This window comes from Tamandua tetradactyla, chromosome 14, assembly GCF_023851605.1.
Source record: "Tamandua tetradactyla isolate mTamTet1 chromosome 14, mTamTet1.pri, whole genome shotgun sequence".
NCBI lineage: Eukaryota > Metazoa > Chordata > Mammalia > Pilosa > Myrmecophagidae > Tamandua > Tamandua tetradactyla.
In genome coordinates, this window is record NC_135340.1 from 26,542,485 (window position 1) to 26,614,573 (window position 72,089).

The 72,089-nt window shown below is 35.3% G+C and overlaps 1 long non-coding RNA gene and 1 pseudogene across 1 annotated transcript; one reads left to right on the plus strand and one right to left on the minus strand.

Annotated features, from left to right (window-relative positions):
• Nucleotides 1–13,566: 13,566 nt before the first annotated feature.
• Nucleotides 13,567–46,664, plus strand: LOC143654852 (uncharacterized). Its single transcript, XR_013162005.1, has 3 exons — nt 13,567–13,806; nt 45,668–45,814; nt 46,542–46,664. It is a non-coding gene; the product is annotated as an uncharacterized LOC143654852 (long non-coding RNA).
• On the minus strand, nt 40,037–41,064 carry LOC143654850 (annexin A1 pseudogene; annotated as a pseudogene).
• Nucleotides 46,665–72,089: the final 25,425 nt, after the last annotated feature.

A 72,089-nucleotide genomic window follows, 5' to 3' on the forward strand; every position in this document is an offset into this window, starting at 1 on the left:
AGAAAGTGGTTTCTTGAGATGGAAGATGCTGTCAACATTGTTGAAATGTCAACAAAAGATTTAAAATATTACATAAACTCAGTTGATAAAGTAGCAGCAGGGTTTAAGAAGACTGACTCCATTTTCAAAAGAGGTTCTACTGTGGGTAAAATGCTATCTAACAGCATCATATGCTGTAGTGAAATCTTTCATGGAAGAAAGAGTCAATCAGTGAAACAAACCTCATTTTTGTCTTATTTTAATAAATTGTCACTGCCACCCTAATTTTCAGCAACCACAGCCCTGATCAGTTAGCACCCATCAACATCGAGGCAAGACTCTTCTCTAGCAAAAAGATTATGACTCACTGAAGGCTCAGGTGATAGCTATCATTTTTTAATGATAAAATATTTAAATTAAAATATGTTCATTGATTTTTAAGATATAATGCTATTGCACATTTAATAGACTAAGGTGTAGTATAAAATAATTTTTAAATACACTTGGAAAACAATAAATTTGTTTGACTTCCTTTATTGTGATATTCACTTTATTGCAGTGGTCCGAAACAGAACTCATTTTCAACTGGGTTGTCTTTTTATTGTTGAATTGTAAGAATTATTTATATGTTCTGGATATTAAACCCTCTGAGGTTTGCATATATATATATATATAAATTGCTTGACTCTATTTTTAGTATTTTGTTAGTATTTGAGCCTATATTCATAAGAGATATTAGTATGTAATTTTCTCTTTCTCCCTCCCTTCATCCCTCCCTTCTTTCTTTTTTGTCTTTTTGCCTCTCATTCCTCCCTCTTTCCCTCCATTCTTCCTTCCCACCCTTTCACTCCCTCCTTCTCTCCCTCCTTCCCCACGCTTCCTACCTCCTTCCTTCCTTTTTCAGTAGGTTCTTGATAATGAGTTCAAATTTTTAAAATATATAAATATATTCTGATTTTCTGTTCCAAATTTTATCAATTTGGATACGTTCTATTTTTTTAAGGCATCTATCCATTTTATCTGCTATTGATTTTGTTTATGTAGGTTTGTTTGTAAAAATTTCTTATTATGGGTGGGTCACGGTGGCTCCTCAGGCAGAGTCCTCACCGGCCATGCCAGAGACCCGGGTTCGATTCCTGGTGCCTGCCCATGCAAAAAAAAAAAAAATTTTTTTCTTATTATATTTTTAATATCTCTAGCATCTATGGTGACAAAATGTCTTCCAATTCAGATGATGACCAGTGTTCTCTTTCTGTTTTCCTTCAGTGGTTTAGCTGTGTATTTATCGATTTTGTTGATGGTTTCAAATAACAGTCTTTTAGCTTGGCTAATTTTCTCTTGTTTACTTTCTGTTGCATTGATTTCTTTTCTTACCTTTATTATTTTCATACTTCAGCTAGCTTTGGTTTGCTTTGTTCTTTTTCAACCTTTTTGAAGTGGAGGCTTAGGTACTTTCAAAAACCTTCCTTTTTTTCTGATAGAAGCAGTCAAATGTGTAAATTTTCTTCTAAAACTTCTTTGTTTTCCAGAAATTTTATATATTGTATTTTCATTATTGGTCAGTTAAAAATGTTTTCCAGTTTTGTTATGATTTCTTTTTCTTTTTTATTTTATTTTTATTTTTATAAAAAATCACTGCCCCTTACCCTGCCTCTCATGCCCCTGGTAACCTCTAATCTGTTTTCTATCTCTGAAAGTTTGCTATTTCTAATCATCTCTTGTAAATGATGTCATGTGTCTTTCTTGTATTATTTGAGCTTAATATTTTCAAGGTCCTTCCTTTTTGCAGCATATATCATAACCTTATTTTTTCTTATGGCCAAATAATATTCCACTGAGTGTCTGCACCACATTTTATTTATATATCATTTGATGGTGGATATTGGGTTGTTTCAAGCTTTTGATTATTGTAAATAATTCTGCTATAAACGTTTATGCACATGTATCTGTTTATGACCCTGTTTTCACTCTCTTTGCATATATACCTAGAAGTGAGGTTGCAAGACCAAATGGTAAATCTGTATTTAACTTTTTGAGGAATTCCATATTGTTTTCCACAGAGGTTGCACATTTTATATTCCTACCAACAATACACTAGAGAGCCAATTTCTCTACATCCTCTCCAACTCTTGTTATTTTCTGTTTTTTTTTTTAATTAATATGTGTCTTTGTGGGTGTGAAGTGGTATCCCATTGTAGTTTTAATTTGTATTTCCCTAATGATTAATAATGTCAATCACTGTGTTAGTTTGGAAGCTGCTGGAATGTGATATACCAGAAAAATAACGGCTTTTTAAAAGGAAATTTAATAAGTTACAAGTTTAGTGTTCTGAGGAAGAGAAAGTGTCCCAATTAAGGCACCAACAAGAGGTTATTTTCATTCAAGGAAAGCCAATGTGTCTGGAGTAACTATGTCAGCTGCAAAGTCATGTGGCTGGCATCTGCTGGTCCCTTTCTCCTGGGCTCTGTTGCTTTGAGCCACTGGTCCTGTGGGGGTGCCTCAGGGGCTGGCTTTCATCTCTTGGCTTCCCTTGACTTTCTCCAGGTTCTGGTTTGCTTAACATCTCATGGAATCATCTGCTGGTCTCTTCTCCAGGCATTTCCAAACACCTGTGTCTCCAGTCTTCAAGTGTCAGCATCAATGTCAGCTCTGGACTATATCAGCTCTGAGGCTTCTGTCATTTCTGACTCTCTCCAAAATGTTTCCTTTTTTAAAGGATTCGAGTAAACTAATCAAGACCCACCTGGAATGGGTGGAGTCACAACTCCATCTAATCATAGGTCACACCCACAATCAGGTGTGTCACGTCTCTGAGATAATCTAGTCGAAAGTTTCCAACCTACAGTGTTGAATCAGAATGAAAAGAAATGGCTGCCCCAAAATATTGGCTCAAGATTAAAATATACTTTTCTGGGAGTACATTTTTTTTTATTTTTTAGATGGGCAGGCACCAGGAAATGGACATGGGTCTCTGGCATGGCAGGCGAGAACTCTGCCACTGAGCCACTGTTGCCTTCCCTATCTGATATTTTTAAACCAGCACAATCATCTTTTCATGTGTTCATTAGCCATTTGTATATCATCTTTGGAGAAAGCATATTCAAGTGCTGTGCCCAGTTTTTAATTTGTTTTCATTTGTCTCTAAGTATTTTTTCATTTCCCTTGTAATTTCTTCTTTAATCCATTAGTTGCTTAAGAGAGTACTGTTTAATTACAACATATTTGTAAAAATGTCCATTTTTCCTTCTATTATTTATTTCTAGCTTCCTTCCATTATTATAAGAGTAATTACTTTATATGATTTCAATATTTTCAAGTTTATTTAGACTCCTCTTGTGTCCTAAGATGATCTACTCTAGAGAAACAATCTACATACAGTGGGAAAGAAAATGTATTCTACCATTGTTGGGTGAGGAGTTCTATGTATGTCAGTTATATCTAGATGATTTATAGTGTTGTTTAGTTCCTCTATTTCTCTATTGATCTTCTGTTTAGATCTTCTATCCAGTGTTGAATGTGATGTGTTGAAATCTCTATCTAGTATTGTAGAGCTGTCTGTTTCTACTTTTGAATCTGTCAGTGTGTGCTTCATATTTTTTGGCACTCTGCAGTTCAGAGCATATGTGTTTGTCGTTAAATCTTGTTGAATTAACCATTTTATTAATGTATCATATCCTCCTTTGTCTTTTGTAACATTTTTGACTAAAAACTGTTTTATCTGATATTAATATAACATGCACAAAACGTTTTCCATCCTTTCACTTTCAACCTATTTGTATCTCTTGAGCTAAAGTGGGTCTTTTTTAAACAGCATATAATTGAGTCAATTACTTTTCCTATCCTGCCAATCTCTGCCTTTTGATTAGAGAGTTTAATCCATTTACATTTATGGAAATTACTGATAAGCCACGATTTACTTCTGCCATTTCACTAATTTTGTTTTTGTAAGTTTTATATCCATTATTGCCTTCGTTTTTGTTTGGATTATCTTTTATAATGAGCCCATTTTGAATCATTTTACTTTGCTTTTGTGTAGATATTTCTAGTGAAGGAAGCAATTTGCAAAGCTTTGTGCTTCACCACTTTGAGTCTGTGCTCCTTAATTTCTTTTCTGATCCATTGATTATTTTGTTTGCTGTTTAATTTCACAATATTTGGAGTTTCCTTAGATATGTATTAGTATTTAGATTTAATTTTCTTCCATTTGTCCAAGAACATGTTTATTTTCTTAATGTATTTAAGTCTCTGTTGTCAGATGCATAAGCATTTATAATTGTATATCTTCCTGATAAACAGAAATTTTATCATTATGAAATGTGATACTTATTGTTTGTCACACTTTTGTCTTGAAATTAAATAATCTGAATTATTATATATTTACAGCTATCTTATGCTTACTCTTGGCATGACATATCATTTTTCATCCCTTCACCTCTAGCCTTTATCTGTCTCCTATAGGCAGCACATAGTTAGGTCTTTTTTTTTTTTTTTTTTTTGGTATCGCTACATGACTTTATTCTTTTTTTTTTAATGTTTAATATTTAAAAAGATATTTGTATTGACAAGTCTTCACACACATGCAGTCCATTAAATGGTATACAATCAATGGCTCAAAATATTATCACATAGTTGTGTATTCATCACCATGATCATTTTTAGAACATTTACATTACTCCAGAAAAAAAAAGAAAAAACTCGTACATCTCATACCCATTACTGCTCCCTCTCATTGATCGCTAGTATCCTGAATTGGCTAACCTTCTTGAATTTGCTAATGTAGGCCTTTCACCAAAATTGGAAAGATTTTATGGTTATTTCTTTCAATAGTTCTTATGCCTCAGTCTCCCTCTTGTCATTTCCATGGCTCTGTTTAAAAGCTAGTTTATTTCCAAACTTTTTTCTGTCTCTCAGTTTCTGAGATTGTTATTTTGTAATTGGTAATTGTTATTGAGCTTTCTCTATTTTTTCCACTTTTTTCCTCTCCATGTTCCTTATATCCATTCTCTTATTAAGTTAATCCAGTTTATCTTTATTTCTGGTATATTTTTCTATTCCAAGAATCCAGTGATTTTTTTTGGCAGTTCTTATTTCTTGACTGAAACTTTCTATCTTTTTGTTCATTGTAAACACATTTTTATTTCCCTCATTCAGCATAGTTGTGAGACTTGCTTTAAAGTACTTGTCTAGAAATTCCAAAATCTGTGTCCTCTCAGGTGTGGTCATCGAGTATCTTTTTTCTTAAGAATATTAGTCAAGTTTTTTGGCTGTTTGCATGTCAAGTGTTTTTGAATTGTGTTGTTGACATTTTGACATTCTTCTATTTGCAGAGAATCTGGCTTCTATTCCTCCAAAGTGTTTAGATGTTTTGGTTTTAGTAGGCAATTAGTTTTCTTAGATTCACTCTTCAATTTTTCATATCTGTGGTAGGCGGTAGTTCAAATTTCAGTTGAGTCATCTTTACTTTAGATTAAACTGATTTGAATTTGCTGCAACCCAGCATGATTCATAGTTCAGCTATAGAGATAGGAAGAGTATACTTATATAACTTGGAGCTGTTATTCTCTCGATCTCTATTTTTTCAGCTTCCCCTCAATCCCACATTTCTTTCCCAACTACTCCAAGTGCCCTAGTCTCTGTCTTCTTATTTTTCAGACTTGAAATATCAAGGGCATGGTATCTGAAGTTTATTCCCCTGTACCATGCTACAACTCTTGCCTACCTTCAGGATAAACCATAAACTTTGGAAGCTCAGTATATATCATTTCCTCTTCAAAATTCAGGCTCCTCTTCAAAATTGGTCAGCTTTTATTCATTCCTTGAGACTTTATGTAGTTTCGTTTTAAAATTTTCTCAATATTTATAGTTGTTATCTTTGAGATAGATGCCTGGTAAGGTGTTTATCCCACCATATTTGAAACAGAGCTGAGAAAGCTGAATTTTAAAACTATTGAAGAGAATAAGACAGTGTTTTTTTCCCCACATGAATTTGTTAGGCAATCATAATAGTTTAAAAAAGAAGAATTATGTAGCCTACCTAATTCCTAGATTTACTGACTTTTCACATCTATTATTGGTTACTTGCATATTGAATTTTTCCAAGTGGCAATAAGAAATATCAAAGCAATGTATTCTGGAAAGTTGATGGGCTTGCTAATTCATTTTCTAATAGGAAACATATAGTCTCCCAAGTATTGAACTACATATATTTCTTTGTAACATTACTGGAATTCTCATTTTTTCCATGATAGCTTAATAGTAAGCTATGAGGTTAAACAGTCACAAACATATTGCAATTTAGATATTCCATTCACTTGCATTAATACAAGCCATATATCAAGCTAAATTGAAAATCTGTAATAAAATATCTAGTAAGGTATTATGTAAGTGATATATGAAAGGAGTGCTTGGTAATTAATTTATTCTCTTATTTTTAAACCTCTGTGGTAGTATTTGAAGATATATTCAAAGGTATTTGAAAGATAGTTTATATAATTTGCAGATGGTATATATAAATGTGTAAGTATTAGAATGCATTTGAGAACATTTTATTTTTACTGAGCTTGTACAAAGGCAAGTTTTACAACTATATAAAAAGCGCTGATTGTAAATTTCACATAATTAATACTATGCAGTTGTACAGTGAATTATTCCTTACCTTATAATAGTGATTTATTCATAATTTAAGCAAAAATGAATCAAGATAAAAATTAATCAGCTATAAACTATAGTTGGGCATAAAGGATTAAATTGCTTTAGTAAACCCAAGCTATTTTGGTGAGAGCATTTTCTATAAACACTGCATCTATTTTTCTATTTAATCGTGTTCCAGTAGAGTACAGAAGGGTACCAAGGCAGAGTCAGATGACTCGAAATCATTAAGAGGAAAAAAATGTTTTCTGTTCCTTTTTATCTGAGATTGGATCCTTTTTCAATTTTATTTCTTACAAAGTAAAGATTATAGTTCCTTGAGCATGGAAATGATTTGCCTTCTCCTTAGGAAGATCACGATGACAGTGGTGAAGTTTGGATAAATGTCGCTTTTATGAGAGCTTTCCAAAGGATAGGCAGCTGCAAAGGACAAATGGGTGGACTAACTGAACTAAGTACATTATTTGCTGCTCAGACATTGATTGAATGTCAGCCCCAAATACTGAAATATGGCTACAGAGCACTAAGAAACTAATTCCCTAAGGGTTAATTATTTTGTACATAAAATAGTAATATAGCATTTCCAGACAGAATTTGAGCAAATTGTACAATTAATAACATCTCTCCTCAAGTGGTAGTTTACTTAATTCTAAAATAAAGCTGCTCCATTAAGGTTTCTTTTAAAAATATTGCATAAACAATCCTCCTACCTCCCCTTGTCTTTCTCCATCTGTTATATGACTAATTTTTCAGCTCTCTAAGAGCAGATATTGAAAAGTCTCAAAATTGGCATTTTTGTTGTGGTTTTAGGCAGATGGGGGAAAAAAGCAGCAATGAAAATAAATCAGAAAATTTGGCCAGAATATAACGTTCAGCACAGGGGGAATAGAGAATACACATTTCTGCTCAAACTAGTATAGTTAGAAAGGCTTACTAGACAGACTTCATTTCCACTATAACCATTCTCGTTAATTAGAAATGGAGCTCGAGTTGCCTAAAATAAGGTCAGGTTATGTGATGCAAATATAATGGCAGATAACACTTTTAAAAACCAATCTGCTTTCTAACATGAGAAGAATGATTCACAGTTAATAATAGAGTTGAAAAGGCCAGTCTTTTCAGTTACCCTTGACATCAACTAGGACAAAAAAGAAATCGCTTCTGCTGCTATGAGCTACTTACTTTCTCCATTGTCATTATTGCTTAGTTATATCTCCAGGATGAAATCTGTCATTACTGACTTTACTGACATTAAAGTTGATTTATTTGTGTGCCTGGTAAATAAAGCTGAGTACTTTGAGAAAGCAAGTGCAGCTCCGGCTTAATTGTCTTTTGCTGGTTCACTTACCCTCTAATCTCATTTTGAGAAAACAGTATTATTCCTTTATCAAGTCAAGTGATAATAGAGGACTGCCAGCCTTAAAATGTGGGTTTGTCCATTGGTAGTGGTGGTTGATGTTGTAGATCAAGGAATTTTAAAACATTTAAATTTTCTAAATAATCACGTAAGAAAGTCACACTTTTAAAAAACAGATTTCTTCAGATTCTCCATTCGTGGGAACCAGAAGTTGGTCAAAGGCAATTAATAAATAAACAAACAAAAGATATATTATACTGGTGTAGAATTAGTGAAATTTTAGCTGTTTGAAATGGGATTATTAATTTGTCAATGATGAATTTCCCCATGATAGTATATGGGGAAGATATTTCAAAGTTATTTTTTAGATTTAAAATTCTATGTCTCTTGAACTGTCAAAAGGCCAAAGGAATAAAAGAATTCTGTTTTTCCACAGCGTTCTGATCTTTTCTCATCCTCTGATATCACATTTCCAGTCATTGGTGCATGAAGTTATATACTACGCCATTCAAGCTATATTATGATTGATTTGCCAGAATTATCAGCTAATCCACATAATAAAAGGAGAATAAGAAATGTCAATATCATCTCTCAAGATGATGACAAAATGAAGAAAAGATACTTGAAAAATAGAACTAAATTGTGGTATGCTCCTCAGCAGGCTGTAGCTTTTCTGGACATTAGCCTTTCATCTGTAAAATGATTACTTTCAATCTGATCAATATTTCCTAAGCAATTGTTTTGAATCTTCCCAGAATTTTTGAAGGTGCTCCAAGTTTCAAAAATGCTAATGACATCTGTTTCCACTTCAATCACTAAAAATCAATAAATAAAATGACTGAAATTTTCTTTTCTTAAAATTGGAACAGCTTGATATTCTTCAAGTGCATGAATGAGTGTGCATTGCACTTAGATGGATGACAGTACATACAACTCAGTAGTCCAGTGACATTATCTCACAGCTTAATATCACGGGCTTCCCTGGGATTCTTGACTTTTTTATGGTTAAGTTGTTTTGTAGGCTGATGTTGCTCAAATATCATCTTCTCAGAGATATTTTTCTGCCCACCATATTGAAAAACAGCCCATACCACTCTCCATTGCATTACCCCGCCTTTTTCCTTTTAGCACTATGAATACTTGTTCTTTTATATGGGTATTTTTATACTGCCATCTTCCTCACCAAAATATAAGTTTCAGGAGAACAGGAACTTTGCAGTTTCTATACATATAACAGTGCCTGGCATATCGTATATGTTTCATAAATATTTATTAGAATAAGAAAGAAATGAGTATATTTTATGAAGCATGAAATGATAATACTGAAGATTTACTGCATATGACCTTAACCCAGTATTCAAGATGGATTTTTCTGTTATGAAAATAATATTTTATTCTTGATATATTGGTTTGGCTCTAGATCTTCAAAAATGATTGCTAATTAAAGAATGTATTAAGTCAGTTGTATTTAACCTGACATTTTACCTTTTAGGAGTTAAAGCCATAAAAACTGTATTGGGAAAGTTATTACAATCAGAAACATTGTTACTTAATGTAGCATTTAGAAAGATAATGGAAAATTATATTATAAAATAGAGCGGTTAATTGTAAAGCACAGAATGCAGAAACTCTAACTTTCATATAATAGAAGCAGCTTTTCTTTGACAATTTTAAAAGCATTTTTATCCTGTGATATGTGGTTATACTTTTAAATTACAAAGGGGCACTAATTTATCACCAAGCCCAACATAATTTATACTTGGTTTTCTCTGGATTTAATTCACACTTTATATATATATATATACATATATATATATTTAAATAAATTTAATAGATTGCATCACATTTTAAGAACCTACCATATGAAATGCTGAATATTATATCAAGATTTTATAATTTAGTCTTTATTTTAAAAATTAGCCTGTAAAGAAATAACATACACTGTCACTGCCATGAGAATGTGCCTCACAGATTTTCAACTATGGGCACCATATTTGGCCAAGAACCCCGACTGCTACTCTCTGAAATCTGCTTATAGTTGATAAATGAGCACAACAAAAATACTAAGCCTGGTCGATTCTTTGGGTATGAACGACTTCACTAAGAGATGGCATTGGCTTGTGGATTTTCCAATAGCCTTGTTGTGCATCCCTAAGAAGTCAGGTGGTCTAGGACACTTTCACTCCATCTTCTTTTCTACTCTCCTTCACTCAGGGCCACAACTGTTTTGTAATCTGATGGCTTTCACAGCCCCTTTTGCCCCCTCCCCATTTTCTCTTAAATACCTTGCATGTATAATCATATCTTGGTATCTACTTCATGGAAGACCAGACTACTGCAAGTAATATCAGGTGTTGTCTGAGAAAACAACAGTCCCTGCTGTCTCACTTGCCAAAGATTTTACCAGTAGTGGCCTGGAAAAATGTCCTGGTGGAGGAGAATTCTGTGTCAGTTGTGACGATTCAGGCCTCTAAACATATGGGTTGGAGGGGTTGTGTAAAGAAGGCAAATGATGCTATAAGACAACACAGTTAGCTGGTCACTGACAAGTTTAATTGCAGAAAGAAAATGTGAGACTGAAGACTTTTACATAAGTGGTTAGAGAGCCAGAGAACCTCGTATTAGGTTATATGTTACCTCATCACCTGTGGAATGGCATATTTGAGCTTAAGGGTAAATGTGAATATTTCAGAGATCCAGAGATCTTTAAATGCACAGCAAAAGCAGGGCTGTTACACAAAGTTCAGGGCCCTGGTGGGAAAACCTGGAATCTTGAATTGAGTGACAGGGACATCTGGATGGATGATCCTAAAAATGTTATTTCTCCAAACAAATCCCTGATCTCTTTAAGTTTGCAGAGGTGACCCACCTTTCCGTAGTAAGAGGAAGTACTTCTACTGTGCTGGAAGATGTTGAATAAATCTCTCCCCCAAGGGGAAATAAAAACCTCCTCAGGAACCGCTCCATCTCTTCTCCTGGCTTCAAGGCTAATAACTAGGATTAAATCCTAACATAATCTAACTGGGGAAGGGACGGGTCTGGTAAGGAAGGAAAGAGACCATATACCTAAAAAATTCTAAGAAATAGCCAGCATGTAATAGTAGGGACCAGGGGCTGACTTCTGGGAATGGATTTTGAGGTTGCTTGTTCAAAGGGGCTAGGATATAAAATTACATTTGCAAGTATTAGTGGGCTTCAGAACATTTTGGGGGGATATTACATGTAAGATGCTAGCAAGCTTTCAAGAGATGGGACAAAAACTCTGCTTTGGTTGCTCCTAGAGGACTGAAAGTAAAAAATGACTGAGTTGATCTGCAGACAGCAAAAGTAGTGGCTGAAGGAATTGGACTTAATAGAAAGGATATATAAAGTAAGGCCAGAAGAACCAGAAATACCATTAACCAAATCACCAGAAATATGTTAATGAGAGGGATACTATCATCATGAAGAATTCCCAGATGACTCTTTCCTACAGGCCAGAAATGGTAGTAGGAGAGGCAATCAAAGTACTGGGCTCAGTACATTCATGGGGATAATAGGGCCCCTAAGTAAGAAGGCCAGGTGAAGGTACTTAGGCATCAGGTGTTGGTAAGCCACAATGACCTAATTGGCAAGTTCTGAGGGGTAGCCTAGGGTTGTGGATTTACAGGGCAATGTTGACATGATTAATTAGCATGGTGCACTTAAGGGCTAGATAGTTGGTCAGTCAATATGGTGTTGCTTGGTATCCGTAACCAAAAGCAGAAGAAGAATGGAGGATCATAAGATGAGGTTGGTCACTCCAATTAAAAATTCTTGATTTCCTGCGCAGTTCCAAGACTTGTGCCAATTTTCAGGTCTGGAACTCAGTGACTGAAGAAGTGTTTAGAAGGAAAGGGCTCTACAACCCCTGGCAAGTATGTACTATGACTATTCTCCCAGTCCTTCTCCAAAAATTACCTGCAGACATTTCCTTGGTTGACTGTGCCCTGAGTAAAGGAGAATAGCTAAATATTTTGAGGACATTTGGATAGAAGATCTGAGTCCGCATTGATACATGGAGGTCCAAAACATCATCATGGCTTTCTTGTTTGAGTTGGAGCTTATGGGTACCAGGCAGTAAATGTAGTCTTGGCTGACATCTGGCTTACATCAGGTCATTTTCCCATTTCCTGAGCACATATTTGGAAGTCATAAACTTGACATTTGGCCAAGTCCTCATACTGAGTTTCTAGTTTATGGAGGAGGAGCTATTTTGGTGGAGAAAGTTAGATGTAAACCTCTAAAACTGCCCTTCTCCTTCCCTTCCCAAAAAAACATAATAATTTCATCCTGGGACAGGGGATAGTGAACGCTACCATTAAAAACCTAAAGAAAGGATGCAAGGTGGTGGTCCCTATCTATTTCCATTTAATTAGCCAGTCTGGTTCCTGCAAAAACAGTATAGACCTTGGAGAATGACTGTTGACAACCAGAGACTCAGCTGTGTAAGAGCCACACTGCTGTGCACTACATGGTATCATTACTGGAGCAGACTGATAAGGCCTCAAGTTCACGTTATACGTCCATCGATCTGGCATCTTCTGTGGAGGACCAGGACTCCTCTGACAGATAACTTTGACATGAAGGCCTTCCCAAAGCTTCTTTAGACTTTGTTGCACTTAAGATGCTTTCACCCACACTTTTCCCCCTTCTTTTCTTCACCTACAGCCAGACTTCAACAATGGTCAAATGGTTTCCGAGGCATTCTGACTCCCTCACCATTTTGTTTCAAAAGCATTTCCCCTAATAAAATTCATGTAAATGTAATCCCAACTTTGCATTTGCTTTTGGTGGACCAAGACCAACACATCTACCATGAGAAATGGATTTCAAAATCCTTAAAGGGATTCATAAGTCTAGTAATGACATTCAAATTATTTAACAACTTGTATCGTACAAGCGTAGACAAGTCAAATGAATGACAACCTATCCACAACAGACTGGCTACAAAAGGTTATTATGGCTATACTGGTGAAGAATACCCAAGATATTAATTCATCTTACTGTGAAATTTTTAAAGTAAATTGTAAATACTGAACTAGATAATTGTGTATACTGAATAGAAGAGCTCTAATAGTCATTTGATGGCTAGAATTTTATGAGAAAATGCAATGCTATTTTTTGTATAGTATTAACTTTTAAGGAAATGCTTCTTTTAATGTAATAATATGTTATTATAAATTTATTTTATTTTATGATTTAAGGAGTTTTGCATATAGCACTCTACCAGGCCTTTTCCCATATACTCAAAAAAAAACTCCTTATCATTATGGGTGTAAAGTGAGGGAGTGAGCAAGCAAGCAAGATAGAAAGAGAGAGACTGAAAGAGAAGAATGAGTAAAATCATCTGAATTAACATCATATTCTCCTAAATCCTTGTTTAGTCCTCAGAGCAAACCTGCCTTTACCATATACATTTTTATTTTCATTTCAATTTTTGGTAAAATAAAACCCTGAAACCCAAGAATTAGACATTTGCAATACTCTGTAATGACTCAGAGTCTATGCTGTGAGGTCAGAAAGGGACTGGAATCCTGGCTCCCTGATTTAATAGGCATGTGGACAATTGTAGGTTGCTTAGCTTCTCTCTGGCCTCAGTTTCCTATAATTAAAATGGGAAATCAAGAATACATATTTTTAGATATGTTTTGATGATTAAATGAGATATTACATACAAATGGCAGAGCACAATGACACATAGTACATGTTAACAGATGTTAGTCATTATCTTCACCATCATCATCATCATTATCACCACCATCTTATGCCTTCTGAGAAAGAAGCTACATTTGTGACTGCCTGTGAGTAGATCCCCCAGGGGAGAATAACTTCTGTTACTTTCTAACAAACAATAGAATTGAGCTTCGTGTAATACTTTTCCATTTAAAACAATCCCTAGTCAATTTGCAGATAAATGGTATTATACATTTTTGTTCCTGCTGGTTTAGACTTAAAATTTTCCAAATGATCTATGTTTGAGTAAGAAACACAGAGGCTGTTATTTTACAGTGAAATTTCTTTAGGTAATCTGAAAAAAGTTTGGCAAGCATATTAGTTTATGGCAGTCAGAACAGTGAAAAATGTAATCTTCTGAGGAAAATAGTTCATAGGAAATTATTTTTATAGTGCTGCTGTTTGTCAATGCTGTCATCTATAAATAGTGTAAATGCTATTGATTGTCTAGGATGCATGGGCTTTTAGGGAAAACCTAAATAGAAAAAAGACAAATTTGAATAAGAAATATGATTTTTCTGGTCTTATAAATGTTGGATCTATTTTCTTTTGGAACGTTGTTTATGCTTTTGTATAAAAAGGATGGTCAATTAGTTGACAAGTGCTACCCTGTGTTCCAAATCCTGTTTTAATCTTAAACCATATAGAAAAAAGATCACCCTATTCTGGATCTTCCCTTTAAACTTAAAGATGTTCTAAGGTTGTTATAGGTCACTATATCTACTTCCTTGCAGAATGGAGGTAGGTTTTTAGATCCTACACTCAACAGAACCAGCTTTAGCCCATGAAAAGTTGTAAAACCCAGGGTCACTTTGATTTATATTCTGGGATTTCTAACTACTTCTAACCAGGTACTGTTCTAAATTCCATTATACTTAAATTTATACCAAGATCAGGCCAAAGGTCTGATAACCTTGGTATAACTCTGACCTATAAGGAACAAATTACCCTTCCCACTGACACAGCTTCCCACTTGGAAAATGTTAACGTATGTAGGTCAGAGAATCAGTGACCCAAAAGAAAACATATATAAGAAAACTAATCAGCATTCACATTTTCATTTATTTATTCATTCAAAATATGTATTAGGTGCTTAACAGATGAAAGCCATTGTGTTTGGCATTCAGAATATTTTGTTGTCAAATATAGCCATTTTGTGTGGCCAACTAACAAATATGATAACATAATGTGTATGAAACAAACAATTGTATGCATTTATCCAATATTTATCAAACAGCTCTCATGTTATGTCCATGGGGGAGGGGTGGGACTGTAAATCAGGCATAGATTCTACCTGAAATAACTTAAAAACAATTGAATGGTGGGATAAAATACAAATGTACTGCAAGACAAAATAAGTCGTACTAAGTACTGTAAGAGGTACTTGCAATACAAAAGAGGCAAAATACATGTCAAGGAATACATCATGGTGTGATGCTTGTGGCATATATGTATAATGGAAAAATCACTTGCTTGGAATATAGCATAATAATAATATTTATGCCTGATCCCAAAGGATTTCATCAAAGTTCACCACCATCCTAAAACGTTACAGAAAATATAGTGAAAACTCTTTAAGAACTCTGTAGTTTATTTTGTATACTGCTTGGGAGACATTGATAGATTCTCCAGATAGTACAAACATAATCAGATATCTGCTTTAGAAACATTAAACTGGTAGCAGAAAGTTGGATAAATCAGAGAGAGTAGAAATTAATGGCAACAAAAAGAGGAAGATAGAGATAGTTTTTGTTAAACCAGTTCAAACCGGGTGCCGGTAGTTCCATGCTTCACTGATTCACATTTAAACACCTCTGAAGTAGTGGTGAAGTTATTTTGTCTTAGAGTCATATGTAATGGTCTTCTTATATGTGATGTCATTTAGAGAATTAATTTATACTTTGTCTCTCTTAAAAGTATGTCTTTGAGAGAGGAATCATGTCTCATTCAATTGTTAACTTTTTAATTGCATAGTATAACATATATACAAAGCAAAGAAATGAAAAAGCAATAGTTTTCAAAGCACTCTTCAATAAGTACTTACAGGACAGATCCCAGAGTTTGTCACGGACTACCATATGATCCTCTCACAATATTTTCCTTCTAGCTGCTACAGAATATAGGAAGCTAGAAGGTGTAAATATTTTTTTATCATAACAATTGACTTTTTTTCCTTCTTTTTTTGTGAAAAATAACATATATACAAAAAAAGCAATAAATTTCAAAGCACAGCACTACAGTTAGTTATAGAACATATTTCAGAGTTTGACATAGGTTACAATTCCACGATTTTAGGTTTCTACTTCTAGTTGCTCTAGAGCAGACTAAAAGAGATATCAATTTAATGACTTAACATTCATATTCATTTGTTAAATACTATCTTTACTATATAACTCCACCATCCTTTGATCTTTCCATCCCTCTCTTTGGGGGTGTTTGGGCTATGGCCATTCTAACTTTTTCATATTGGAAGGGCCTGTCAATAATATGGGGTAGGGAGATGGAACTATCTGATATTCCGGAGAGGTAGGGCCTTCTAGATTTCAGGACTTATCAGTAACCAAGGATCCATCTGGAGGTTGTAGGTTTCTGAAAAGTTACTCTAGTGCATGAAACACTTGCGGAATTGTATATATTGCCCTAGGTGTTCTTTAGGATTGGCTAGAATGGCCCAGTTGGGGATTGGGAGGTTATAATAGATAGCAAGGTCTAAATGAAGCTTGCATAAGAGCAACCTCCAGAGTAGCCTCTCGACTCTGTTTGAATTCTCTAGGCCACTGATACTTTATGAGTTACACCTCTTTCCCCCCTTTTGGTCAGGATGAAAATTGTCGATCCTACTGTGCCAGGGCCAGATTCATCCCTGGGAGTCATCCTCCACGTTGCCAGGGAGACTTTCAGCCCTGGATGTCATGTCCCATGTAGGAGGCAGGGCAATGATTTCACTTTCAGAATTGGGCTTAAAGAGACTGAGGCCACATCTGAGCCACAAAAGAGGTCCTCTTAGGCACACTTACAGGTAGTCTAAACTTCTCTGCTACCTATATAAGCTTCACAAGAGTAAGCCTCAAGATCAAGAGCATGACCTATTGATTTGGGTGGCCCTGAAGTTTGACACAGTATCAGGGGATTCCCTGATGGTAAGGTCAGTAGTTCCATATTCTTTCTTCCATCCTTCAAGGCACTTTGCCAGGACTTTTTGACTATCTGTGTAATATACTCTAGGATATATTCAGGCATTACAATAATCTGTACAAGATTAAAGGACCTCTTTCTTATTCTGGGCTCCCTGTGTTTCATCTGTTCAAATGAGTTATACAGATAGGTTGAGTTAGATTATGCGCTACAGAAAATTTCAGTTCCGGACCAAAAAAACCATTCTTCCTTTGGACTCAAAGAGTATGTGTGGTTCTAAAATATAGACACTGTCTTCCCCTGTGTTCTGAATTACTTTAACCCCAACTTGATTGGCTTCGTTCTTATCTCTAGATATCTTATCTGTAGATATATTAAAAACAGCCTCTCAAAATCCAGAAATAATCACCACTCCAGACTTAATGTGTCTGCTATAAAAGCTTAAAATCTAGTCGCCTGTTTTCTTATAAGCATTTTCTAAAGGAGACCACACTGTTGTCGTTCTTTTGTTTCTGGCTTATTTTGTCTCACCAAATGTCCCACATGTTCATTCACATCATTGCATGCCTCATGACTTTGTTCCTTTTTGTAGCAGCACAATCTTCACTCATAAGTATACACCATCGTTTGCCAATCAACTTCTCCATCAGTGCATCCTTCAGCCACCTGCAATCATCAGGCATCATGTATAATGCCCACAGTCCACAGCCCATCAACATTCTCAATTTTAGATAATTTCATTGTTCCCAAGAGAAAGAAAATCAATAAACACACCCTTGCCAAGTGGGAAATCTAAACCTCCTCTTAACTCTTGTCCCTCTCACTGTTATTTACCTCTGCTGTTGCTGTGGTAGTGCTGATGTTTTACTTTTGAACATAGCCCTTAGTATGCAATAGTAGTTTTCCCCTTGTGCCCTAGACTTAAACACTCTTTGTACATGAATCATATCTTTGAAGTAATTCTTGCAAGAGTGAATTCATATTTCTAGTGTTGTAGGTCTATACAACCCCTCTCAATCTTGTTCATCCTCAATATGGTAATATACTAATAGACCCACTAAAGAACCACCTTCACTTCTTTCTATTCCCTTACATTGGAGTTCAACCTCATTAGCTAACCATTCACCCATCTCTAGCTTCTATGTATCTCTAAGTCCTTATATTCTGTACTATAAGCCTTTGATCATACCTTTCTGCAGATCATAAAAGTGGAATCATACAGTATCTATCCTTTTGTGTTTGGCTTATTTCACCTAGCATTATGTACTCAAGGCTCATCCATATTGTCATGTGCTTCAGGATGTCATTTCCTCTTACTGCTGCATAATATTCCACTGTACATATATACCACATTCTGTTGATCAACACGTCTGTTGATTGGCATTTGGTTTGTTCCATCTTTTGGAGATTGTGAATAATGCTGCTGTGACCATCGGTGAGCAAATATCTGTTTGTGTCATTGTTTTCAGCTCTTCTCGGTATATACCAAGTAGTGTTATTGCTAGGTCATAGACCAACTCGATATTTAGCTTCCTATGGAATCACCAAACAGTCTTCTATAGTGGCTGCATCATTATACATTCCCACCAGCAGTGCATAAGTGTCCAATTTCTCCACATCCTCTCTGACATTTATAGTTTCCTGTTTGTTTAATAGCAGCCATTCTTATAGGTGTGAGGTGGATCTCATCTGCATTTCCTTTATAGCCAATGAAAATGAGCATCTCTTCATGTGCTTTTGAGCCATCTGTATTTGGCCTTCAGAAATATACTTATTCATACCTTTAGCCTATTGTATAATTGGGTTGTTTATTCTTTCGTTGTTGAGTTGTATGGTTTCTTTGTATATCCAGGATAACAAACCTTTGTCTGATATGTGATTTCCAAATATTTTCTCCCATTGAGTTGGCTGCCTCTTCACCTTTTTGACAAAGTCTTTTGAGGTGCAGAAGCATTTGATTTTGAGGAGTTCCCATTTATCTATTTTTTTCTTTTGTTGCTTGTGCTTTGGGTATAAAGTTTAAGAAGCTCCCTCTTATTACTAGGTCTTGAAGACGTTTCCCTACTTTTTTTTCTATAAGTTTTATGGTACTGGTTTTTATATTTAGGTGTGTGATCTACTTTGAGTTAATTTTTGTGTAAGGTGTAAGATAGGGGTCCTCTTTCATTCTTTTGGCTATCGATATCAATTTCTTCCATGCCCAATTACTGAAAAGACTATTTTGTTCTAGTTCAGAGGATTTGGGGGCCGTTTCAAAAATCAGGTGACCATACCTTTGATAGTCTGTTTCTGCAGTCTCGATTAGATTCCATTGGTTAATGCGTCTATCTTTGTGCCAGTACCAAGCTGTTTTGACCACTGTGGCTTTATAATAGGTTTTATTTGTTCTTCTTTTTTAGGATGCTTTTTAACTATTTGGGGTCACTTTCCCTTCCAGATGAATTTGGTAATTAGCATTCCACGTCTTAAGAGTAGGTTGTTGGAATTTGATTGGTACTGTGTTGAATCTGTAGATCAATTTGGGTAGAATTGACATCTTAACTATATTTAGCCTTCCTATCCAGGAGCAGGGAATGTCTTTCCACTTGTTTAGATCTCCTTTGATTACTTTTAGCACTGTTATGTAGTTTTCTGTGTACAAGTCTTTTACATCCTTAGTTAAGTTCGTTGGCATACATGATACAAATCATTTTTTCTATGCCACATAAGCCAACCTCTTTTCCCAATATCTGCCCCTTCCCCCAATTCCTCTCCAGATATTACTCACTAGGTTCTTCCCAGGTAAATCATAACAATATGTTGTTTGATTATAATTATTCCTCACTTCATCCTCATTGTTAAATCAATTATAGTGTAAGAGGTATTGCTGAGAAAATACTCATGTCTATTTAACCTAGGCCCAATTCTGCTTCATTTTGACTTTTTTTTTCTGTCTTCATCCAATTGTTAAAGTGCGAAGAATATAAACATGTATATTTCCCTATTTTTCTTTCTACATATGACCTTAGTGACTTGCACAATTTCACAGAGTTCACAGACCTGAAAAAAAATGCTCCCAACACAGTTCCCACCTCAATATAATAAATTCATTTTCTGAATGAAATGAATGTCAATATTCTTTTATTTGTACATTAATATTTATGAGAAGAACCAAGTTTTCCTCTCCTTTCATTTAAATTTTCTCATTTTATTTCCTCATATCCAATTATAACAGAAGAATGCTAATATCCTATTTTAGACTTAGACTAACTTGCAGAAAAAAATCTTCCAATGGATACTATTGCCATATCTGGAAAGCGGTATCTTTTGATTACTGTAAATAATTTTAATCTATTTCTTTCTTTTAATTTGTAAAAGTTTCCTCTAAACGTACACTTTCTCGGCACTCTGTTGAAGGGTTTAGATTTATTATCAATCTGAAATGTCAAAAACAAATTTTTGACAGGACAATTAAAGTCTTTATAACTTGGGACAGGAAAAGAAATAGTAAACATTTTGCAAATTAAACACTTTGCAATTCATTTAAATATATACTCCTGAGTATATTTAAGTTCAACACATTAAATGACATTTGGGCCTAAAATCCATTATTTTCATACTGAAATATACTTTAGATCAATTTGAGAAATGAGCAGTCACTGCCTGAACCAAAGTTTATTCTGGAGACATTAACTATAAAAAGTAGTTCAAATCACAAGACAAAAAATGCAATTAGATTAAAATCATAGTCATATCACATCATAGTGGAAATGTGAGACTTGGCTATACATTGAGGAAACTTCCTATGTGAAGAAATCCAAAAATACCTATAAGATGAATCAGGAAACAGATATAGGAGGAAGCCATGCATAATAAGATAAAGTTTCTTTGTTTAAAACTCTCTATGAATGAAAAGGCTCATTGAGACCAGGCATAAATATATACACCTTAGCAATTCCTGGTGTCATTCATGTGTATGTGTGTATGTGTGTGTGTGTGCATGTGTATGTATCTGTGCATGTTTATGTGCATGTATGTGTATGGGCACACGCATGTGTGTTTGCATGTGCATGTGCACCTGCACCCATATGCATGGGTGTGCATGGGTGTACATGCATATGTATGTGTATATGCATATGTATGTGTGTATATATGCATATGTGTATATGCATGTGTCTGTGTGCATGTGTATGTGCACATGTGTGTCTGTGTGCATATGTATGTGTATATGCACATGTATGTGTGTATGTGTGCATATGTGTGTGTATGTATATATATATGTGCATGTGCATCTATGTATCTGCATTACATCTAAATCTATTGCCAGAGCAGGTTTCCAACAAAGGGAAAATAATGAGATCATATCAACATCTCATCTGTAACTCTGGAAGCTGGAAGACAGTGGAGAACAACTACAGACTATTGAGAGAAAACTATAACAGTATATATGTCGGTCACTTGTCTGTGCCAAAGATAATCACAGCAAGCATGTCCAGAAAATATAATCCCAGGTAATTCACCTGGAAAATCTTTGAGAAAGGATTCTAACTAAGCTCTGCAAGGAATGAGACCATAGAGCTTGAGGCAGAGAGGAGAAATACAAGAGGACACACTGGTGAACATTATGGTTACATATGTCTGTACCAGTGAATATTTAAGTCAAATTTCCTGAAAGAAAGGGAACATACTTAAAGTGAAATTCTAAAAATAACAAAAAAGTAAATATGCTATACTCATTATCTCAAAGAAATCTAGGAATTAACTAGAGAGGAGTGACATACCTTAAGGGCTTCGTTTAGGAAGTGCTGGGAGGAATGTACGAATGAGAACGTATTTTTTAAATGCTCATCTTATTTGGAAGAATAGAAAACAACAGATTAGAGCATCTTAATGAAGACAGTAATTGGTATCTTCTTTCCATGAAACTGTAGAGAAATATGTATTTTATTATCAACATCAGGTAAGGGAAAATGACCATTAGTAGAAAGGACATCTAAGTAGTCTTGACTAACAATAAGAAGGGAAAAATTCAGGGACATACAACTTGATCAAACCAATAAAATAAATAGAAGGAAATAAAAGGAAAAACAAAGCTAATGAATAATAAATATGTAAGATGAAAGAAATAAAACCTCTTAAACTAGAGGAAAATGACTAGAACCTCCAATTAAAATATGGAACCTTAAAATAACTCAGTCATAACTAATAAACATACAGCAAAATGACAAACAAAGGTTGAAAATTAATATGTGGACAAAGAGTAGAGTAAAATGTGCATAAACAAACAAAAACTGAGAGCAATAATATGAATGCATGAGATGTAATTGAAGGATAAAAGTACTAAAAAGAAAACCACAATGAGATATCATCTCACACCCACCAGAATGGCCATTATCAACAAAACAGAAAATGACAAGTGCTGGAGAGGATGCGGAGAAAGAGGCACACTTATCCACTGTTGGTGGGAATGTCAAAGGGTGCAACCACTGTGGAAGGCAGTTTGGCAGTTCCTCAAAAAGCTGAATATAGAATTGCCATACGACCCAGCAATACCATTGCTGGGTATCTACTCAAAGGACTTAAGGGCAAAGACACAAACGGACATTTGCACACCAATGTTTATAGCAGCGTTATTTACAATTGCAAAGAGATGGAAACAGCCGAAATCTCCATCAACAGAAGAGTGGCTAAACAAACTGTGGTATATACATACGATGGAATATTATGCAGCTTTAAGACAAGATAAACTTATGAACCATGTAATAACATGGATGGACCTAGAGAACATTATGCTGAGTGAGTCTAGCCAAAAACTAAAGGACAAATACTGTATGGTCCCACTGATGTGAACAGACATTCGAGAATAAATTTGGAATATGTCATTGGTAACAGAGTCCAGCAGGAGGTAGAAACAGAGTAAGATAATGGGCAATTGGAGTTGAAGGGATACAGACGGTGTAACAGGACTAGATACAAAAACTCAAAAATGGACAGCACAATAATACCTAATTGTAAAGTAATCATGTTAAAACACTGAATGAAGCTGCATCTGAGCTATAGGTTTTTGTTTTGTTTTGTTTTGTTTCGTTTTGATTTTACTATTATTACTTTTATTTTTTTCTCTATATTGACATTCTATATCTTTTTCGGGTGTGTTGCTAGTTCTTCTAAACCGATGCAAATGTACTAAGAAATAATGATCATGTATCTATGTGAGGATGTTAAGAATTACTGATTGCATATGTAGAATGGTATGATTTCTAAATGTTGGGTTAATTTCTTTTTTTCCGTTAATTAAAAAAAAAAAAAAGAGAAGGGGTAATTGGAGCTGAAGGGATACAGACTGTACAACGGTACTGGATATAAAAACTCAGAAATGGACAGCACAATACTACCCAATTGTAATGCAATTATGTTAAAACACTGAATGAAGCTGCATGTGAGGTATAGGTTTTTTGTTTTTTGTTTTTTTTTTCTTTCTATTATTGTTTTAATTCTTATTCTGTTGTCTTTTTATTTCTTTTTCTAAATCGATGCAAATGTACTAAGAAATGATGAATATGCAACTATGTGATGTTATTAAGAATTACTGATTGTACATGTAGAATGGAATGATTTCTAATTGTTTTGTTAATTCTTTTTTTAATTAATAAAAAACAAACAAACAAAAGTACTAAAAAGAACATATACATGTTTTAATTAGCAGTGAACATAATAGTTGTTCACTTATTCAGCAAATATTTATGGAGTAACTACTCTGGGCAAGGTGCTCTTAGGCACTCGGGATATATCTATGAAAATATTTAACAAATAGTCCTTGCTCTGGTGGAGTTTACAGTATAATAATATTAACCCAAAGAGGCTTATAAATTAAATCAATATTTATTTGGCTTTGGAAACAAAAAAATCTGAAGGAAGATAAAGGAGGAATTGTTTTAGTAGCTCAGAGATATCAGGTCTCTGGTAGACGTACCTGTCATTCTGTGGCATTTTGCTCATAGCTGCATCACTTACACCCACAGCTATGTTTAATGGCAGGAAGGAAGAATGTGATAATGTGTGTCTTTCTTTCTTGTTCTCAGAAGAGTTGGATACATTGGAAGAATATGGACTTTAGTGTCAAGTTAAACCCTAGTCAGATGCTGGCTTGGCGTTTGATAATCATTTGAATTTGAAGAACATATATAAATCCTTCCTCTTATCTGTAAAAGGAAGCTACTAAGTACACCATCAGGCTGCTACGAAGATTTAAATAATTAATCTTTGTTGCCCCTAGCATGTAGTAGCTGCCTACTAAACGGTAATTATCTTTTTTGCTATAACGTATTGGGCATTGTAAGGTTTTGTCGTGGATATAGAGTTGGGTTTTCATTATATAGGGAAGAGGAATGAGCCATATGCCTCTGTTCCTATATAAATATAAACATCCATTAGAAAACATAAATATTACAAAAACATGCATTATATGCTTTTATGTGGTGACATAAAAGAGAAAAATAACTTGGTTCTGTTTTCTTCACTACTTGCTCTGTTTGTAAATTTTCTTTCTGGTTTTTACTATTTGCTTATTTAATATTGCATTTCCTGTCAAAGCCAGCTTTCAATATTTTTGCCTTCAAAAGCTTTACTCTGGATTATACCAAACTCTTTTCCTTAATTTGATTTCGTATCAAAGTTACCTTATCATGAACTATGATTTCTTCCTGCAAGCCTTATCAGAGACAATACATTTAGGTACATTTATTAGATCCCCACTAATTAAGTTGTCTGTGGGAAGGAATCTTGCTTGACATTTTGTTCTCTGGCTTGGTTGTGTTTCTCTAGTGCTTTCCTTAAACATCATTCATTCATTCTCCTTTGACTCTAAATAATTGTGGGGACTCTAGATTGTCCGTTGCGGGTGAGACAGAGGTCACCTGCTCACTGCAGAGCTAAAGCAAAACTGTCTCTGTGGGAATAGGCACCTGATGTCCTGAAGAGACTAAAGTGTTGCAAAGCTACTTGAGTCTGGGGCAGGAAGGAGGCCTTGGGATATGTGTAACTTTTGACTCATCTGGCCACAAGGAAGCAGATGCTTCAGCTCCTGCTTCCTCCTCCCCCCCCCTCCCCACCCCCGCTTTCTTTAGTTACATTTTTGGCTTTCTTTCTCTCGCAGCCCTATAAACCTAACAGTGCTGACCCTCTCGTGGTCTTTGAGTCTCCATCCCAGCTCAAAGTCCCACCTGGTTCCTGCTTTAACTGTACCTTTGTCTCTTGTTTCTTTTTTCTCAATTCCCCATCACCTCCCTTCAGTCCCAACACTGAGCCACGCAGGTCGCAGCACTAGATAAGAGAAACTCAATGAAAGCTTGGCGTCCGAACCTCAGAATGCCTTTGTTCTTTCTAATCTCATGTTAAAGGGAGGGTTTACGTTCTGATTTATGTGAACATTTGGGAACTAACTAAAATTCCTTTAAAATACAAGTATGTGACAATTTCTTAAGAAGAGTTTTTTTAGAAAGTTGAAGTCTTCATTTCTCTGAGTTCACAATCACTCAAGGGAAACATAATGCTTTGGCGGTAGCACACTAATATTAACAGATAACTGCTACAAGGGGTCAGATATAAGCATCTTAACAGAAATGGTTTTTTTTTTCATTGTAATTATATATTGGCAATGGTCCTATAGCAGAGGATATCAACCACATAAGCCCACTTTGCAATTTCAGGGCTGTGACACTCACCAGACATGATTCGGTGGCAAGTTAGGATTGGGTGAAGCGTTGATGGAAATTCCCAACAATAAACACCTCAAATATGTGAAGCTGATATAGTACCAAGTGAAGTTTGTTATGAAGAAATATTTGTTATTAAAGTACCCACTCCTCAATAAGCCCGACCTTCTCAAAGGCTAGTATAACACAAGGCATGAGATTTTTTTAGAAAAATCCAATAACAAGTTTCCCTACTGTGGTTTCAATTGCCTTTTCAGATATCCCACAGTGTTCTGTTTCAGTTTGAGATAATGCAGATGATTTTGATCCTCAGAGGGTCAAAGTGGCTTGTATTTACACTAGAGAAATCATAGGTAGGAATTCTAGTCTCAGATCTTTTACTAGGCTTGGCCCAAGTAGAAAAAGTGTCAAAGTACAGAAATTTTATTTCTGTATTTTATTTCTGTATCCATATTTACATATGACAGGAGACCAAAAAATATACTTGCCACATTCTATTGAAGATGTCCACAAGACTCAAATCATTTGGCATTTTATAGTACTGTGTTAAACTAAGCTATATATTAAAATGAATGTTTTCTGCCATTTTTCCCTTTGAAAAGAATTTTCTTAATATAATTGGGTCAATCAATAAATTTGAAAGGGTATTCCTTAACAACTGAATGAGTCAATTGGAAATGAGTATCAACAATAAGCAATTTGGAACAGGGGGAATCTTTTATTTTCTCATATTTTCAAAGAAACATGCCCAACCCCAACAGTGGTCACTTCATACATTTTGGTTAGAAGAAATAGTATTATGAAAGAAAAACATGTTTTAAATAATGATTTCTGAGTTCATGCAAAATGATGTATTTTAAGTTGCATAATTTTAAGTCTGTTTCACGGATTCTCTGCTAAAATGATTTATTCTATTTTGCAAGATTAAACATTTAAAAATATTACATTTTAATGTGCTAATTAGGAATTGAGGAAATAAAGAACATGACAATTTCAGGGGATTTTTTTTTCTAATTCTGGGGGATTTTTAACAGGGCTTCTTAGTTCTTAAAATTTTGAATACCTCTAGTTGTTAGAGTGAGACTTATCTGGCTTTGTGCCTATGTGCATCTTTGTTTATTGGTTTGTTTTGCTGTGTTACTCTTTCTTCTCATAAGCCATATAAACAAAAAGTGTACATCCTAGGAGATCACAGATGATAGACAATTTGAAGTCACAGGACAATGGGACTTGATCCTACTCCTCATAACACCAGATGCTGTTATTCAATTCTGCCTGATGAGAAGCTTCCAGAAGCCACTTAGCTTAATAAATTTTCACTTACAATTGTTTCATATCATAGAAATTTGGGCCTCTGTTGTCAAGAAAGGATATCGAGAGATTATCTACAATGCACTCATTTTACAAAAGAGAAATCTCAGAAAAAGATGGACAGAAAGTGCTTCTTATTCAACAAGGTCCTGATTAAAGAAGCAGGTGCCTAATGAGTCTGAGCCAGGATGCTGGTAATGCATCACTTCATCTGCTTTATTAAATGAGTGCCACTGTCAAGTCCACAACCACCTTAGAGCTGGACCGGAGGGCTTCCTGCCCTGCTTCTCATACTTTAAAGGGCTTTGAATATTAAAAACACCAAAACAATAAAAAAAAGTTTGTTCTTCTTCTTGGTATTATAAGAAATACCAAGAAATACCAAATACCAAGAAATACTTGTTTTTTGACAAGTTGGGCAACGGATGGGTGAAAAGGAATTGCAGAAAGAGGCCACCAGTTGGAACTATGCTCCCAGCCAGGATGAGGACTGAGGGCAGGCAGTGTGTGCGGAAAATAAACAACAAACCTCTGTCCTGGTAAAATGGGGCCAAGTGACTGCTCTTGTTTATATTTGGCTGCCCCAAGTCACCCAAAGTGAAGCCTCTGTTGATCAGTTTCTCCAGGTTACTATACTCCCACCCGCCCCTCTATCCAGGTGAGTGCCTCTGCAGAACAGCCTGGGAATCCTAATTTGGAAAAGTGAGGCAGAGGAAAGGAGAAAGGGCTAAGTCTGGCTCCCAGAGGGAAACTTGTGTAGGTTGGTATCTGTTTCAGTTTGCTAAAGCCGCCAGAATGCAATATACCAGAAATGGGTTGACTTATTCGATGGGGTATATCAGGTTACAAGTTTACAGTTCTTAGACCATGAAAATGTCCAAATCAAAGTATCAAGAGGAAGATGACTTCTTGGAGGAAAGGCTGTTGGTATCCAGGATTCCTCTGTCCCATGAGAAGGTACTTAGCAATATCTGCTGGTCCTTCTCTCTTGGGTTGATTTTAATGGCTCTCTGTCTCTTCCAGAGACTTTTCTCTGAATTTCATCTCTTAGCTTCTCTGAGTACCCTGAGTCTCATCTGTCTTTTATCCTTTCATAAAGGACTCCAGCAAAGGGATTAAAGAATTAATACCCAACTTGAATGGATTGGGTTACATCTCCCCAGAAACAACCTAATGAAAATTTCCCACCCAATAATGCTCCCACAAAATGGATTAAAGTAACACAAAGTAGCAGGAATCTGGGCTCCATACAGATTCAAAGCAGCACAGTCTCCAAACTGGATTCTTCCCTGGAATCAAGGCCATTGGCTAGCTTCAGCCCTGTCTGGAACCAGGATATCTGTGCTAGGCTCGCAGAATTGGCTCTCGGGCATCTTTTGCATCGGTCCAGAGGACAGTTGTCAAGGAGCGAGCTGTGGGGCCCTGTGTAAACAGTTGTAGGTGTAGCTTGATGCATAACTTTTGACATTTAGAATTTTTTTTTGACATTTAGATTTTAACATTTAGATTTGTGATATGTGGACCTTAATTTGTATTCTTTACCAACTCTGCATATATGCAAGTCTGCTGATGCAAGTCACTATCCAGCCTTCAGACCTGTTCTTCACCTGATATTCGAGGTGTGAGATATGCACATGTGTGCGTCGGAGCTGTTTCTTCTGTAGTTCTTTATTCTCTATCATAAACCTATTTTCAATAGATTATTTTAAGGCTATAAAGACATATATTGGTATGTATAATTTGACAGCTGACAAAAGCCTTTTAAATTGCATTATTGACACAATTTAAACTCTAAAACATAATTTTTTATATATTGCAAATTGTTTACAAAGCTGAAGTTCCATAATCTGAAAACTACTTGTTATTTTTGTTTTGCAACTAGACTTGGACAGCAGAGGGCAAATACATTTCTCTAAATGTTTATAAAATCCTTAAGTGGGTGAGAAAGAAGCTACATATTACAAATAAGAGATGAACAGAATATGACAGCTAGATTTTCAATGAAAAGGGTGTTGAAAGATTAATGTTAAGTATAATTTGTGATTTGAAATCATAATTTCTGTGATGTTCTTTCCTTTTATCTACTTACACACAGCCTACCCATCTTTTAAATTTATATTTACATGTTTTTTAAAAAATTAAAATAATATGCACTTTATCCTACAAACTTGTAATAATGTAATAATAATAGTAGCATATTATACAGTCTCGCCAAAGTTGGAGGCAGATGGTCCCTTTTTGTTACTTCTGGTAGGAATATAAATCTTATTTTTTTACAAAGTCTTTTTGCTACTTATGGTAGGAATATAAATCTTATTTTTTTTTTTACAAGGTCTTGCCTTAAAATTGAATGAGTGCACCTTTTATCTCAATAATACCCCTTCTAGAAATTTACCCTGGGGGATTTGTAGAGAGAGAGGTATCTTCATTATATACTCAGTTTCTCTTTGAACAAAACAGTAAACAACTTAGATATAGAATAATGCAGCCCAAGTTAAATATTTTATAGAACACTTTTATGATAGAGTATACTTAAGGTTTGGATAAGTACATTGCAAAATTTCAAGAGATCTTTTCTCTGGCTTATAGTTTTATCCTTGTAGGTACTTACTTCTTCATACTTTTACTCCAACTCTTCAAGAATGGCATATTCTACATGTAAAATCATAAAATCTTTTTGAAGTTTACTAAGCTGGAAATACAAAACTATACATAATAGACATGAGTTAAAGTTACTGCCATCCACACTATTTAGGAGTGCAGCAATCAAAACTTTTTTACTGTCAATTAATTTTGAGTCTGCTGGTAACTCTGATGAGAATGAGAAATCCCTTGTTGCCATTTTTGAGTATGCCCAGTCCGATCTGATCCAGAGACATTTTACCGTTTGGACATTTAGGAGATAAAAAACACCTTTGATTTACTGGCAATTTCAGCTTTTTTCATTCTTGTTGGGGCATTTTGACCCAAAGCAAAGAAAAAAAATGATTTTTTTCTGATTCTTCTGTGAGAGCTCCTAGGATTAAATTCTAAATAGATAGAATAGCAGAGTAGATGGAAGAAACTTTCAAATGAAAGAAAAAAAAATCAAGATAGGAATGCAACTTCACAACTAAGTCCTTACCTAGGGAAACAAATGACTTGTGCCAGTGATTTTGCTATCATTTATTATGAGGGTGTGCCTCTAAAGGAATGGCAGTCTTATTTCACATGCAGTCAGTTACAAATGGAACATCAGTAAACAATAATCAGATTCCCCAGATGAGACATCTAGATAAGGATGCAGGTGGAGATTGTTGGGAGAGATACAATGCAGACAGGTATCTAACTCAAAGTAATAGTTTTTTAGAGGAAAGAGTTACCCCTACATCTAAGGAAACACGTGAGGGAAAGAAATAAGAGGTACAATTTTTTTTTTTTTCTGCTTCTTTCAGTGCTCAATAGGAAAGCTTTTCTATTTGATTCTTGGAATCTTGACAAATGTTTCATAGGAGTTAATGTTACAGGTGAAATAAAATGAATATTGGAAATTTCTGCATATCTATTTAAATCCCCATGCATCTTGGACTTGAAATATGAGTAGTCACTGGATGGCATTTTGAAATTAATATCTTCAATTAAAACATGGGATCAGATTCTGGTCAAGGATTTAAAAATGCATAAAATTGCATTTAAAGAAAACATTTAAAAATAATTATAATGATGAGAATAAAATGTATTTGTAATTTAATATCCTATTAATTATGTAGTGAGTAATATAATTAATTAGTAAAGAAAAACGCTATTACTCTTTTGTGTGTGTGTCATTGGCAGGCACTGGGAATCGAATCTGGGTCTCTGGCATTGGCAGGCAAGAATTCTGCCACTGAGCCACTGTCACACCATCCTATTACTTTTTTTAAAGAACAAAAAAGTGCAGACAGGTGAAGGATAAACAAAGTTTAATTACTTATATAGTCTGGACAACTCTGAAAAGTGAAATCTATCAAAATCACCCCTCTATTACCTCTGATCCTCAAAAAATGGAAAATGTACCAAAAAAAGCTATCTGAAACATTTCTTTTCTCACAAATAAAAAATAATAATTTAAATAGATTTATTTCTCTAGCTGTTTTCTTTTAAAGGGGATATTGGATTCCAAATTAATTGGGACGTACTTCTCTTTTGTAAGTTAGGTAACTTCTTAGTCTTATGTTCCTACTACTGTAGGGCAATAAAAACTCAGTTTCGTTCCATGAACTAATTCTGAATAAGCTTGAATGGAAGGACACCCTCAGACAGAGGCTGTTGGTCGTTAAGTTGAGTTGCACTGACACCAGCACAGCTCTTGGTGGGTAGTTTTCATTGTCAAGTAGTGATGAAAAAGCAAACTAAGGAAGGAATTCCACAGACCATTGAAGAAGCCCCTGGCTGGAGTCGTGGAGAGTTTCTGGTTTCAGGGTTGCTTCATCCTAAAACTAAGGTGATTTCATTTTATTCTAGCTGAGAGAAGCTTAGTTTTCTTGTAGTAAAGGTGGATGGCAAACTCAATTAGTAAGATAGTAAAAATCACTCTGGGGAAGAAGAATCTGACAGGCAGAGTTTTAGCTGGGAAAGGTAGTAGCTGCGGAATAAACGGAGTGTAAGGTGTGATATGAATGATACTCTCAGATCTAATTATCTAACTTGCCAGCCAAGGGTAACTGGCTGAATCCATAGGAATGGAAAAGAAAAAGAGAGAAAGCGAGAGAGAGAGAGGGAGAGAGAAAGAAGGGAGAATCATGTAAAAAAGCACTAGAGTATTCGAGTTCAGGTTTTTTGGTACTTTTAATTTATGCAGTATATTTTTGGAGATGTTTTTATGCATTTGCTTATATGATCTTTTTTCTTTTCTTTTCTATTTTTTTTTAACATGGTCAGGCACCAGGACACGAACCCGGGTTTCCGGCGTGGCAGGCGAGAATTCTGCCACTGAGCCACCGTCACACTGCCCTGCTTATATGTTTTTTTAAAGGATGTATCTTTTTACTGGAAAAGTTGGTCTACAGAAAAATCATGGAGAAAATACAAAGCTATCATGCATCCCCTTGAGACAGTTTTCCCTATTACTAATACTTATATTAATGTGGTAATAACTTTGTTATAATTGATAAAATATTATAATTATAATGTTAACTATAGTCCATAGTTTACATCAGCAATTTGTGCTCTACAGTCCTATGTTCTTGTGATTTTTAATTGTCATTTCTTAAATTTTTACTCTAGTAAATGCATACAGCCTAAAAGTTCCCCTTTATAACAATAAAAATATAATTCAGTGTTTTTAATTACAATCTAAGTGTTGAGCTACTATCAACACCATCCATCACCAAAAAGTTTTCCATCACCCCAAAACAGAAGCTCAGTTAATGGTATTGTCTCTCCATTAACTATTCCTACTACAGGAGTTGGAGTAATACTCCTATTGCATACTTGTAAAACTATATTCTTGTATATGGTTTTACAGTATATTATATACTAGTCTGTATACTAGTAGTCTGTAGTAAATTGGTGTTCTAGTTTGCCAGCTGCTGGAATACTGCCAGAATGCAATATACCAGAAACAGAATGGCTTTTAAAAAGGGGAATTTAATAGATTGCTACTGTACAGTTCTAAGGCTGAGAAAATGTCCCAATTAAAACAAGTCTATAGAAATGTCCAGTCACAGGCATCCAGGGAAAGATACCTTGATTCAAGAAGGCTGATGAAGTTCAGGGTTTCTTTCTCATCTGGAAAGGCATGTGGTGGACATGGCATCATCTGCTAGCTTTCTCTCCTGGCTTTCTGTTTCATGAAGCTCTCCTGGAGGCGTTTTCCTTCTTCATCTCCAGAGGTCACTGGCTGGTAGACTCTCTGCTTCTCGTGGCTATGTCATTCTCTGCTCTCTCAGAAATCTCTCTCCAAAATGTTTCTTCTTTTATAGGATTCCAGTAAACTAATCAAGACCCACCCAAATGGGTGGAGACACACCTCCATCTAATCCAGTTTAACAACCACTCTTGATTAAATCACATTTCCAGGGAGATGATCTAATTACAGTTTCAAACATAAAATACTGAATAGGGATTAGAAGCAACGGCTGCCTTTATAAAATGGGATTAGGATTAAAACCATGGCTTTTCTAGGGTACATACATCATTTCAAACCAGCACAGTTGTTCTATCACAGAATCTGGAAATCTATATTCTAGCTTTAACTCTGAATTGAATTATTTCATAATGGTGTGTTTTTACAATTTTTTTCCTTTCATGTCTGACATTGTACTAACATGATGTTTTCGAAGTTCATACATGCTGCTGTGTGTATCATAAATTTATTCCTTTTCATGACTGAATGTTATTCCAGTTTATGTATAGACCTCATTTTGTTTATCCATTCAGCTATTGATGGACACTTGAATTGCTTGCATCTTTTGATAACTGTGAATAATGCCTCTATGAACATTTGTGTATAAATCTCTGAGTCTATGCTTTCAATTTTGGGGGCATATACTTAGAAATGGGATTGTTAGGGAATGAAGTAATTTGATGCGCAAATTTCCTAGAATGACAAACTGAATTCCACAGTGGCTGTACCATTTTACATTGTCACCACCAATGAATGCGTGTTTGAGTGTTTCTGTTTCTCCATCTCCTGTACAGCATTTGTAATTTTCCACTTTATTAATAACAACCATTCTAGTGGGTGTGAGATGGTAGCTCCTTGTGGTTTTGATTTGCATTTCCCAAATGACCAGTGATAATTGAACACTCTTCTTGTGATTTTTTGGTCATTTGTATATCTTCTTAAGAAAAATGTGTGTTCATGACTTCCATTTTTTTAACTTGAGTGGTTTCCCTTTTTGTTATTGAGTTGTAGTATTTCTTTATATATTTTAGTATTAAATCCTTATCTGATGCGTGGTTTTCAAAAAATTTCTCCATTTCTATAGGCTGTCTTTTTATTTTCCTGATGAGCTTCTTTAATATAAAAAAGTTTTCATTTTGATGAGGTCCTTTTATCTATTTTTTTCTTTTTTGGGTGTAAACATCTAAGAATCCATTGCCTAACAAAAGGTCCTGAAGACATTTCCCTCCTTTATTCTGGGAGTTTTATAGTTTTCATACTTAAATTAGGTCTTTGATCCATTTTCATTTAATTTTTACATATGATTTGAGGTAAGGATCCATCTTCATTTTTTTGCACATGGATATCCAGTTTTCCCAGACCGCTTACTGAAGAGGCTATTCTTTCCACATTGAATAGACTTGGAACATTGTCAAAACTCAATTGGCTATAGATGTAAGGATTTATTTCTGAATTCTCCATTCATTTCCACTGGTCTATAAGTCTGTCCTAATGTCAGTATCATGATGTTTTTATTATTGCAGCATTGTAATAACGAGGGAAAAACTTTCATTCTCACCATTAAGCATGATGCTAAATGTGGGATTTTTATATATCCCTTAATGATGTTGAGGATATTTCCTAGAATTCATAATTTTGTAAGTGTTTTTATTAAAAAGGGGTGTTGAATTTTGTCAAATGCACCAATTGATATGATCATGTGTTCTTTTCCTTTGTCCTATTGTGTTGTATTGCATTATTTTCTCCTGCTGAAACACTGTTGTATACCTGGGAAAAATCCCACTTGATCAGTGTACAATTTCTTTAATATGTGGCTGAATTATATCTTCTAGTATACTACTAAGGACTTTTGCATGTATAATCATAATGGATTGTGTCTGTAATTTTCTTGTGGTATCTTAATTGTGCTTTGGTATTATAATGATGCTGGCCTCAAAAAAATGAATTAAGGGTTATTCTCTCATCTTCAATTATTTTTTTGAAAAGTTAGAGCAGGATAGGCATTCATTCTTGGAATATTTTACAAAATTCATCAGTGAAGCCATTTGTTCATAGGATTTTCTGTGTTGTGGGGTTTTGATTACTGATTCAGTCTCTTTCCTTGTTATTGGTCTGTTGAGAAATTCTATTTCTTCTTGAGCCAGTGTAGGTAGTTTGTGTGTTTCTAGTAATCTGTCCAATTCATGTAGGTTTTCTAAGTTGCTGACACTGAGTTATTCATCGCATTTCTATGTGACAGTGCAGCCAGGACCAAGGATCACCAGCATCCAGTCCGAGAACTCATCTTTGGGAAGAAAACATCGCCTTGATGGCAACTTGATTTGAACTATTTCCTAGCCTCAGAGCTGTCAGCTAATAAATACCCGTTAATAAAGACAACCCATTACATGGTATTTGCTTGAGCAGACTAGAAAAATAAAACAGTGTTGCTTTAATCTACTGTCTTGTGTCTCTTCTTTCTTTCCAGATAATTGTATAGTCCTCTTGTCTCTATGTTTTTTGATGAGAAGTTAGGATTCAGGCTTCTTGGGAGTCCTTTATCTCTTGCAACTTTCAGAACTCTCTCCTTGTCCTTGGCATTCAATAATGTGACTACTATTTACCTAGGTATGTTTCTTTTAGACTTTTTCCTCTTTGGGTTTCAATGGGATTTATAAATGTGTGATTCATGTCTTTTGTTAAATTTGGAAACTTGTCTGTCATTACTTCTTTGAATGTTTCTTCTTCCTTCTTCCCTCCTTCTCCTTCAGGGGCCACCATAATGCATATATTAGTAAGCTTAATGGTGTTCCTCAGGTCTCTTACATATATTCACTTTTTTGCATTCTTTTTTTCTTTCTGTTTGTTTTGCTTTGGTAACATATCAGAAATGGGTTGGACTTTACATTGGGAATTTATTAATCTACAATTTGCAAAGCTCTTAAGGAATGAAAATATCCAACTTAAGGCGTCTACAGGATGATACCTGACTCAGAAGACAGTTTCCTGGCATCTGGTACATTTCTGTCACATGGGAAGGCACATGGCTGTGTCCGCTGGTCCTTTGCTCCCAGGTTTCATTGCTTTCAGCTTCTGGTTCCAGTAGCTTCCTCTCTGAGCTTCTGTGTGTCCTTAGTTTCTCCAGAGTTTCTCTGAGCAATCTGGGTTTCATTTCTTAGCTTTTGTATGTGTTTTATCCTCTTATAAAGGACCATGTGGATTAAGACCCAATTTAAATGAAGTGGGTCACATCTCAATTGAAGTAACCTAATAAAAAGGTCCCACCTACAATAAGTCTGCATCCACAGGAGTGAATTAAAGGAACATGGCCTTGCTGGGGGCACAGAACAGCTTCAAACTGCAGCACTGCCTCGCAACTAGAATCATTTTAATTGTCTTATCTCAGAGTTCATTGACTGTTTCATGTGCCTGTTCTAATGTGCTGTAACCATCTTCTAGGTGATTTTTCAGTTTTGTTGTTATCTTCAACTTCAGTAGTTTTGATATGTTCCTTTTTAAAATTTATGTATCTTTGTTGAGATTCTTATGTTGTTTCTATGATCTTTTTGCCTGATATACCTGTTTTCTTTTATCTCCTTGAACATGTTGGGCATCACTTTTTAAAAATTATTTGCTTGGTATATCCAAAAATCTGTTCTTCATCATTCAGGACATTTGTTCCTTCAAAGGACCGTTATATTGTCTTATAATTCTTTTTTTGGCACACTATATATTTTAATATTTTCAAGTGTTAACTCTGTGATTTAGTTCTTGAGCTGTCTTTTCCTTTAGTTTGTATCCTGATTATGATATGTCAGAGATTTCCTCCATGCCAGGAGCTCACAAAAATAAAGCAAGCATTGTCAAAAACACCTTTCATAGTTTTTTGAAAATTGACTCTTTTGCTGGTGCTCTCCTTTAGAGTTCAGCCCTCTTATCAAGATCAGTTCCAGACATTTGTAAAGTATAAGTTTTCTCTGTTTTTTCTGAGACTGTCTCATGGGCCTTAGGAATGCCTCAGTTTACAGAAATTTGAATACCCCTCTACTCCCTATGAAATAGCCCTTCTCCCCCTCCAGGGTCCTTTATTTTCTGACTTAATGCAAAAAATCCTTTGTCCCAGCCAAGTTTGACTGAATTGGTTTTTATATTGCCTTAGTTGTATGTAACCTTTTTCTGCATGAAAAGTTCCTCCCAGGAGAATGAGTTAGAGATTACTTTCTGGATTCAATCTTTTAGTCTTCCACCTGGTAGATTGGTATCAACATACAGGCACGCCAATATCTGCATGGGGGTTACTCTGGTCCCTCCAGAACAGGACCTGAGACCCACAAAGGGGGTGCAAGCTGGATCCGAAATGCTCAGGGAAAGGATTGAGGAGAGGCCAGTAAGCACTCCATGAATTGCTCCTACAGTTTTTAAACCCGTCTTTTCTTGATTAGGCACTCATCCAGTTATTACAATCCTTTAACTGTTTTCTGGCATTTTGAACAAAGTGGGTCTGCCAATTTTTTCTAGTTATTCAAATATTTTGTGGGAGCTTAGCACCCTGGAGCATTTTACACTACAGCTTTGTTGACTCGAAGCCCTGTTTGCATGTTTTTTAAGGCTCAAAGAAACCAGATGAGAATATGTGATTTTTTTTTTCTATTCTAAACTAGGCTTGTGAAATAATTTTGATAATAAAAAACATTTTTAATTTTAACTTGCAGATGCTATAGGTGTAACTGGTCAAAAGGGGAAATTGTGAAACTTCCTCGAATTCTAATCCAGGGTAGAGAAAGGAAGCATATTTATTTTGTCGCATTGTTATCACCCTTTGTTTACATGCAGCAAGAGATGTCATCAAAGATATTTGTGTTTGGTGACTCACAAAGCCCTTCATAATCAATCTTATTTTCATCAGTGTTTAAGACAATATGAAAACATCTCATATTCAACTAAAATTCTGAGGTCTTCTTTTTGGAAAAATAGGCAAGCGCTCACACTGCCACAAGGTGGGAGTAAAACGTTTGACTGGCTTAAGAGTTGGCTTTTGCTTTTTTTCCAACTAAATATGAACAAAAACATAATACAAGGTTACTTTAAACTTGAATTAAATAGCAGTGGTTATTTATACCGTGTTGCTAATATGCATATATTGATAATTTGAATACCTTTTAACGAACATTTGTGGTTCAAATACAATAAAGTAGATTAATGTCAATTTATTTATTCTTTTATATGCAACCATAGTATCTCTTTCAAACTATATGTTAGGGGCAGTAAGTAAACCATTGAACATAAGTTCTACTATGACACTTCTGAAATTTTGTAGATGAAGATGAATGTTACTAATTCTCCTTACTAATGAATATTTTGAAGACAGCATCCTTCCATAAAGTTTTCCTATCATTTTTATATCTGCGTAGTAAAGAAGAGAGCCACATAGACAATTATTTAAACAGTTCAAGAAAAATACATAATAGATTTAATCTCTCTGAGGAGTTGAAAGAATAAAGTAGGCTTTTAAATGTTGCTTATTCTAGAATAAATACAATACAGAGGCACAAGACACAGTTACATTTTCCTTGCTTCTTTTATGCTCAAATACCTGTCCCAACTACGTTTCATACCGTGTGTGCATTTAAACTCATTTTAAAATATCAGATTCAAATTTGACAATATGTGTGCACGTATTTAGGTTGGGGATATAACCCCTCCACCCTCTCACACTCCCTTTGAGATAGAGTGCCTGTTACTTAGGCCAGCAAGATAAGACATCTCAAGGCAGTGGAAATTCACCAAGGTGACAGTGACACACACAAGGAATCCTGAGTGGTGCTGAATGGAAAGGACTGCCATTCCCTGTGAGTAAAGACATAAATGTTGAGAAATGGCCTATGTTGGCTCACGGATTTCAATGAGCTGCCTCCAGCAGCATACGAATAGAGTGAATTAATGGACGGTGCGCTTGTCATTGCTGCTGACGTCAGACTCTCTGAAACGAGGTATACAGCCGGGTCTTTCCATGGTGCTGACTTCTGAATGCGCAACAGACCCAGTGCCGCAACACTTACGTAACCTTTTTAAATTTTTTTTTCCCCAATGACAGCAATGACAAAAAAGACACGACAGCACCTAAGGCCATGGAGTTGATGTTGTGCTGGATGCGTGTACAGAACCTCAAATAAAACAACAGAAAGGTCCCAAATATAAATTTTGCTGTCTAAAGTCGGACAGAATATTACATTTATACATTAAAAAAAAGTTTTCCTGATTGGATGGCTATTTTAAAATTGAAGACATATGGAGAAAATCCATTCACTCCATCAAAATGAAGTACTGACTGAGCATCTACTAGGTGATTTGGGAAGTTCAAGTTCAAAGAATCTACGAGAGTATCTCAATTTTAATGTTCCACAAATCACTGAGTACTGTGGTCTCATAATTGGGCAGGTATGATCTATTTCATTTGCTCTTCAAGGTCACTAACTTTTGTCCTAAACATATGGCTGGGAGAATTGGCTAATAGGGAAATGAAGGAGAAAATAATCAGCTTTAAAATTTTGGCGTGAGGGTGGGTTCGATTCCAGTTAACTCAGGAAAGATAAATCTCATCGAGTGTTAGCTACTACTTAAAAAGGGAAATTCTCCAGAAATTACTGGCCATGTTATTGTCTGTAGGACCTCTTTAATTACTAGCTGCATCGTGATTTTGTGTATCACTAAGAAACAAAGATATTATTTTGAACTATGGTTAACCATTAACTGCAATACGCCTCTACATTCCAGAGATGTTAAAATGTAAAATAAAAAAGAAGGAAATAAAGCCTTATAAACCATGAAATAAAGTCACTTCTTTGAAGACTTATTAAATAATATATGTGGTAGAATCTGACTCATTTGGACTGTTCTAAAGTCTCCCATATTTTATTTGAAATGCATCATTGGAAAGGAACCAGAATCATCTTGGATTGAAGTATATGTGCGGTAATGGAGGAAAAGTTGCATAATGAAATTTATATTTATTTTAATTTACATTGTTATAGTTTTTTGTCCTATAATTTCATTTTATTTCCAATGCCATAAATGTTTTCCTCAGATAATCTTACCAGAACTTGTTATGGAGTTTTACAGTTTGGGGTAAAAATATTTAGCTCTATCAACAGAATTGTGGTATAAAAATGCTTTATAGGCTATATTTTTGAGAAAGCACGTTGCTAGACTATAATCCCCGCTGAAGAAATATTTCTGTTTAAGCCTATGATATGGAATGAAGAGGTGATTTAAAAAGTCTTCTAGTTCTAATGCTTGAGAAGATCAAATGAAAGTTTAGTTTCCTCCACAGAGAGCAGCTAGGATTGTTCCATAACCTCCTGTGGTTTCCTCCAGAATGGGTTGGCAGAGTGAAACAGCATATCTTCTAATTCAATACTTTGACACCATTCATGTCAATTTCAGAACAGGAAAACATAATTCTGATCATTGTCCCATAATGAGTTCCAATGCCCTTCATGGATGATGAAGCTTCTCAGCAAATAAAGATGGTTTGCTTGTGGCACACGTCACAATAGCTGTGAGGCACGTCTCAACGTCACCTTTCATCCCCAGGCCCAGACCTTGGTCGTATCATGCTTACCGTATTGATGTGCTTCTGAAACATTCTGTGAAGTTGGCGATAGCTTCTTGTGGTGAGAAATGTAGTGAACATACTCACATTTGTCCCCTTTCTTCTTTCTCCTGATTCATATAAGCCAAGCATCCGTATCAGCCAAGTTGCCATTCACACTAAGATCCTCGGATGGATCACCCTTGGAAAGAGAGAGCAAAGCCCTCTGAAACTATCCAGATGTGTCTGAGGTGATGCCTTTGGCTGGATCCTTCTTCAGTTCCTCTTTGTAGACTTTATGTCTCTGATTTCTGTTATTGCTCAATGCTAAAATTTCAATCAGAGTATCTTCATCTGTTCCAAGGCCCTTTATGGCAGCATAGAGTTCATCAGCGTCCAACTGGGCTGGAGTTTTCAGCAGAGTCAAAGCAACTTTTTCCAGCACACCTGTGAAAGTTTCCTTCAGATCTTCATCCAAGGGCTTTCCTGTCTCCTGGAGGTATGCTGCTTTGATCTCCTGGAAGTGTGCAGTGTTCCTTTTAGTTAGAATGTCAATGGTGGTTGCATCATCCACCCTTTTAATTGTTAACACTTTGTGCAAGGCATGGATATCTGAGGATGGGTTGAATGTAGGATAAGGGCTCACAGTTGATCTGGGACCAGCTTTGGATTCTTTCACAGTTGGAACACATTCCTAAACATCATGTTCAGTAAACCAGGCCTGCTTCAGGAATTCAGATACTATTGCCATTTAAAAATAAGCGTCCTTTATCCCCACCTTTTTTCCCCCCCAAGGCACTGAACAGAGTCTTCTCTGACCCTTTCTCACTTATAATTCTATCTTACACTTAAAATTTAATTTAGTGATGTAAGGAAATACCCAAGGGTTTAAACTATCCACAAACAATTTCATTGTATATAACCAAGTCAAAACTCAATTAAGAATCACTGTTTTAATGTATTTGAAAACATGATGGTCTAGAAGTCAAGAGATCTTGAATCTAGAACTAGCCACAAAGGAAAACTAGTCATCATATCTTGGTTTGTACTAAATCTTCTCCTCTAGAGCTGGTTTTTAAATGAGTGCCTAAATTGTTTAAGTGGTATTATTAATTTACTCTATGCCAATTAAAGTCTGCTGTCCATACCATCTTTCTAATTTTAATGATTTATGGATCAAACAATATATTATCACTTAAGAACATTTAGGCAGGAAGAATGAACAAAAAATTTCAACTCTTAAATTCCATGCCTTCGCATAAAATTGCATTATATATCCCAAAGAAAACTTGTAACTAGATTAGCTGTCATTTAATCGGTTTGCCAAACAACAGCTGATTTACTTTTAGGATTCCTTAGCAAAATGCCTCACATACCACAGCACTTATACCCAATCTAGTTATAGCTAACTGAAAAGTAAAACTGGAAGAAACTGCGGTGTTGAATTTATTCGTTCAGTTGTTTTTGTTTTTATTTTAACTTGAATATTCTTAAGTCAATAAGCAAAGAATACAATATTTGCCTCCGAGGATAAAAGAAAAAATAGCCCCCTCCATTTTACAATATTGACCTTAGTGTCTGGGTTTGCTATGTAAACTAGAAGGCATTCTTTTTAGTTATACTTGTAAAGACAATAGGTTATTTTTCCCCAGTATCATAATTGATTCATCCAGCAGAGGCTGCAATAGCCCTTTTTGCAGGTGAAAGACAATGGAAAATAGCAAGCTTGTACAGCAGATGAGAAAGCTAGCCATCTATGGACTACTTATTTATCTGTCTATCATTTACTTCCTACCTTCCTATCTATCTATCTATCTATCTATCTATCTATCTATCTATCTATCTATCTATCTATCTGTCTGTCTATCTATTTCTCTATCTGTACATATTTATAATGTAGAAAAGAGTAAGTAATGAATCAAGGTCAATTGACAACTCACTTAGATATTATATTTGGCTTAATCTAAAAATTGAATGAAAAATAAATCGGCAAAACACAATTACACTTTTTTAGGCCTTGCTTCAGATACCAATTTTCTTCTGTCCAAGCCTGACTTTTTAAAATTCATTTTAAATTCTTCATCACTCTGTTTAATCACCAGAGGTATAATTTTTAAGTCAATCATATCTTATCTCGCCAACAACTTTAGGCCTCTGACGTCTGAATGTCTGCGAATCATTTTTTATTTGCAGCAAAGAAACGGGAGAGAGTATTTCCTAGATACTGTCAGAAGATATATCAAAAAGAAATTCTTTTTTTATTTTTTCTTATGCAAAATGTTCAAGAAGAAATACACATACATTTTCTGAAGAGGAAAAAAAAAGTTCTGAGCCCAGATTCTCAATTCATTTCCTTATTGTGAATTATCATACAGATTGAGTTGTTGGTATCAAAGCCCGTTTGAATGATTTTATAAAAGGCTCTCATCCAATTCAATAGGAGATATGAGATAGGTTTGGTGCTTAATAGCTCGTCTTTTTAAAAGTGCCACTGTAATGAACAATGAAATGGTAGGATTAAAGGGGGGGAAAAACCCAAAACCCTATCAAGTATTAAAATTACCAAACACAAAGTACCAAGTCAGAAATCCTGCAGTGACCAAAGGAGAAAGGCAAGACTGGAAGCATTAAGTTTATGTATCTACACAATCGCACTTTTGGATGGTTCCCAGAGGTATAGGGCTTACTATTTCCAAAAAGTACCCACTATTAAGGTGACATAGGTCTTGTCCCCTGAGCCTCCTTAAAGAAACAACAACTGTTCAGTAGCAGTGTAACAGATGTTAAAAAGAATCATTAGCAATCTAAATGTTTGTGTGAGCAGATGTCCCACTTCTGTTGTGGTTAACTTTGGGGGGAGTAAAATGGGATGCAGGGACAGTGGGGGAAAGGATGAAAAGTTGAAAGGAATCCATAATAAGCAGACCTTCGTAAGAATTACTCATCTAATTATCCCTGAAAAGGGATCAAGGTATTGTGTTTTGTAATTGCAGCTGTTTGATGAAGAAGAAACGCAACCGAGTCATGGCAAGAATTAAAGTGAGTTTGCTCCCTTGACTTGGCACATAGCTTTGAATCAATAAGAGGAAATAAGGCAAACAGTATTATAGGAAAGTTTAATGATAAAATTACAGTCGTGCACTTTTCAATAGCTGTCAATAGGGAATCAGAGGCTAAAGAAGAATCAGTGAGAAGAATGAAAACGAGTCAAGTCAGTACACCTATAAGACGAACCTGTGAAAGGACTGAGAAGTTATTAGGTGACTGAGATTGTAACTTTATTTCCTTCGAGGCAAAGATAGAATGATAGTTCTCAAGCATTTTTTTTTTCCCCTGAAGTACTTGGCCTGAGAAGAATTCTCTTTGTAGAGATTTCAAATCTCAGGTTCTTCATCCAAATCTTTGAAATTTGATTTCTCTTCAAAGAAGACAGTATGTAGAAATACATGATAATTATCTGCACCTTTAAAGAATGTTTGAGAGTAAAGGAAAGAGATAATAGAACAAAAATAATTTTTCTTATAATTGTAGCTTTCAAGTAAGTAAGCAAAAAATTATAGGCTAGAGTAAACTCATGATCGTTAATAATATAGGAAGTATATTAATAATATAGGAAATTTGATTAAACTATAAATTATGGATTTTAGACATTTTATTCAACATGAAATACATTTAATAACAATTTGACTTTGTCTATATGTGTCAAGAACTCTGATGCAATTGTTTTGATAAAAACTATTTTACATGTTGATACAATTTTACAACATCAAATTATATGGCAGCAGCAGAAATTATTTCCAAGGTTAACTACAGGAAATATGATTACATATTGGACATGTAACAGTTGAAGTAGCTGAAAGGAAAGTCCTAGCTCTATAGCATAAATTCATATTTACTGTCATACGATATCATTTCACTTTTTTGTTTCAATCGTAAAAGATGTAGAGATAGAAGACCATGTCATCATCATTCAACAAACTTTTAAGAGTCTGTTCTATACCAAGTAGTGTGTTAGTTGCTCAAAATTACAAAGATGATGGGAACGGAACTATTCATAAGTGGCTCACGGTCTAATGAATGATATCTCAGTCCTTAAACAAAAAACTGTTACCATAAATATCCTGTGCACCTGGGGGTTTAGTGGGCCCTGAGAACCCAGTGGAAGCCACATTCCTACTAGAGCTAGTGACAAAGACCTTAGAGAAAAAGTGAAATTTCCGTTCTGATGCTCAATTAAACTTACAGTAATTATATGGATGAAATGTTTGGGGATTAATTATAAAATAACATTTCTAGTTAAAATCCATCCTGCAAATATCTTAAAATACAAGCATTTTAAAACGAGTTGAATCTTGTTTGTTCTCCACATACACTGCATTGATGTCTTCAATCACTCCACATTGTTTGAGAAGTGCCATGATACAGGGGCAATAATCATGTCACACATTTGTCATTTCCCTCACACACAAGGTAACTTGATTGTTTCAATTACAAAATCCTCTATGATGTGTATTTTCCTATTTCTTCAATATCCTCATCCTGATTTACCAATAATAATGCAAAAACTATTCAATTACTCATCTAATGTGGAATCCAGGTAATGTGGAGTGGTTTGTGAAACTTCTTTTTTTTCATATATGTAGTCAGAGAATAATTTAACATTCTTAAGAGTAATACAGTTAATAAAACCCACAATAATATTAACAACAATAGAAAACATAGAAATAGAAAATAGAAAAGCGATAATAAAATACCTCAAATTCACAAAAAAGCAAAAATAGAAAACATGTATCAGGTCCTGTCCTTTTATTTACTTATTTATGCTACTAATTCGAATGCTCTACTTAATGCCTTATGTAAATATGTATCACTCATTTAATCCTCACAAACAGCTTCATAACATAGTGCTGCTATTATGCCCACTTTACAGATGAATAAACTGAGGGAGAAAGAGGTTGGTGTTACTTGACTAAGGACACAAGACTTATAGGTGGAGGAGTCAGATTTACATACTATGCCTGTTTCTAAACTCTGTGCTTGAAACCATTTTACTCTATCTGTCAGCTGACCAAAAGCTATAGAAATTGAAGGGTGAAGTCCTCCATGTAAGGTGATGTAGGTGCTAGAAAACAATAAGAGTGCAAGAGGAAATCTCCATCCTATAATAATGAAGTCCTGGAATATATTGTAACCATTTTTATTATTTTTAAAATAAATATAGCAATATAATATGTGAGTTAAAGATCATATATAGAGAATTTAAACCAATTCGCTAAAGAAAGAAAAGCAGATCCAAGTTTTTTAAAGTAAAAGAAATTGTGGATAGGTCCTAAACTACTGCTTCTATTCTCCAGTTACAATTCCTTGAAAAGAAACTTTGAATCTTGAGATGAAAAAAGATCTATTAGGTCATCTTGTCCATGTCACTGCCAGTGGAGAATTGCTTCTGACAGTAAAGAAGTTAACTTATTGACAGCACTCTTTAAGCAGCAATTTACCAGGTGAATCCCTAAAGGCAAGAATGACTTCTCTGGTTTATCTTAGCCTTCTTATCATCAGTATAGTTAGGAGACTCGTTCAATCTTCCCTACTGGATGGGGAAACGAAACAGAATTCCTAATGTTTCTAAACTGACCTAGATTTAAAAGGTAGTTTATAGTACTTTGATATTTTAAGGTAGGATTGTTGCTCTTTCATGTTAGGCAAGTGTGTTATACACGTGTGTGCATGGGTGTGCTTGTGTGAAAGAGACAAATTTGCCTAAAAATCCTACAATATCACAATTTAGCGTATTAAAAATTTGATATTCCATTGGATGAAAATGAAATTAAAATGTATAATGGGCTGACAAAGGAAAATATGGGTGGCTTTTTAAAGAACTCCAAATAAAGAGGTCTATGAGTCAAAATTGTGGATTTTAGCCATTTTATTTGTCTTTTACCATGATGATATATTTAAAAGGGAGGGAATTTGCCCAGATCTCTTCTTTCATCTTAGCTTTGGTGCTGATGTCATCACTCTATGCATATTCAATGGGATAATTTTGTATAATGCAGCTACAAATAAGTACACTTGTTATGAACGTTTCAACTGACACTAGTCTTCTGAAATTTCAAGATCTTTTTAAAATGCGGTGGAAATAGTACCTCAACCTTCTGGCCTAATAGGCTAATCTCATCGTCCATGTTTAGATATGTCTAATCTTAACTCTCACTTGTTCCTCTCCAGGAAGTATGTTAACAAAAGAGCCAACAATATACACAGCAGAACATGAAGCTTCAGGCATGGTATGGACTGCCCCAACGACTTCTTATTTCAAAATACATTTTCCTTCTACCTCATATACAGAAACCCTCAATAAATTAGAAATATTTTACATGGTACGTGTAAAGATTCATCCCTTCCAAACCAGCATGTAATATTGCCAGATAACAAAAGACCCTAAGAAACGATGTTAGGGAGATGGGGGTGAGAGAAAGGAAAGGGACAAGTAATTGTTCTTAAAAGACATGGTTCAAGTGAGTTTCAGAGGAATAAGAATGATGAGTGGGGAAGAAAACAAGCCATGTGGTGTTATAGAACGAAGCTAGAGAAACAACAGACTCCTTCACTGAATTTTTATCTAGTACTTTCCATGAGTACAAGGAACTCCAGCCAGGAGATGGTGGTCATTAGTTATTGAGTTTATAATGAACGTTATGACTCAGTTTTTAGTTTTAAAATACTCATGGACTTTGAAAAAGTCTACCATGACAATAACCTGGGATATCTTCTTTTCCTGCCTTTACTTAGCATTTACTTATTGGAACATGATTGTCCCTGGTTTCACTTTAAAGTGTTCTTGCCTGATTACATAATAAACTTACAGTCTATGTCACATATTGATTCTACCATTTTAGTTGCTCTATATTCATTCTCCGCATGGAGAATCTTTTTTGATGTTTCCGTGCACTTATGATATTGCTTCAGCAATATGGTAAGGATTTTTATACCATTTGTGTTCCAGTGGTTAATTTTTCATCTCTTCTAGGGATTATTGCAAAAGCCTGGTGATTAATCTGTCTGTGTGTGGTCTCTGCAGCATAATATAGGCTGATGTAAAACTGGGGGTGGAGAAAAGGGGATAGTTATTAAGGACTTTCTGATGTCAAAATGAACTAGCATTCATATATATGATCTAGAAGAAGGAAGCAGAGATAACTCCAGTTTCTTGCCTGACACTAGGCCAATCCCAATAAGTGCAGCAACAAATAAAAGAGAAGGCGATGAAACATACTTAATTTCATTTTACATTTGGTGAGTTTTAAGTTCCTGGGAAGTTATCTAAAGACAGATTATTGTGGATTTTGTAATATGGGATTGAAACAAAGAGGTAATGATATAAATTTAAGAATCACCAGCATGTGGGAAAGAATTGACAATGTGTGACATATGAGGTAGTTTATGATAATTACCTTGAAAATATTTCAGATCCAGTTTAATAATTATCAGCTTCAACAGAAGAGCAAATAAAGGGTATGTGTAGCGATTTAAATAGCCGGCAGGCTTTCATAATTTTTTAAAGGAAGATTACCCCAAATCCTTTTGAAGGTCACAAATTCGGGGGAATTATTTCTAATTCTTTCCTCTTTGCAAAAAGGGAATAATGATAGTGATATTCTCGAGCATCCTTTTGGACTAAAAATTGACTACTGGAACTTGGAAAACCTTTTCATTTGGAAGTGTGCTTTATCTAAATTCATTCAAAGTTTATATCTGCCAATTCAGACTTTAAATGCCGCATCGGTAAATTATCCACATGATAAACACAATGCGGGAAAGGGGAAGGCAGCATGTTGATTAAAAATTTGTAAGGTGATCGGACTTCCTATGCTGCCGGCTATCTATTTGAAGAACAGACTCTGTTTGGAGGTACACCGAGGTTAAATCTTAAGTAAGGACATAAATCTAAGCCTTGGTGTCTAGTTTCTAATATTTTATAAAAGATTCCAGTTTGGAGGAGCTCATATTCAACATAAGACCTTAGCCTCCTGGTAGTAACTGAAATGCAGCTGGTAAGATGATAGTATCAGCATGGGTGACCTCTCCAAAACCTGGAGTGAGCTCAGGACTTCTTTAAAAATTACTGTTCGATTACAGGTTCAAAGAGTCCCTGAGTCCCTTTTTTAGTCTTCTTAGAGATTAAATTCAGGTGTTAATCTTGTCTTTTCTCCCCAGTGATCTGGTTGCTGAAAAATAAAATCAAAGTGGTTTTTACTAGGATGAATGGTACGTTGTATCTGGTTCTTCTTAGACAATATTTTGCAGATGCTGCCATACACTGGTCATTGGGGATATTCACTTTATGTCCTATACATGATTCTAATATTAAGGTCTCTGCAAAGTGCAGTATTATCTACACTGATCCATTGAACTATATGCATTGTCAGCACAATGTCACAACCACTGGTTTAAGTATGGAAGCATCTCACTTTTAGGGGCCAGGGGTGGGTCGTGAAATCTTTTTTGATTAATTTGAGTCAGTGTGGTCCATGGTGACCAGGGTCCCATAGCTAACAGCGAGTCTGCTTCCCACCTCCAGACTTGTATGAGCAGCTCTCTTTTCATTGTTGAAAATTTTCCTGCCTAGTTCATCAAAGAAAGTGAAAAGATATGTCCAGGATTCTATGTTCTTAACAAGTGTTCAAGCAGAGAAAGGGTGGGTATCTTTAACTGGGAAACATCTTTAATAGTATATCAACACTGATGCAAAGGAAATGACATTTTACACATTCACTTTAGGTGGATTTTACGTTGCCAATAAAATCAGAGTTATTATGTGATATTTCAATATTTTCATTAGTGTGGTCCTTCTTAGAGCCTTATTTTGTTTAAATAAAAACTTTATAAACCAACAGCAGTACTTTAACATCTTCCATATGAGTACAATATTTGTGCATCTTTCAAATAACCTTTAGATAATTAGGACCAATTCAGGGAATGCATATCTGTACCCAACCCCTTTACAGAGAAATAAAAAAATTTCTTACTTTCTACTTATTTTTTTGAGAGCTATAAAAACATCACCTGTTCTCTGAGTATTAGAAAGAGCACTGAGTGAGGAATCAGAAAATCTGGGTTCTAGCCAGGGCCCTTACCATATTGCTCTGTGCAGGTCTGTAAAATGAGTAAATTAATTCATCTGTACATGTTTGTATCGGAAATTATTCCATAGAATTTATCAGAACCATTTTTCTGCTACATCCAATCTATTTATAGTATAAATATCATATAGAGAGACGGAATGTATACTCTGAACCCAAGTACTTTTAATTCTGTCCAAAATAATTATTGAAGCTAATACACTTATATATAAATTACATTTTTCATTAATCTGAAAATACAAGTCAATTGTACTTCATTTTGTAATTTGTGTTGTGAATGGCTGCTTATTAGTAAACAAATTAATAAAAATAAACAATAATTTAATAACCCGTTACCAAAAAATATGCTGATAATTAATTAACTTTGACTATCTAGAAATGTGAGATTCACTAAATCAGTCCACAGTTAAAGAGGACCTCTTATGCGTACCCTAGACACTATAATTTTGAAAATTGTGCAGTATTTTTTGACAAACACCTATTGTCTTTATCCTCACTAATTTAATCTGACAGTTTGTGTCTGTCATTTGGTGAACGTAAATTTTTCCTCTATGCTCTTTATAGGTACATTTTTGTGCTAATAGACTGTTTTTTAAGCAGATCATTTTATATTTATTCATTTTCATGGGGGGGTGATTTTATCTCCTGAGAGATGTCTGAGAGTCATTCTTGTCACTGAACAAATAATACCTGTGAAACCAATCTGGAGTGAAAGAGAAGAGCACAAAAGGGAGATAATGTAAAATATATCCATGTGGAGCATAGGACAATCAATTAGATTCGTTATCTGCTCTACATTCTACTCACTTCTTTAAAAGAAAAGAAGTACGTAATACCATGGCAACAGTTAGACCTGCAGTCCTTTATGGTATATAATCATTAAGAGGGCTTCAGCCTTTCTTGAAAATAGATACAAAAAAAATTTATATTGGTTGCACAAACTCCCTATATTTATGCTGATTAAATGACAAGTTTGTAATTTACAGGTGTCTTATTGCCATGGGAATGCAATCATACAATTCCATTTTAGAACTCAAGGGCTTTTGAAACATGCTGCATGATTGTTAGCTAGGCTGCAGGCTAAGATTAAATTAAAAGGGTGGCATGTAGATTTTAGAACATGCTGTTGACATTTACTGGCCAATCACATTTTGCAGCACTCCTGCATGACAGCAGATGTTGACCTTTCAAGCTTTCCCTATCTGCTTTCACGCATTACCTGCAGAAATTAACATAACTCTGCTTCCTGCTCTATGCTGCTATTAATGTCATCTGGGAATTGAGATTCATGAATTCAGTTATTACCCAGGCTTGTGACTCGTTTTATACTCTAAGCACAGAACTAACAGCTCCTGGGAGCTGATATTTTTGGATGCTGCTTCAACTACCTTTGTGGTTTAGGGATAGCTAGGAGCTATGAAGTAAAAAATGTCATAAGGAACAAGAGGAGAAATAGACGGAGGAGGACACTTTCAAGGAGAATGCTAAGGGCCAAATGATTGCAAATACATGGGCTAGGACAGCTTAAAACACCAGAAGGGTACGTTTTAAGCAAGTCAAATAATAGTGTGAGTTTTAACTTCTGTTGTTAACTGAACCATGAAAATGATGCCTCTTAGAATCTGTGCGCAGTGAGCTTCAGGGTTTACTCCACAATGCCTGGGGGTCCCTATTACAGATGATTTAGAACAGAAAAAATCTGAGGTAAAGATATCATAGGTAGCCCTTAGGAGATGTGTGCATAATTGTGAACCAAATTCAGTGGTGCTTCCTTCTATATTGAAATCCTAGCATTCTCTGTTATCTAGCCAGATATTTTTCATTCAGTTTTTCCTAAACAGAAACGCTCTGCTTCTTAAATATTTAGAGCAGTATATTTGATGGAGAATAAAATTCTGAGATATATTATTTTTTGGGACAAGAATTAGCACCTCTTATAAATTCTGTTTAACACAGGGATCAGTACAATGAATCATATGCCTAGAAATAGGTGGACAAACTTATGACATTGTTTATCAAAATTTGCAGACTGTAAAGAGGTATTAAGAAGCTTTTGAAGTTTGCTTAACCTTTTCTCCAGGTTAGCTTTATGGATTTAGTAAATTTCTTGTTGTTTTGTCTTTTGAAGTCCTTGGAGAACATCAATGAAATATCTTAGTCACAGCTCCGTGAGTCTAGTCTTTTGAGATACTAGCAGATGCATTTATCTCAAACAGGAATTGATTAACAGAGCTAAAGATGTCACCAATGAGATGTGCATATACAGGGTATTTCAATGGCATTGCTCTGACTTATCCTCCAGCAAACATTCTGCTGATTGGCATGTTTTAGCCACATTGAATTTTCCAGCCATTTTTCTGAAACCAATGTGTCTTACTACATATATGTAATATCCAAGCAGCACTATTTGAAGACCCATTTTTTAAGAGTATCTCTCCAATTCAATTCCATTGTTCCTGAGGTTCTACATTTTGAAATTAATTTTTTTGGTATAAATTAATGTTTTATCCAAATTTTAATGCAAATAAATACTCCTGAGAAGGGTGATGCAATGATATTAGTGTTTTTTCTGTGAATAAATTGGTCTGGTTTCATTCTTAAGAGAAAAGACCAGTGAAGATACATATGTCCAAATGCCAGCCATAAAGCTCTAACCAGATATCCCATAAAAACAATCAAATTAAGCATGCCCAATTCTGAATGATCATCTCCTCTCCTCAACTTTTGGATTTGCTTTTCTTCCTATACCAGAGAATATGAGAAAAATTTTCTTCTTTGTTATATACCATATGGTTTGGATTTTCTTCTCAGAGGAATTCAGAGGATTTGTAAACAGGAAAGGCACATGATAAGTTTAGCATTAAAACTCATCCTGGGGAAGAGTTCAGCATGAGAAAGATACTAGTTAGGGAGAGACATCTGGGATATTATTGAAGTAATACAGGTTACTAATCCAGATGATTTTCTTAAATAGTGTAGTTAAGTGGTGATAATGATAGATGCCTGGACTTGAGATTTATTTAAGAATTTTAAAATAGAATTTGATGACATGTTCAATGGGTGATGTGGGAGAGGGAGGACTCAAACTTCATGGTTTTTGTGTGTAAATTAGGGTAGCTGTCAGATTTTGCAGTGGAAAAGGAGGAAAAAAGATTGGGAAAGTATGTTGACCTTATTTCTGTATATGTGATTTTGAAATTCTATAGACAACCAACTATACCTAGTTATGTTTTAAGCTCCCCAACTACATATCTGTTTTTAAAAACCATCCTGGTCCAAACGGAAACTGCTTATTCTAGAGCTCATTGGTTAAGAACCGGTGTGAAGAAAAGAAGGGGCTAGCATTTTGAAATGCAAAGTTTCTGTGACCAAGTCTCTGCTCTGTTATTTTCTTGCTGTGTGATTTTGGATGAATTACTATATGTTTGAACTCCCTCATCTTTGAAACTAGGCTACTACAACCTTTATTGACATAATAAATGTTCAAAAATATAGTTTCTATTTTTTATTAGAAATTTGATTTTTGTTCAGGTTTATTTTTCAGGTTGATCTCACCTTTAACTTTACAAGCAAGACAGTCTTCCTGATTATTCACCCTGGCAGTTCCACTTCACTTTAGGGCCCTTTGCCTTGTTGCTTACCCTCAATCTACATTACATTAAGAAAGCATTAATAGGACTGGATGGGAACTAGTCTGTGGAGCAAAGGTTAAACAGAGTATACTAGACTGTCATCATCTATTCAGCTCATTAAAATGTGACTGTGCATTGAAGCTATCCATAAGTGAGAAATTAAGTTTCTCAAAAAGATTTTAATTTTTATTATTTTTTCTATTTTTCCACTAAATGGTACTAAGAAGGATAGAGAAAACCTAATTTTGTAAGATAAATATGAAGGTTTGCTTATAATTTGTGGACATCAACCAATTGTCAATTACATACAAAATTATGGAGATGAACCATAATCATATTAATTTGCATTTAAAAGCTTTAAAAATACATCTTCTATTGAAAATGAGCCTCCCTTTCCTTTTTTTTAACCCCTTAATCTAAATTTTCCTACAGGAGCACCTGAATTTGAAAACCGAAATATAAAGCACATCTCTACAAAGGCAGGCTTAGACAGAAACTGTTGGGTTTGGGTGGTTTATGTCCATGGTGTAATTAATTCAGAAGCATTTATGAAAAAAAGCCAGTAGATGAAATTTACATAAAAATTAAGTTCTTGGATTAAGGTTTCAAAGGTTATTTACTAATCTTGGGAAGAGACTTTCCAAAATGTCCCATACTTGCAAATGTTGAGATATATAAAAAATTAACTTTAATGAATATTTATTCACCATCTACTATGTGCCAGATGATAAAGAAGGCAAAATCCCTCTCTTCTCACAGTTCTTCATTCTTCAAGGGAAGATACAAATTTCACATTTCTGTTGTCTTTCCCAAGCTTGTTCTATGTTGCCCACTCTCTTACTAGTTCATATAAAACCTGATCTCTAAGATCAGCCATATTTTACAAGATGGTACCTATACTTTGCCTTATTTTAGTTACCTAGGCTGCTTAAAGCAAATACCATGCAATGGTTCAGCTTGAATGATGGAAATTAATTAGTTTACAGTTTGAGGCTGAGAAAATATCTAAATCAAGGCATCATCAAGATGATGCTTTCTTCCTGAAGACTGGCTGCCAGTGATCCTTAGCTCCTCTGCCACATGACAAGTCAACATGGCTGCATTTGCTAGTCTCTCTCTTTACTTACAGGTTTTACTTGCTTACCTGGCTTTGTCTTTCTCTGCTTGGATTCCATTTTCTTAAAAGGGTTCTAGTGAGAGGAATAAGACTCTTTCACCTTGAGGTGTTTCACACCTTAACTAAAGTAGCCTCATCAAAAAGTCTTACTTTCAAAGGGCCCACATCCCTTCGTAAGTATGTCTTAAATGGAATGGATTGGATTAAATCCAAGAACTTGGTTTTCTGAACATGCACACCGCTTCAAACCACTACAGATATCAAAACCCATTTACATTCTTCCTCTTATGCTTTGTGTCCAAAATGTGGCATACTCAGTTTTGTAGAGCTGGCCATATACTCCATCCTTTCCTTCCATCTGTTCTCCGTCTTTCACTTACAATAGAGTGAATAGTTGTTGCCAGAGTTTGCTTACAAGGGGCTATCTTAATTGTTGGAGGAAGGGGAAAGAAGGCAAATTCAGCCTAAACAGCAATCTCCAAACCCAGCGTATAGAAGCGCTGAATTAAGAGGCATTGACTACTTCCCCAGCAATTAATAAAGTGGTATTTTGTTTCTAATTGACTATTGTTCCCTGAAAATATCTTTATAGTAGGGAGCTCCTAAAATAAGACAATTGAGTGATAACATGGATATCTCTCCATCAACTTCTCACCCACTCTGTTTATAAAGTCTTAGACTGTGATATCCAGTGCCAGTAGGAACAGAGCAGTAACATAAGTCCAAATCTTCTTACTTCACCCATAGAAATCTTAGAGACCCACAAAGGGAAAAAAAAAGAGATAAAATATAAATGATTTCTTCAATAAAACAAATATATGAATAAGACCTTCACTTGAATTTAACTTGTGTGGTCAAAAACAACTGAATTTAGCACAACTGATGTGGGAAGTCACAATTGTGTGTCAGGGGAATAGGAACAAATAGGGTCTGTGAAGGGATAAAGTGAAACAAATCAAGGCCAGAGAAATGTATATGCATATTATATATAGTTGTATAAGTTATATTTCTATATAAGAAAGATGGGGGTAGGAATATATATTTATATTTGCTCACATTTGCCTAAAAAGTCTCTTCCTATAAGAGCACCTGAATTTGAAAGCCAAAATATAAAGCACATCTCTACAAAGGCAGGCTTAGACAGAATCTGTTGGGTTTGGGTGGTTTATGTCCATGGTGTAATTAATTCAGAAGCATTTATGAAAAAAAGCCAGTAGAGGAAATTTACATAAAAATTAAGTTCTTGGATTAAGGTTGCATCCATAAATTAATACAATGGTCATCAATAGTGATGGAGGAAGAGTTGGAAACAAGGTGGATGGGGTGAGGTGAGACCATGACTTCTTTTATGTTATTGCGCCTTTTGAAACAAACAATGCATTACTGATTTCAAAACAAAATAAAAGCAAAAGCAAAATACAAAGTGTTTTGCAAGTTAGAGAAGCAAATGAGACATGCTACTCATTTACTTCTCCCAAGTAGCATTGAACTTATTAATAAAGAAAAAGAGGCGATTATAAATTATTATGAAACATGACAGAACGAAAGATAAAAATGCTATGAGATTTCATAGGAACGGTAGTCAAATCTGGATGGAATTATAAAAATATTCTTAAGGGAAAATTAAATTTGAGCAGAACCAGTCTTGTGAGCATTGGAACTGTTCTGTTGCACAAGCCTCCTTGTTCAAAAATGCCCTGCAGTGGGGTCAGTAGTAATGCTCCTTTGTCATGTCTGATTTTATTGATTTGTATTCTCTCATGTTTTCTAACTAAAGATTTGTCAATTTTATTTGTTATTTGCAAAGAACCAAATTTGGTTTTATTGATCCTCTCTACTGTGTGCGTGTGTGTTTTCCTATTTCATTTATCTACTCTCTAATCTTTGCTCTTTTCCTTCCTCTGCTTGCTTTGGGCTAATTTTACTTTTCTTATTCTAGTTCTTCCAGTTTTGAGATTTTTCCTCTGATTTTACATCATTCTTCTTTTTTAATGAAGGCATACAGAGCTATAAATGTCCCTCTCAGCACTGCCTTTGCTGCATCCCATAACTTCTGGTATGTTGTATTTTCATTTTCATTCACCTCAAGAGCTTTCTTCATTTCAGTTCTGATTTCATCTTTAACCCATTGGTTGTTTAAGAGTATATTTTTAAATTTCTACATATTTGTGATTTTTCCATTTGTCCCTATACTATTGATTTCCAACTTCGCTCTATTGTGGTCAGAGAATATATGTTGTATGATTTATTTTTCTTTTAATTTATTACTTGCTTTGTGATCCAAAATATGGTCTAGCCTTCATTTCCTGGTACCTGCCCATGCAAAAAAAAATGTATAAATATATATATATATATAATACATAAATATATATGTATATGCATATATATGGTCTATCCTGGAGAATGATCAATGTGCACTGGAGAAGAATGTGTATTCTGTTTTCCTTGGGTGCAGTGTTTCATATATGTTTATTAAGTCTAGCTGGTTTAGTGTTTCATTCAAGCTCTGTACTTGTTTATTGATCTTCTGATTGGATGGTCTACCATTTCTGAGAGTGGTGTGTTAAAGTCTCCTTCTATTAATGTAGAACTGTCAGTTTCTTTCTACAAATCTGACAGTATTTGCTTCATATATTTTGTGGTTCTGCTTTTAAGTGCATATATATTCATAATTGTTATATCCCTATTTAATTGTCCTTTTAATTAGTATATAATGACCATCTTTGTCCCTTATACCTTTCTTGGCTTATAGTCTATTTTATCCAATATTAGTATAGCTACTCCAGCTTTCTTTTGGGTAGTACTTGCATGGCATGTTTTTTTTCTCATCCTTTCATGTTCAACCTACTTTTATTTTTTACTATAAGTTGAGTCTCTTACAAGTGATGTACAGTTGGGGAATGCTTTTTTCTCCATTCTTCCAATCTTCACTTTTAACAGGAGAGTTCATTTCATTTATATTTAAAGTCACTACTGATAATATGAGACTTTCTATGTTATTTTGCTATTTAGCCTTTGTAAATCTTACAGCTTTTTTTGTCCTTCATGGCTGTTAAAGCCTACTTTTATATTTACTTGATTTTTTGGGTTATATCATATCGAGTGACTTCTCATTTCAATCTGGATGTATTTTCATCTATTTGGGTATATTTTTCTTCTTTTTTCCCTGTGGTTACCATATAACCCTACATATATTCTAAGTATGTAATAATCACATTTGTTTTGACACCACTTAACTTCAATAGGATGTGCATATATTTTCCTATACCCCTCTGTCCCCCACCACTTTTTGTACTTCTTACCACTTATAGCTTTTCAAAATATATGTCCAGAAACCTAGATTTATCATTATTTTTTAGGCATTTGGATTTTAGTACCTGTAGAAAGTGAGTAGTGGCTTAACATACCAAACACAGCCATACAATAATACTAGCATTTATAATTACTCAAATGGCTACTTTTACCGCAGGTCTTTATTTCTTTATGCTGTTTTGAAGCACTGCCTAGTGACCTTTCCTTTCAGCCTGAAGAACTCCCTTTATCATTGCTTATAAGGCAGGTTAGTGGTGATGAACTTCCTCAGCTTTTGTTTATCTGCATTTGTTGTCTTAATCTCTCCCTCTTTTTTTGTCATGGGTAGGTACCAGGAATCGAACTCTGCCTGCTGAGCCCCCATGGCCATCCCTCCCTCATTTTTGAAAGGAAGTCTCACTGGGTATACAATTCCTGTCTAGCAGTTATTTTCCTTCTGCTCAGTATTTCAACCCACTCTCTTCTTGCCTACATGATTTCTGATAAGAAATTGGCACTCAGTATTATTAGAATTCCCTTGTACATAATCTGTTACTTTTCTTTTGCAGCTTTCAGAACTCTCTCCTTGTCCTTTGCTTTTGATATTATAATCAACAAATGTGGTGAATTTTTGTTCATGTTTATCCTATTTGGTATTCTCTGAGCTTTTTGGATATGCAAATTAATGTCTTTCGCTAAGTTTAAGAAGTTCTCTGCCATTATTTCTTTGATTATTCATCCGCCCCTTTCTCTTTTCCTTCTCCTCCTGGTACTCCTACAATGCATATATTGGTGCACTTGATAGTGTCACGTAGCTGTCTTAGCTCTCTTCAGTTTTAACATTTCTTTTTCTTTCTGCTCCTCAACCTGACTCATTTCAAGGGTTTTGTCTTCAAGTTCACTAATTCCTTCTGTCAGCTCCAATCTGCTCTTGAAACCCCCCTGGGTATTTTTTTTGTTTCGTTTATTGTGTTCTCCAACCCTAGTGGTTCTGTATGTTTGCTTTCTAAAGTTTCTGTCTCTTTGCTTAGACGCTCACATTGTTCATTCAATGTTTTCCTAATATTCTTTAATTCTTTTTTTCTCTCCACACTGCATTTGCCTTGGGCTAAAGCTCAAGATTTTCTTTTATTGCACTTTCCTTCACCTCCTTTTGAGAGATGAGAACGTTTTTTTAAATGCTTTAAGCTCATTTTTAAAAAGGCTTTGTTAAGTATGCCCACATCCTCATCAGCATCGCTGTTTCTGTATTGTTATCTTCCTCCCTTGGATGGGCCATCATTTCTTGTTTCTTCATTTGTCTTATACTCTTTTGTTGCACACTCGACATTTTGATCTTTCCATAAGTTAACTCTGGGCTTTACCCCTTGGGATATCTATTTCTTGCTTTGTAAGCAGCTACTGATAAGACCGAGATTTTCTTGAGCAAATGCAGTGTGGTGAGTTTCCCTGTCACCTGGGCCACTGTCTTGTCCTGGACTTTTGCTTGCTAGCTCTTTGGAATTCTTCTGTTCATTTATGGGAGTTTGCTTTTTCCCTCCTGTTTCAAGAGGACTTACCTCCCTCTCCCGGGAATTTGAAGGTGGTAAACCTTTGTCCCAGACTGTCCTGTCTGCCTCTATAGATTTTACATCCTTTCATGGTCTCACCATAATTTTGCCTGGAGGATGTGGAAATTGGGCTAAAATTTATCCCCATCTATGATATATCATCTCTCTGAAGACACTGGTGTGAAATATAGTATTTCTTAGATTAAATGTCCTGATAATCAAGCAGACATTTCATTAGTAATATCTAACACATCTACAACATTTGCTTTTTAAATTAGATTGAAAGTGAAATGAAATGTGATTAGAAACACTGTCTCAGCCTTCATACAGATGATTCCTTTCCCAGTCCTTGAAGCCTTGAGATAGATCAATAAGTTTTGCTTTCTGGCCAGCTCTCTGCCAGCAGATGCTGGGTAGTGATTTAGCTTTTCTTTTTGTGCTTGATATGATGCCATATTTTTCTTAAGATTCTCTACATCTCAGATGTGATTTTTCAAAGCATTTGTTTTTCATGCCAGTTTTTTGCAGGTTTTTTCCCATTTTCAAATGCTGGGTATTATCCTCACTACTCCAAAGAAATGGACCTCATATTTCAACACCTCATCTAATAGGATTTTTGTTTCTCTCTGATGAAATGTGGCTTAGATATATTTATTTCTATATACCTTGGCCTGCTAGCAAAATGCATATAAGTAATGTGAATGCATGCTTTGTTTCTGTATTGAGGAGCGTTTACAAAGAAATAAGGGACTTTGTATGCAAATGAAATCTTTGGCACCAAGTTCCACCTAGTTAAGCACCTAAATATGCCCCCTGCAGAAAATTAGGTGCTGAATTGTGCAACAATGTCCTTATAGGCATTAATTAGACCTTTAATTGTATCATGTGGGAAATGTGCTCCAGTCAAGAAACACCTGGTAAAGACAAACAGGAAAGGAAACAATCAAATTAAGGTGTCTTGATAAACGGCACTGAAATATTACACAAAATGCATTCTGATTAAACAAACAGGTAGCTACAGACAAAGAGAAAAGGGAAAGAAAATGCATACAGAGGCTAATAAACTTCACGTAAAAAAGTAAATGTGAATCACATTATTAAAATAAATATCCCTAGAAGGATACCTTGCTTGTTTGGGCAAATATCGTCATGGACTAACATGAAAAAATACTAATACATGGTAGTGAATAGATTTTGTTGTATTCCTCAGTTTAAGTGATCTTTGCTTTTTATATACATCATAAAGGTTGATGATAGTCTATTCCCACTGAACTAATAAAGCAATGTAAAAAAATCTCTGAGACAAAGTTATGGTAATTTAGTGTATATAAATACAGTAACTAGTCGAGACAGAGTAATAAGTAAAGATGTTATTTTGTCTAATGATAAGGACATGTAAATATATACATATATGTGAATATATACATGCATTATATATACATAAAGCTTCTATCTTTATCTATATATCTTTATTTTCAAAGGAGAAAACCTGTAGTAGCCTATGTGAAACAGGTAAGGATGTTTTTACTTATAGCTACTATGGTAGGGGAGAGAAAGTAGAAATCAGATTAGTTGTAACAAATACCAATGAGCTTTTGAAGCTCATTTGGAGTGGGTTAGAGGGTTAGAGGAAAAGCAATGGAAAGATAGTATGGGAATTTGATCCAGGGGATGGATGAGTGACTTAGTGAGTTTGCAAGTAATATTTAAAACAATTTAGTGAGTTTGGAAGTAATACTTAATACAATTTACCCTGTTTTGATTGCTGTTCTTTTTTGGTGAAGAGGGGAAAAAGTACCCAGGGTAGGGCCAATAAACATTTTCTGAAAGGGCTTTAGGCTTTGCTCGCCATAGGGTCTCTGCTGAAGCATTGAAGCATGACAGCTGTCATAAGCAATATGTACATGAATGGGCATGACTGTGCTCCAATCAAACTTTATTTGCAAAAACAGGCATTCAGTATTAGTTACATATCCCTGTTTTGACTGGGCTGATGACCAATAATGAAGAAACAAGCCCAACAATGAGGTAAAAACCCTACTTTTCCATGCGAGTCTTGTTACTTTGGTCAAGGTAAATCAGGCAGATATGACTTAAATTTCAATGGGTGTATTTAGAGACATTCTCTTCCGTGACACAACTTTTTATTGTTTTGATAAAATATAAAATTCTTAACATCAGTATCCTCTATGACTTTGGTCAATCACGCTCTCAAGCCTCTTTAACAAAACTTTCCTTTTCATCATTCTGTCTCATTTGCCATTATTTGGATTTCCCTGGTTAACTCACACAAACCTTCCCACGAGTTCATATCCTGTGCCTGGACTAGCATCACAACTATAAATAGAATTTGCTTCTTTTCATCCTATAATCTTTTTCTAAATTAATGTCACTGGAAAAAGGTGATATTTATGAAACTTTCCAGCTTGGATTCAGTACTTCTCTTGGCTCCCACAGAAAAAAAATCTATGTTTAATTGCCACTTTTTTAAACTAAACTTTTAATTTTAGAACAGTTTTAGAATTGTAGAAAAATTGTGACGATGGTACAGAGTTCTCAAATACCCCACACCCAGTTTCTTATTAACATGTTACATGGTACATTGATTAAAATTAATGAACCAGTATTGATGCATCATTGTGGACTAAAGTCTGTACCTTATTTAGATGTCTCTGGTTTGTACCTAGGCTCCTTTTTCAGTTCCAGAACCCCTTTCAGGTTACCACATTCTATTTAGTCATCACATCTCCTAAGGCTCCTCTTCTATGTTACAGTTTCTTAGGCTTTTCTTGTATTTGATACACTTGACAGTGTTGAGAAGTATTGGCCAGGTATTCTGTAGAATAGTCTTCCATTGTGATTTGTCTAATGTTTTTCTCATGTTTAAACTTGTGTTTAATCACCCAGAGGTGAAGTTTTATTTTCATCACATCAACTTTCAGATAATATTTTTAACAATTCTATAAGGCTGGTTAAGATTCCTTTGGAGCAAGTTGCTACACAGTGTGTAGTAGGAATATAAGCTCATCTACAACAGGGGCTCCCAGAAAATGACCATTTTATTAACTGAACAGCACAAAGAATCCAGAAGGGCAGGGGAGAAGATTTCACCTTGGCTGTTCCCCTGAGGAGGCTAAATGCTCAGGTCAATTTCAGTGGATGGCAGCTCCACACTTCTCTCTTCAGCTCAGAAATGGGTTTATTTATTGAGGCTTGAGCTTTTGTACACTCCAGGGGTAGGGGCATCTGCCAATGGGCACCTCCATGCCCTTAGCAGTTGAGGCTGATTAAGATTTATCCACTTCTCTAGATGCCTGCCATTTCTTGCAAATAGAAATATAACAAAAACATACATTCTAACAAGCACAAACGGAAACATAACAGGCACCTGCACATAAACAAGCAAGAGGGGAAAAAGAAGATGTGTTACTTTTCAAGCTACTGGAATGTGATATACCAGAATTAGAGCGGCTTTTAAAGAAGGGAATTTAATAAGTTACAAGTTTACGGTTCTAAGCCTATAAAAATGTCCAAACCAAGGCATCCAGGGAAAATACCTTAATTCAAGAAGAATAATGGGTCAAGAAGAGCTCTGTCAGCTGGGAAGTCATGTGTTGGTGTCTGCTGGGCCCTTGCTCCTGGGCTCCATTGCTTTCAGCCTCTGTTCCTATGGAGGTTCCTCCCTTTGCTTCTCCAGGGCTGGTTTTCATCTCTTGACTTCTGTTCTGGTTTGCTAGCTGCCGGAACGCAACACACCAGAGACGGATAGGCTTTTAATAAAAGGGGATTTATTTTGTTGGTTCTTCAGAGGAAAGGCAGCTAAATTTCCACTGAGGCTCTTTTCTTACGTGGAAGGCACAGGATGGTCTGTGCTGGTCTTCTCTCCAGGCCCTTGGGTTCCAACAACTTTCCCCGGGGTGACTTCTCCAAAGGCCTGGGCTGAGCTGCAAGTGCTGAGATGAGGAATGCTGAGCTGCTAGGCTGTGCTACATTGCGTTCTCTCATTTAAGCACAAGCCAATTAAGTTAAACGTCACTCATTGCAGCAGACACGCCTCCTAGCCAACTGCAGATGTAATTAGCAACAGATGAGATTCACCTACCATTGGCTCATGTCCACAGCAACAGAACTAGGTGCTTTCACCTGGCCAAGTTGACAACTGAATCTAACTACCACAACTTCCCTTGACTCTCTCCAAGTTCTGACCTGCTTAACCTCTCATGACGATTTCTGCTGAGCTGCATGCATCTCCAAACATCTGTGTCTCTGTTCTGCAGTTGCTGACATCTGTGTCAGCTCTGCTCTGACATTTCTGATGGCTCTGTTGTTTCTGAACTTTGGAGTGTCTCCAAAATATTTCCTTTTTTAAAGGATTCCACTAAATAATCAAGACCCACCTGGAATGGGTAGAGTCACATCGCCATCTAATCAAAAAGTCACACCCACAATTAAGTGTGTCACGTCTTCTTGAAGATAATCTAATCAAAAGCTCCCACACTATGATATTGAATCAGGATTAAAAGTAATGGCTGCCCCCACAAGATCAGCATTAAAAATGGCATTTCTCGGGTACATAATATTTTCAAACCGGCACAGAGGGCATGCATGGGGACCAGTAGATGGCTGCTGAGTATGTCCTTGACTTACCCATTTCCTAAGACTGAATGTAGTGTGACTAGAAACTGTAGATTTGACTACTAAATTTTGTAACAATAACAAAACTACATTCAGTTACTCATTGGATATACTTGGACTGCAAAGCTTTAAGCAGATGGCTATATATAAAAAAACATATATATATGTTTTTTGTTTTCAAATAGTATCAGGTCCCAATGACAAGTCAGGAGGTGAAATAGTGGTGAGGAAACATAAAAATTCACTCTAGTTGAGATGGTTGGGATGGATGAATGGGTAGTGTTGACTTTTCTTTTGCAAATATATTTGAAGCAAATGGAAAACCAGTGATGTGTTATGGATATTCAAAAGTTTTATCTGATTAAATACCTTCATTCCTTCCTATTAATGCTGTTATCTGAAAGTTTTGTTTAAAATTTTTTTGATATTTTGAAATTATTATCTTTTTAAGATAATTTCTAAAAATAAATTGGGCAATTTTATCCAAAGTTTTGAAATGTTTAATTTACAATAATCTAATAATTCATTTACTCATGTAGCCTGCAAAATTCCAATATATAGAACAGTAAACTTCTCATATATCTGCCCTAGAAGGAGAAAACTTAATATTTTATGACAGTATAATAGCTCTTTAGCTTTTCATTTTGGCCTCATTATCTGTGGTGAGTCAGTAAACATTTTTTTTTAATCACTGCTTTTGTTGTCTGAGACATATACTATATCTTTCTAGATTGCTGTTAATAGAATGCAAGTGATGGTAGCTAGGAAGGACAGGACCGAGTCATTGAAAATCCTCACTTTTAAACATTAAAGGCACTCACTAGATTTCCAAATTAATCATATTCCTTAGACATATTTATTATGTTAATAGAATTTTAAAGCATTCTGTGAATGGTAAGGGTTTAAGACAGGTTTTTTATTTTGTTTTTCTGCTCAAAATCTATGAATTTGACATTAATCAATGCTTATTTCTTGGATGAGCATGAGTTCTCCCCCAGGTTTGAGAAAAGAATGGGAAAAATATGGGTTTTTAAAATATGTCATTTCATAGTCCATTTTTTCTTAATGGGATATGGTAAAAGAAATAAAATTAACTGTGCTTTTTATTTTTTATGAATATTGAAAAGGATCTGTAAATGTGTTATGAAGTATCTAGATTACAAAACATTTCTGATGCATTTTATACTGGTTTGGGCCTTGAGTGGCAATAAGAAAGTTGGACATGTAGCTGTTAACCCATGAATTGCAACACGAAGAACTTTCTGCTGTGCATGCAGAGTTATGTGGTCCTCCAGTCTTTCCTTAATGCTACTGACTTGCCTATACCTATTCCTGATTCTGGAAAGCTTGGAGAGCTTCCTTTTCATTTCTCACCTACATATCTGGTATTTTAAACTTGTTTTCAGTCGTCAAGAAATTCTGAAAATTTTAAATATTAAATCACTTGATTTAAGACCAAAAGAAACCTACAGTATAAAAATAATAAAATTGTTCTCATCATTTCCCATTAATTGTTTTAGATTTTGTAATTTTATTTGTCAGAGACATTGAACATCTTTTCATATCTTTTCATTCTTTGTATTTCTATTTCTGTAAACTACTATTTCCCATTTACATAAAAGGGAGCTAGCATTTCTCTGCTATGCTATTATGGAAAACTGTTATTTTTGCTACCTGGTAGCCAACAATATGCAAGTTTTAATCACAACTTTCTTCCAGTGGATATATAAAAGATGGAGTCGACACTGTCTGCCTAGACAGCTGGGCATGTGTTTTATGCCTAGTCAATCACAGCATAGCATTTCAAAGATTTGTTTATCAATGAGTATGTGACCTAAACAGAGCCACTGAAATGAAGGAAGAGGTTTGTTGTGAAAAGGACACATGATCTTCTTTCATTCATTCATTCTTTCACTTTTACTGGAATGAGGTTGTTGTTAGTGTGGAGCTAATTTTGGCTACCACATTTAGCCAAGGCATAAAGTCACTGCAGGAGAATTTAGAGACACCTAGTGGGATACAAAATTCTGATGCCCTCATTTTGAGCCTCTGTATTGAGCTATGCCTTGAATAGTTTTGTTACATGAGTTAATTAATTTTCTTTTTTTGCTTGGAAGCAAGTTTGAATTGATTTTCTATCACTTGTTCAAAAAATGGCTTTGCTGATACGCAATTATATATATTTCAAATTTTATTTTATTTAATAGACACTTTTTGGGAAAGAAAGTTGCATAGAACAGATACATCTCAGATAGGAGAGTGAAAAAGAATGGGGAAAGAGAGAACAAATAAAATATGCACTGCTAAATTCTTTGTGAACATTTTACTTAGACTTTTTGTATCAATATTCAAAATTGAAATCGAGTAGTTTTCATTTTTTGTGCAATGATTTTTAGGGTTCAGATTTATTTTGTATTGTTTTATGTCAAAAATATGGAGGCTTTCCTTTTTCTACAGTCAGAAACAATTTCAATCATACATGGAATTACTCTTTTGTCACAGTTTTGAAATATTCGTTTAGGAGTCAGGACTTCTTTTTCATCTTTAAGTTTTTTGTTTTGTTCATTTTTCTCTTTCTTTTGTTTTTACATTTTGTTGCCCTCAATGTGATTCTATTTTATCTTTTATTTCAGAATTAAAGGCTACATTTGCCACACAGCATTTTTGCTGTGCAAATTTTATCTCATGGTTGGGCCTGGGATGGGCAAAATATCTCAAAGTTGGTCTTTCAAGGGAGACCGCTGAGACAATGAGCCTTTGCATGTGTCTCTTTGTGGCACATTCTCTCCATACCTCAATTTGTGGGATTATTTATCTACCTGGATTAGAATCCATTTTCTTAGTTTAAATTAGCATGTATGTGGGAGCAGGAGACCTGAAGATTTAATGGTGTTTTATACTTGACTATACATGGAAATTGCATGATTGAGGCTTAAGTTTGAATTCCCAAGATGCCGATAAAGTTGATCTGGACTATGGCCTGGAGATTGGGGTTTTAAATGTGCTGCATATGATTTGATGTGCTGCCAAGGTTGAAAACCGCTGCTGGTGGGAGCCAATGTAATAAATTAATACCAAGGGCCTCCTAATGACTCTCCATCTTGTGAATTTCAATCCTCTGCCTGAAATTACCATTGTCAACTTGTAATGTTAAACCTGGTATGGAATATTTTTGCCTATATAGATATTCTAGTGTAATGCATGAGGTCTCAGAGAAACAGAATTGCATTAGGAAAGCATAACTCAGAGGTAACCAAGGATTGAGCTACCTAGGGTTTCTTTCTCTCCAGCCTGCTTCAGGGCTGGCGATCTTCCACCCCTCTTTCTAACCAAATCTATCAGCGTAGACAGTTTCAACAGGGGCGCTATGTTTTTGGTTTCTTGTTTGTTTGTTTTGTGGCAGAAAGCTTTTTTGTGTGTGTGATGGGTCTTGAATTTGAGGCAAACAGATGGGTCTGGAATTTCAGGATTCCTCCTTTTTTGAGCCACTTTCCCACCCAGTTAGTGGTGGTTTATCTTCCAGTTAGTGCATTGTTCCTCACCTATTTCCCAATCTGAATTTTCATCTCTTTGAGGCTTCTTCAGAATAGTCCCTAACAATTTTGTCCATCATTGTAGGGTTTTGTTATCCTGGTTCCTTTGCCCACTCGCTGGGCACTACAGGTGGTCAAATACCTGAGGCAGGTGGAAGACATCTGTATAAAAGCAAATCCATACTCTAGAATGAGAATATAATCATTACAAGTGGCAAAAATTAAGTTGTAAAGAAACCATGCTAATATGTATAAAGATTTTTGCAAATGTCAAATTCCGACAAAAGAAAAATGAGAACTGGAGTAAAAATTACTTCAAATTTCTCACTGAAAAATGACAATTCTCTGCTCGCCAAAAATGAGGTTTATATTTTATTGTTCCTTAATCCTCATTTTTCTTTTTAATTCCCTACTTGGAACCCAAAGACAGTAATGCATGCAATAACATTCTTTCCTCTATAATGTTCAAAGATTTTTTTTTTTGCCTAAACACTAGTCAGTTTATTGAAAACACATTTATAAATTCCTTCTGTTTTTATTTAAATAACTATTAATACATAATCATCTTTTTGAAAAATAAAACTTTCACATGATTGGAGAATTTTGCAGATTTGGGGGCCATATTTTTTGGTGATTTACAGGTCATATTATGGCAATAAGAAAAATAAATCATATTAACAAAATTTTCTTAGATTTTATTTCTGCTGCAACTATAAAAGTAGGAAGAAATATTGCAGGAGGTCACATGACAGGAGTGTTTCACTTTTCACTGTAAAACTAACCACCCCCAAATATAGTTGCTCAAAATAGCAGCCATTTTATTGTCTCATGAATCCATGGGTTGGATAGATCAAGCTGGGTGTTCCTCTATGCTGTAGAACAGAACAACTGGTACTGAGGTCATCTGGGAGCTCGAGTGGCTCACTTACATGACTGGCAGTAAGGCTATGAGCCTTAATAGCATATGTCTATAGAATATAGCTTGGTCTTCTCAAAGCATGGAGGCTGGACTGCAAGAGAGAGTGTCCCAAGTGCAAGCATTCCAAGAGGGAAAGGGTGGAAGTTGCCATTCATCTTATAACCTAGACCCAGAACAGGCACAGTATCATTTCTGATATGGTCTACCGGTAAAGTAGTCACAGTCCATGTGAGAAAAAAGTGGAGAGAAAATAAAATACAGTTTTTTATTTGGAAAGTGAACCTAGAGTGCATACCAACATTAATACATCATAGCTTATTTCTGGCTAAAAAATTATTTACACTCTTCCACCATACTAAATACGTCCAGTCTCTCTCAAGAACCCACATAGACTCAACACATTTTGAGGTCTAGATGAAAATTCAGCAACTCACATCTAAAGCATGTCCAGGTATGGATGAGGTTCATGATGTGTATATCTGTCAACTAAAGAAACCTGTTATCTGTCCCCTTACATACCGAATAACAAGGTGTAGCAGGGACAGAGAACCACAATAGACATTCTCATTCAAAAAACAATGGACAAAGAACTGGTCTATAGCAATTCTGCAATATAGCCAGACTTCTGTTGTTAGTTATGGGATTATGGCTCAAGACTTTCACATGGGGAAGTTTTCTCAATGTTTCCTGGTCCTGACTCCTGAGATCCTGCCTTTGCCCTGTGAACCATCCTTTGTTTACCAGCTGGAATGTTCAAAGTGGCAGTTGAGGTATTTTCACATTCATCTTCCCACCTGTAGAAATTTTCAAACCCAAAGACGTTTTTCATTTTGACCATCTTTTACATCTTAGTTCAACTTGGTGAGTTTCCTATGCTTCAAAGTGTTATCGATTCCTTTGTATAAAAGTCACATCCAAAAATGTCTTCAGTGCAGGAGTCTCTCTACTTTCTCTTTAAGTGTGGAAAGCTGTCAGGCATTGCTTACCATTCCTAGAAACTCTCTCTCCAATGGACTGAGTCTAATCTACGTGCTCATAAAATTCTTGGAAATATTTTGGTTTTGCTGAGAGGTTCTATAGGGCAGGCCTTAAATCTTTTTGAGGTATTACAAAGGTTTTAAATCTGAGACTGAGTTTTTCTGGAAGCACCATGGATTTGATTTTTGTCCTGAAGCTATTCATTACCTAAGAGTCTTCTATTGGGAGAAACTGGAGACAAGAAACATTTTTATGTTTTAATCCAGCAAGTTGTGGCTCTGAATATTTTCTTTAGATTCTTTAAAAAAAATTTACAGTTTCTTCTTTAGTTCATTTCTTTATATCTACATTTTATCATATATAACTAAAATAAACCAGCTGGCATTGTCAACTCCTTCTGTCTGGAAATCTTAGCCAAATCCACAAGTCTATTAGATATATTTTGTATTTCCCTATTACTGCAAGTGGCGCTTGCTATACTTTCAACCTTTTCAACCATTTTATGCCACTATCTATCTCGTGTCATCTTTTCCTTTCCCTTCCCTTCAATAAGATTTGCCCCTTGTCTTTCCAGAAACAGGTTTTGTTTTTTGAACAATATCCAGGTTCTGGTATTGATGTTTGTTCTATCTATTGCAGTGCTCCAATCTACCACAGAACAGTGTTTTAAACAAAGATATAATAATATAGGTAATGATTCTATGAGGTGACGGGGGGTGGTTCTGTTGGTATTCTCACTTGAGTTTTCTCGTATGGCTTTAGTCAGGTGATGATTGGGACAGGAGTCATCTGAATGCTCAAATCTGCGAGATATCAAATATGATTTAGTGACACCTCAGCTGGAAAGGCTGGAAGAGTTAGAGGTTCCTCCTCATATGTGCTTCCACGGGATGAATGTCTCAAGTTTGGTTCTGTTTGATCTGAGGAATTATGAAGTAAAAGGAAAAGATACCTGTTTACTCACTCCCCCGTGACATACAAATGCCCAAAATACATGGGAAATCAATAATATAGCCCTATTAGAAACTTTCCTTAGAAAGTGGAGCCTTTGAGGCACAAAGTAGTTACTTGGTCATAGTAATTCTGATATCTAGCTAGGCATAAGTTGCCAATAACCCCCTCTAAGGGCGTTCCGGTTTGCTAGCTGCCAGAATGCAATATAGAGTTTTTAAAAAGGGGAATTCAATAAATTGCTAGTTTACAGTTCTAAGGCCATGTAAATATTCAAAAGCAAGTCTATAGAAATGTCCAATCTAAAGCATCCAGGGAAAGATACCTTGGCTTAAGAAGGCCGATGAAGTACAGGGTATCTTTCTCCACTGGAAAGGCACATGGTGAGCATAGGGACATCTGCTAGTTTCCTCTTCAGCCTTCCTACACATCATGAAGCTCCTCCAGGGGCACTCTCTTTCATCTCCAAACTTTCTCTGGCTGCATGGGTTCTCCTCTTGGCTCAGCGGTTCCCTCGTCATTCTCTCATGGTTCTGCTGCTCTCTCCTCGTTCTCAGAAGGCATCCTCTCCAAAATCTCTCCTCTTTTATAAGATCCCAGTAAACTAATCAAGATGCATGTAGAATAGGTGGAGACACGTCTCCATCTAATCAAGCTTAATATCCACAACTGATTGAGTCATGTCTCCATGGAGATAACCTAATCAAGTTTCCAACCTATACTACTGAATAGGGATTAGAAGAAACCATTGCTCCCACAAGACTGATGAGGAGTAAAACACGGCTTTTCTAGGGAACATAAATCCTTCCAAACCGGCACAAGGGTCAAGAAACAGACATTGGTTAGCTCCCAGTCCTGCTAACAGGGAGTGATTGTCTTTTGGCACTTACTCAGATTTCAGTGTATGTTATTTTAAATGTGTTCTTATAATATCGTTGTATTGCATTAGATATGAAAATGTACTGCACTAAAAATGTATTCTTCAATTAACTATTGACCCTCAAGTGAGCAGAGCTATCAATTAATAAGCACAATGCAATAGAGTTAAATTTTGAAATTTAACTCATAATTCCATAAATTATTACAGATCTTGAAATGTTTTGTAAATTCTCTAACGACTGCAAGTTATGCTACTGAATAACACGTCATCACTGTGAGGCATCTTTACTTTGTTTTCCCGTGCATAAGTTTTTATGTCAAAAAATGAGGAAGTGTCAATACCAACATATGGACTGATTCAAAATATTGAAGTTACATCTTTCTTTTATAATTAATATGTAGCATGAAGGAGAAATTTACATTTACTACATGAGTGAAGAAGGAAGAGTTGCTTGGAGAAGCTTCTTATAATGCAATAAGTGCATCATCTCCTATCAATTATAGCAACTTAAAGAGTTTCTGGAAGTTCTGCACATATGTAAAAAGCTTAGGGCATCAGAATATGAAGCTAGTTACAAGGAGAGTAGACAGGTACTTACCAGCTTCTCTTTGGAAGATTATTATAAAGTGCCCCTTTGAAAATGCCCTTAAATTCCTTGTGTTACTTACCCCAAAATATACTGGCCTGATAAACCTTGGTATAGATAGATCATGCCCATTTCCTCTGTCATGCTTATTCTCAAGCAGCCTACGATTGCTTGAGAAAAAATGTAAAAATGAGAGGACTGCTGTCACTTTAAATTCATAATAGCAAACCCATATTTGGCTTTAATACTGCTGTGCAAGTTTTAAGGGAAGTGAATTCAGAAGGGAGCAGTTGACAGTGAGATATTTTTGGCATCTATGGATGGGATGTTTCAGTAAGGTTTAAGAATTATTGAAGAAAGTGTATCTGAACAAGTTTAGCTATAGAGTAGAATACTCATGGTCAGAAAGGGAATATTCAAAATCAAGATTTGGAAAGGAATGTAGTTTTGTTGATAATGACAAAGTCCTTGGTAAGACCATCGGAGCAGATGTTTTAGGTGCAACATCACAAAGTGCATTGTCAGGGATTTGGAGGGTTCGTTTTTGTAGATATGGAGACC